Below are 72089 nucleotides of genomic sequence, written 5' to 3'. Positions count from 1 at the left end.
GTTCAATCATGAAGACCCTTGTCCTAGTGTCACTACAACACCCATTTTGCAATAGGATTTTCTTACAAACAATGTTTTTTTTGGTCATCCTTGCTCAATTGTGCAGACCCTTTTCTTGGTGTCACTACAACACCTATTTTGCAGTAGGATTTCCTTATAGACAATGCTTTGTTTGGTTATCGTTGTTAAATTTTGTGGACCCTTGTCCTAGCGTCAATGTGACACCCATTTTACAATAGATCACCTCACTAACAATGTAATTTATTTGGTAATCTTCCTTTTTTAGGATGAGTCAACTAGCATAACACAACTTTCTAGGCCTTTTGACTCTCCTTGCCTTTTCACATGGAACACACAATATAACACAACTTGTTGTCCCATAGAGTTTGTGCTTCCATGGATCACCTAGCAGAATACAACTTGCTAGCCCATGGAATCCATGTTCCTTCCCTCTCTCTTTTATATGGATCATCTAGCATAACACAACTTGCTAGTTTGCGGAATGCATGTTTCTTTCTCTCCTCCCCCCATGAACCCATAACATAACATACCTTGCTAGTTGTTGGATCATGGTTTCTTGTCTCATCAATTGATGGACACTCTTTCTCTTTTCATATGACTACTTGTGCTCTTGCAAGAGCATTCTAAGAATGATATTAGTGGTTGATACATTTTTATTTTTGAAGCCTCTTCAACTAGCTAACTTGGAACCTTTATTTTCAATACTAACCCCTTGTTGTTTGTCTTTTTATCTTTGTTTGTGTTTTGCCCTTTTGTTTGGATTCTCTTTGTTTTGTGTGTACTTGTATGTTATTGTATGAGTTGGGTAAAAGTACAAACTTATTGTAGCATCCTAAAATTGTAACCTTGTACAATTTTGACCGCATTGGGTCCCTACCTTAGCATTTGTGCCCCTTGGTCTGATTGGGACTTGGTTATGCTCATACCTCTCATGAATTGCATTATTTTTTAATTTTCCCATACATTTGGAATCTTATCCTACCCCTAAAAAGGGGTAGGACCAGGGTGCCATGCCCTGGTCCTAATTAGGACGGGGGCTCCATGCTTTGGTCCCTCCTAAATTGGGCCCCATTTGAGCCCTTTGGTCCTATTTCAATATTAAGCGGGATTTCTCTCTCTGTGTCGACTCATGCCGGGAAATTAGCAATTTATTTGATGGGAAAGTATAAAAGGAGGTTTTCCCCTCTCATTTGACATCTATCAATTTATCAAGCATTCAACAATCACACGAGATCAAGCAATCAAGCATTCAAGAGCAATTGGGCATTAATCAATCTTCCTTCAAGCCTTGGAGCAACAATAAAGTCAAGAATCAAGCATTTAAGTAGACATCATCCATCTTATTTAATTGAAGACTTCACTAGGCCCTAATTTTGTGTGGAGACAAACAAACTTCACAAGGAGGTATATCACTTGATTTTCAGTCATTATTCAACATCTCCCTCAAAAGGAGAATTTTTCATTACAACAATTTCAATTATCTTTTCATGGTTAATTCCAAAATAGGGGTTTGACCTAATGCAAGCCCCTATTCCCAAACTATTCTCTTTCTTTTTGCATGCAAGAAATAGGTATGAAGTTGTACTCTTCATAATAGGCATTATTTGCAAAGACGAAACAATCCTCTTTGGCGTGCGAAAAAGTAAGAGGACCAGGGCAATGGGCACATTGGTCCCAACTTTTTTGGATCTTTTTTTAGGATCAAATCTTAATCTATGTATTCTTCTTAGAGCCAAGTGCATGTGAAAATATCGCATCTGTAGCTCACTATTTTCTCAGATTTACCTTCGTTTTTCAACACTTTACCTTAATTCAACATTTCAACTCACAAAAGAGAAAACCCCCAAATCAATCCAATAAGTATTCAATCCTAATCTTTGTTGACTTTTGACTGAATCTATTAGATTCTCCCTCTTTTGAATGTAATGGTCAAGCCAAGCAAAAATTAGTGGTTTTCATACATCTAATGGTAGTAACCCTAATTTTCACCATTACATTTTGGTGAAGCCAACTCCTTACACTTTTAATTTTGATTCATGTTCTCAGATCTAAGTGTGTTACAAGTTTGATTTCCTTGCAAATTTTAAAAATTTAGAGGTTAATTTCACTAAAATTCTAATTTTTAAATTTAAAATTGAGCTTGTCAATTGCTTAATTTGGATTAGTTATTTCAGATCTGAGTGTCTTTTAATTTCCAATTCAAATTTTAAAATTAAGTGGTTAATTTCAAAAACCCTAATTTTTAAAAATTTAAAGAATTAAGCTTGTGGGTTGTTTAAATTTTGAATGTATCATCTTAGAGTTGCCTCAAATTCAAAATTACAATCTTGGATCAAATTTTAAATTTTAATTTTAAAATTAAGTGGTTAATTAAAAGAACCCTAATTTTTCAATTTAAATTAACCTTGTGCATTTCCCAATTTTGGACTAATTATTTCAATTTCCAAATTTCAACCTTAGATCTAATTTTAAATTTAAATTTTAAAATTAAGAGGTTATTTTCACAAAGCCCTAATTTTAAATTTAAATTTCTATTGGGTAATTTTAAACTTTCAAATTCAAATCTCCTAGTGGATAATTTTAAATTTAAATTAGGAGGTTATTTTAGCAAAGCCCTAATTTTAAATTTAAATTTCCTAGGGGGTTGCATAATTTTTCACAATTATTCTTTATCTTTTCAATCAATTTGCTTATTTAATTGAATAATCATTTTGTATTATTCAATTATTTTGCAAAATTCAAATTTCAAAGTTCAAAATTTATAATTTCTCTGTCTTAGTGCATGAGTTTTACTACTATTAGTCCAAGCTATAATATTCTTATGAGAAGAAGTTATACAATTAAGACTTCCCAAGGTTTAATTACCAAGGAGATGGAGCCTAATTTGGATAACTTGTTCCTCATGGTTCTTCCAATCCTACAAATAATGTCCCCGGCTATCCTCATTCTTTTCATAATTCTCATGATGTGGATGAATCACTAACTAGGGTTTTTGTTGACCAATTGGAGAAGATTGACAATCAATTTGAAAATATTCAACAATGGATGAGTCAACAATACTCAGAAAGAGAGGCTCTACCACTAGTTGAAGGATTAAAAAGAATGGTTCAAAGTGATAAACTTGGTGTTGATGTGTTGCATGGTATTGCTCATATTTTTAATACTAATATTATGCCTATGAAAAGTTGTGTTTAATTCCTTGGTTATACACAACCTCCTAGTCAAGTTAATAATTACATTACTTTGACTAATCCTATGGCTAGTGTTCCCACTTTTACATCCAACATCATGGCTACTTCTACACAAAATGTCATACCTACAAATGTTAGTCAAGGGGGCAACTCCTCTAATAATAATTCCTCCATTCCTCCTACTACGAGTCTTCCATTTGTTACCCAATCCTCTCCCATACCCACCTATCATAGTGTTCCACCTCTTTATTCTCAACCCCCACCTTCATATAACAATATCCCTCCTTATTCTCAAACCCCTCCTTCATTCAACAATATTACCCCTCCTTCTCAATCCAACATGTCCAATTTCAATCCTTCTATCAAAGCTACCATCAATAGTCTAGCTCAAACAATGTCTTCCTTAAAACAACAAATAGCTTCCATGAATCAATCTAACTATAATGTGCCCACATTTGATGTAGTGAGACCATTATCAAATGACATTGTTTGAGTTGTCCCTCCTAAACATGTGGAAGTTCCTCAATTGGAGCTTTATAATGGAAAAGGTGATCATTTGACTCATGTTAAAACATTTCAAACTTGTGTAGTGATTTTTCTCATGGCCAAATATTGTTGGCTAAATTGTTTACTAGAACACTAAGGGATAAAGCTTTGCAGTGGTATTGTCCTTTACCTGCTTATTCTATTACTTCTTTTCAACAATTGGCTAATGCTTTCATTCAATAGTTTCATAATAATATTGGTCCTAAGATTACTTTGATTGATTTGATGCATTGTAAGCAAGGTGTTAAAGAAAAAGTGATTGATTTTATTGGTAGATATAAGCATTTGTATTCTCAAATTTCTTTTTTTGTGCCTGATCAAGATATTAAAAGAATTTTCATTCTAATTTGCAAAAAGATATTAGGGATAAACTTCTCTTTTCCGAGTTTACTTTCTTTACACAGTTGTGCGTAGTACTTCACAATTATCACCTTATTGTGAGTCGATTGGAACAATCATCTTCAATGGCTCTGAATGATAAAAGTGAAAGTGCTCAACAACCTTTTGTGAAGTTTAAACCAAATAAGGGATTCATCAAGTTCAATGACAACAACAACAACACTCAAGTAGCAGTCACAATAGGTGTGCCTCCTTTGTCCAAATACTTTAGAAAATAATTCACTCCTCTTAATGAATATTTACATAATATTATGTTGCAATTGTTACCAAGGAATGTGTTGAAACTTCCCCCTATTAAACCAATTTATACAACTAAGCTTTTGTCACCCACCTTTGATTCCAAAGATTTTTGCCAATATCATCGTCAACCTGGTCATGACACTAAAATGTGTTATTCCTCGAGAAGATTCAAGACTTGATTGATAATAATACCATATCTATGGCTAGTGTGAATGATAAAGGAAATAAATTAGTAGCTCCTTAACAAAATCTTCAAATTTTCACTGATCTTTTACCTTCCCATTCCACTAATGTGATTGAGACTGATCGTCTTTCCTTCTCTCCCAATGATCTTGGCCTTGAGTCTAATAATGTGGTGAACCTTATTGATAAAAATGAATCTCCTAAGGACTTATGCATTACATTTGATCCTAGTGAGACTATTGAAGCACCTGATGGCCCATTATATATTACTATGAGAATCAACGACACACCCTCTCGAGGGGTGATTATTGTAATTTGACAATTGAATAATTTATTTATACCTTACAATTGCATCAAGTGACATATGAGAAACTTGGCGTGATGATTAAAATCTTTCATGGATTCTCTTGTCTCGCCATTGGTTCTATTTCTCTTCCCGTTGAAGTTGGTACTAAGGCTTTAGATATTAACTTCAATTCTATAATTCCTACATCAGAACAATTTTGTGTGAAGTTGGGACATCCTTGGATCTCTTCCATGAAATTGATCCCTTCTACTATTCATAAATGCTTGAAATTCCCTCTTGATAAAAATATCATAACTATTAATCATAGCATATACCAACCCACGATTAGGCAAAGAGATGTTTGTCTTGATTACTTTTGGTCAAAGCAATTTCAACCTCTTAAACCTAGAAATGATCCTCTTTTTCAATCTTATCAAAATTGGAAAAATGAGATGATCTTATCTTTGAGTAAACCTAGAAATCTAACACTTACTCTTCCTCCAACTAATGACCATATGCCTCTTCTTATGGATAAATCTATCCTTCCTCCTAAGAAAAGATATATTCTTTCTCCTACGGAAGAGTCTATTCCTTCTCTTAAGGATGAGTCTATTCATCCTCCCAAGGATAGAAAAGCTCTTCCTCCTAAGCATAAAAAAAATCCTCCTTCTAAGGATAAAAATATTATTCCTCCTAAGGATAGACCTATTCCTCCTCCTCATGATGGACCTAGTCTCCTTCCTACACCTTCTATTCCTCCTTTATATGGTGTGGTTTTGCCTCTCGTGTCTTACAAAGGGAAGTGCTTGACATCTCCTATTTATCAACCTAATAAACCTTCTCCTTTTCATCCTCCTTCAAAGAAAAAAATAAGCCTACACCTAATGAACCTAAACTCTCACAACCTTCAACTAAAACTAAACAAAACCGTTGTGCGAGAGAACATTGACGGAGACGTCGTGTGAGGGCTCATGATCTTTCTTCTCAAAATACTTCTTCCTTGAAGACACCAACTCTTAATATAATACCATTTGCTCAACCTTCACGTACTCCTAGGGAAGAAGATCAACCTAAATCTCCAAGATGTAAAATGATTAAAACAAATGATGCTTCAAGTTCTATTCCTAATAGAGCTCCTATTTTTGTTATTCTTGATGATGAAATAAGTGAGAATGTTGTTAATGATGAAAATGTTGATCCTAATATTTCAGATGATGAATATGAATGTATTGATTTTGACAATGATTTATCTAAACAATTTTCAAAAGCATTAATCCTAGCTTCAAGTAGCAGACAAATTGACTCATCTTTAGAGCATGGTCCTTGTTTGGAGCTTGTGATAACTCCATCTATTGTGCTTGATGTGGCTCCTCTTGCATATTTCCCACCTTCCCAAAATAATGATGAGCAAGATCGGGGGGTGGATGACATGCTTGATTAGCTTCATTAGCATCGTAGATTCTCTCTCTCTATCTTGCTTGTTTGTGATCTTCTTCTATTTGTCTCTCAATTCTTCTATTTGTTGTCTCTAGTGTTGTCTACTTGAGAACGATGCAAAGAATTGAGATCTGTTTTGGTCTCTCCCATGTTGACTCAAAAGACACATGTGCCCTTGTTCCATGCTGGTTTTGCTTTCTTTGGGGGATGACGATAATTATATATATATATATATATATATATATATATATATATATATATATATATATATATATATATATATATATATATATATATATATATATATATATATATATATATATATATATATATATATATACCAGAGTTAAGCAAAACCACCTCGTGTTTTTTGATCATTATCCTTTGATTTGTCCTCTCTTGGGGGCTTATTATTGTGATAACGTGCTTATCCTTTTGGGTGTATCCTACCTTAAATAAAGTGCTCCTGATAAGGTGTATGCAATGACTTTAGCGCGGGGACATACACTCCACTCAATGATTCTCTCTCTTGCATATCTTGATACTTGAGTTACTTAGTGAACTTTGTGTTTTGATTTGTAATTTTGGTATTTTTCTTTTCATGACTCATGTAAGAGAACCTTTCTAGTTTGTAGCCATGGTTCTCTCCTTCTCTTTCTCTCATGATGTCCCTTTTATCTTATCATCAAAGTTGTGAGATCCTAAAGTCCATTGGGGGCTTCGTGTATTTTTCCTCCGCGATGACTTGGTGAAAGTTTTTCAATGTGAACCCTTTGTACTTTACCGAGAGTATGATGGACTTCATACTCCTGCTAAAGTGGGGGCTAAATGTAGCATCCTACAATTGTACCCTTGTACTATTTTGTCTGCATTAGGTCCCTACCTTAGCGTTTGCGCCCCTTGGCTTGATTGGGACCCAATTATGGTCATACCCTTCATGAATTACATTATTTTTTACTTTTCCTGTGCATTTGGCATCTTATCCTAGCCCTAAAAAGGGGTAGGACCAGGGCACCACTCTGGTCCCTCCTAATTTGGGCCCCATTTGACCCCTTTGGTCCTATTTCAAATTGAGCGGGATTTCTCTCTCTTTGTCGGCTCATTTTGGGAAATTAGCAATTTATTCGACAAGAAAGTATAAAAGGAGGTTTCCCCCTCTCATTTGACATCTATCAATCTATCAATCAATAATCTATCAAGCATGTGGCAATCACATGAGATCAAGCAATCAAGCATTCAAGAGCAATCGAGCATTGATCAGTCTTCCTTCAATCCTTGGAGTAGCAATAAAGTCAAGAATCAAGCATTAAAGTAGACATCATCCATCTTATTTTATTAAAGACTTCATCAAGCCCTAATTCCATGTGGAGACAAACAAACTTCACAAGGAGGTATATCACTTGATTTTTCGTCATTATTCAACATCTCTCTCAAAAGGAGAATCTTCCATTACAACAATTTCAATTATCTTTTCATGGTTGATTCCAAAACAAGGGTTTGACCGAAGGCAATCCCCTATTCCCAACCTATTTCCCTTTCTTTCTACGTACAGAAAATAGGTACAAATTTGTACTCTTCAAAATAGGCTTTATTTGCAAAGACGAATCAACCCTCTTTGGCATGCGAAAAAGTAGGAGGACTAGGGCAACGAGCACACTGGTCCCAACATTTTTTTTTCTTTTTCGAGGATCAAATCTGAATCTGCATATTCTACTTAGATCCAGGTGCACACAAAAATCCCACATCTGTAGCTCACTGTTTTCTCAGTTTTACCTTCATTTTTCAACACTTCACCTTAATTCAGCATTTCAAATCACAAAAGAGAAAACCCCCAAATTAATCCAATCAGTATTCAATCTTAATCTTTGCTGATTTTTTATTGAATCTATTGGATTCTCCCTCTTTTGAATGTAATGATCAACCCAAGCAAAAAATAGTGGTTTTCATACATCTAATGGTGAAAACCCTAATTTTTCACCATTACACTTGTGTCAGACTTTTATAAAGGAAATGGCCAACATAACAATAACCGTTCAACTTTGACTACATAAAAGTGGCATTTTTGTTTTGAATATAAAAATGATGTAAACTAATGAAATGTAGAAATCTTCATGAAGTTTATGTTTGTTATTTTAAAAAAAAAATTGTAATTTTTATTTTTATTTTTATATAGTTAAAGGCAGATTTTTAATTGCTGGAAAATTTAGAAAAAAGAGTGTTCTAGTTGGCTCCTCCAAAAAAAAAAGAAAAAAGAAGCTTATTTTTCTCTAATTTGTAATTTACAAATAGATAACATCAATATCTAGTGCATGGAAAAAGAAAAATTAATTTTTGACGTATATTTTTTGAGTAATAATGTTTTAAAGATCAACATATCAAAATTTGATGGTTGTCAGTTGACTCCCTCTTTTGTCTAATAGATTATCACTATGAAAAAAACAATTAACCCTTTTGGAAAAGATTCTCTCCTCTAGTGCACCATATTTAAAAAAAAAAATTATAATATGTTTTAATATTTTTCCTCTAATTTCTAATCAACCCCTTTTTCAGTTTCAAAAATCTACTTACAATTTTTTAGAAAAAATCCATATTAAACATTATTAAAATAAAAAAAAAAAATTATATATCTGTAAAGTGGAAAATTGAACCCTAGTGATTCCCCACCTAGGAGAGAGAAAGGAAACCACTAGGATGATTTTCACTCGGGAGATACTTTACATTCAAAAGAGGGGTTGAATTCACTAGATCCAAACCCTAGAGTGAATAAGGATTTGAATACTAAGTGAATTGCAAGGGTGCAATGCAATTTACCCTCTTTTGTAAGTAGAAGAGTTGACTTGTTGACTATGCAGAAAAGAGAGATAAAATGGGTGAAATGAGGAGCTACCAGTTCGGGATCACGCTGTAACTTCGGATCAGAGATATTTAGACTAATATAGATCTGCCCTACAAATTTGGAGAAAAGTCATTAGGACCATGTTGAAAGTGCACATGATCCTCGAAAAAATCTGCGAAACGAAAAGGGTTTTTCCGTCTCTGCAAATGAAGCCCAAATCTACAATTACAGCTGTGAACCTGTAGTCTACACACAAAAAAGAAGGGAAGAAGGGTTGTGGATAGGGGTTTGCCTCAGTCAAACCCCGGTTGACGAATTAATCTTGAAATAAAGTAATTGCAAATGATTAAATGTAAATGATGGAAATGTATACCTTGTAGATCTGCAATTTATTGATGATGATTGCTTTGCTTCTTGAATGTAATCACAAGTGTTGCATGAAATGACATGTAACATGACAAAACCCTAACACACACACATGCTTGCAAATGAATGTTGTAATGTTGCTCCAATGGATGAATGAAGAAGATACATGAAGAAGAAGACTTGATGGATGCTTGGGGATGTATATTTTTGCCTATGCTTGCTTATGATCAACTTTTCTTATGCAAATGAGAGGACTAGATCCCCTTTAATACTTGCCTAGGAGAATTAATTTCATCTCACTAAAGGCCAACATTGGAGGATTTAAGTCCCCGAGAACCAAATCAAGTCCAAGGGTTAGATGGACCCATCTTAGGGTCACCCTAAGAGGGAGGACAGGGGTGCCACGCCCCTATCCTGCCCTATTTTGGGGCTTGGATAGGGTCTCAAGGTGACACAAGAGTTGGAACAAGACGAAACTTAGAATGAAAATGCAGAGAGGGGTCCCAATTGAGCAGGGAGATGCAATCACAAAGGTGAGGGCCTAAAATGCGATCAAAATTGCAAGGGTTGCAATTTTATGACGCTACATTTAGCCCCCACTTTAGCGGGAGTATAGCTTACGCCAATACTGTCGGTAAAGTAGAAGAAAGAGAGAGATGAAGATGAGAGATATGGAGCAAGATCACAAGGAGTATAAGATGTCACTAATCTCGAGGAACCAAGCCCCCAATCTGAGGATCTTAACTCACTCAAACATTATGCAAGAGCACACAAAACAAAAAAGAACAAGAAAAACAAAACAAGACAAAGCACAAAAGACATACGACAAAAACTAAAACACAAGACCATAAATCAACTAGCCGAAGAGACCTCACTATAAATATCTCAAACAACTAATTGAAACACAAAGACAAATGCCATCACATAAAAGAGCAAAGCTGACATCATCCATGAACCATCAATAGTAAAATTATGAGCTCATGAGAGGAAGGAGAAAGAGGACATGAATACACACTTTGGTGATCCATGAGAAGAAAGGAGAACCAAAGAAACCATGGACATCTTGCCCCTAGATTTAGGTGATCTATGGAGAAAAAAGGACATGAAAAACTAGCCCCTAGATTTTGTCTAGGTGATCCATGTAAGGGAGGAGGGTGAGAACGTCGTTAGTTCCGCTCAACCTCGTGCGCGTGTGTGCAAGTGAGGTTTGAAGCACCTCATAGGAGTCTTCCCGTGTATGCTACAACATGTATAGTACAAATGTCAAGAAAGTGGCAATATCTCACTCTAAGAGGTTGCCCTCTGGTTTCGAGAATGACCCATTGTATAAAAGAAAAGTGACGACATCTCGCTCTAAGAGGCTACCCTCTTATTCCAAGAATGACCCACTATATAAGGGAAAAGTGACGACATCTCGCTCTAAGAGGTTGTGCTCTAGTTTTGAGAATGACCCACTGTATAAGAGAAAAGTGGAGAAATCTCGCTCTAAGAGGCTCTGATCTAGTTTCGAGAATGACCCATTGTATAAGGGAAAAGTGACGACATCTTGCTCTAAGAGGTTGTGCTTTGGTTTCGATAATGACCCACTGTATAAAGGATATAATGCATGAGAGAAATATAATACAAAAGGAGCAACGTGGATGCCCCCCTCCCCCCCTTAAGATGTCAACATAGTTTAATGTTGATATCTTAAGGAAAGTAGAACAAGGATACCTACCTTCAACACAAAGAAGATATCCATTATGCAACAATGTCATAGATCTATGCAAGAGAGGGAATACTCTTCAAGCAAGGATAAGGTAGTTGAAAAGAGATATCTCATTGTAAGTGTAAAGGAGATCCTTGGAGAAGAAGAGATTTTTGTTCAAAAGACATCTACCCCCAAGAGGAGTTGTTTTAGACAAATATAACATCTTCTAGAATAGAGAAAAGAAGAGAACAAGAATTCAATCCTTCCTCCTATTGCTAGGTGAAAGGGATTCTTGATGAAGGATGAGTCACTTTTATCCCAATGGGGATGGATGAATTTATTATAGATGTATATTACCAAGTGTGAAAGAGATTGTAGTCAAGGACTTACACCTCTTGTATAAGAGAGAACCCTTGAGTGAACAACAACAATTCCACACAAGGAATGACATCAAGTAATAAAACTCACACCATCCACAACATAGGAAAGAGTGGATCCTTAGAGAAAGAGAGAGGGAGAGAGATCATTTCCCCCCAAGTGTAGGACAATGAGAAGAATTACACAACTTAGAGAGAGAGATTACTCATAAGAGACATACCGTTTCAAGCAAGGAATACATCCTAACCAAGGAACATACATGCACTTGCATGAAGGATAAATCCATTGAAGAAAGGACATCAGGTTATGAATAACACAATAGAAGAGGTAATTTGCAAAGAGAGAGCAAGAAGGAGGAAGGTTCACAAAATTTCTCTAAGGAGAGATTATTCATAATAGATGTACCATTTCAAGCAAGGAGAAGATCCCACTCATGGAACAGACATGCACTCACATGAAGGAAAACTCCATGCAAGAAAGGACATCAAGTTTATGAATAATGTACTCCATAAAGAAAATAGTGAAACCTTAGAAAGAGGAAAAGGAATATTCTTTCCCCCCAAGAATAGAGGCAAGAATAAATAGACTATTATGTTGCTCACTAAGTATGATTGCACCTGAAATTGTACCACCATGAATGACAAGGAGCCCCCAATAGTTAGGCTAACTATGTCACATAGTGAGGAGCAACATAATATGAACTTGAATATTATTTTAAATGATCATGATGAATATGTCATTCATTGTTAGATGTTATTTTTAACATGCCTGAATCAATGTAATGTTGTATTTGTGTTTTCAAAGCTTGACACTCATTAGTAGAATGGCCATGGGTTTGATGATATTTACAAAAAGAAGAATTTTGAGAATGTTGTTTATGTTTTCTTCTTCGTTTAGGACAAAGAGGAGATATTAATTTGGAATTTAGAAGATTGTTCAACACATTTTCTTGTTGTAACTCAAAATTAGAATGAGAAGGTGTGGATTTACAAGATAATGGAGAAGAAGATATTGACAAAGGAAAGTGTGATTTCTCATGACTTTGTCGCTCACATTCAAGCATTTGTCCATTGCATCCATGTGTGTGTTCAAAAGAGGTTTTAATATTAGGGGATTTGGATTGAAGTTTAAAGAGGCCCAATCAAGTTCAAGATTTGTGTTAAGAAAAAAATTTGGAATATGAAATTTAGGCATCTTATACTTTCTAGAAAAGGTAGGAGTGAAATCTAAGGACCCCCAATCATCCTCTAAGAGTTTTTCCTTAGGAACTTCTTTGGTAGGAGATGGTGTATTTGAGTGAATTGAAGAGAGGATTGTAGGAACTAAGAAAGCATATGATGCTTCACTTATGTTCTCATCAACTACCTCATTAGTCTATGTGTAAGGCACAACATGATAATCGAGAAGAATTTTTGGCTTCCTAGGAACATGAATGGAATTGATTTATTTTTTGTTAGGCTCTTGACTTTTGGGAGAGAGAGCATTATGATGAGAAATAATATCATCCTCTTGTTCTAAGGTATCTTTATGTTCAAGACACTCATTAGGAAAAGGACTATCTTATGTAATTGATGCTTCATCTTTAGAGGGAAGATCATGAAAAGAAGGTATGATATCACTAAGATAAGTAGCCATGATATCATCCTCTTGCACCAAATAATACTTATGAGGGAGGTACTTTTTAGGATAAGAAGGAACACAATTCTTCAAAGATTCATCTTTAGGAGGGAGATCTTTGAAAGAAGCGTCCATATTCCCTTTTTGCACCAATGTGCCCTCATTAATGAGATCAATTTTGGGAGAGGGTAAATCATAGGTATGAATGAAAGGGAGAACTAAATTATCATCATATGCATGAAAGGGAACATCATGAACATCTTTAATGTAACTTGAAATTGAATTAGCAAAATAAGATAAGAACTCCATATGCACTTATGATCAAACAAGAAACTCATATGTCATTTAACCATAATAATGTTCACCTCATACATGCATAGAAAATTTAATAAAGCAAGGAAAATGGAATTTGAATTGCAAATTTGAAATTGTGAAATTTGAATTTTGAGACTTGCAAAATAATTGAATAATTCAAAATTCTAGGAAAAATGATATTCAATTAAATGAACAAATTGATTGAAAGAATAATAATGCAACCTCCTAGGAAATTGAAATTTTAAAATTAGGATTATGTGAAAAAAATAACCTCTTAATTTAAATTTTAAAATTATCCAAAAGAGATTAAAATTAGGTCCTATTGAAAAACCTCTTAATTTAAAAAAAATTAATTAACCACTTAATTTTAAACTATATCTTGAAAATTGAAATGTTGAAAGTGGAGATTGTTTTTGATTTTGGGGGGATCAAAATTCGACAAAATCAACCAATTTTTTGGATTTAAGCAATTAAATAATACAGTCATAACAATCTCCCAAAATTTCGGGAAAAAAGCCAGGGACCATGTTGAAAGTGCACATGGTCCTCCCAACTTTTTCAAAATTTTTTAGGGATGAAAGCTACGATGATTTGAGAGATAACCCCCCAAAAATGATTGATTTTACGATCTCTAGCTAGGCAAAATTAAGGTTTGAATGTCGAAATAGGACCCTATTAGGGTTTTGAAAAAGATAAGAAATTGAATTGCAAATTTGAAAAAGGTCAAACCTAATGGATAGGGCCACCTTAAATAATATTTAGAAGACTGAAATTGGTTGAGATTGATTGAAATTTGCACAAAATCCAATTAAATTTGAAAATTAGAGTTTTAGGACCTAACCATTGAATTTTGAAATTTTGAATTTTGGGAAAAGGAGGAAATTGAAAATTTGAATTTTTGACAAGAAGACAAGTTTGAAAACAGTGATAAATCTCAAAATTGAAGTAAGATCCAAGTTTTGCACAAATTTAATTTCAAATCTAGATTTTTTGTAAATTGCAAGAAAATCAAACATTCAATTTTGAATTTGTTTTAGACCTTAGGAGGTTTAAAAATTGATAAAATCAACCAATTTCCTGGATTTAAGTAGAAAAATACAGTCAATTTTGAGTCCCGAAATTTCGAGAAAAAAACTAGGGACCGTGTGCAAGTTCAACATGGTCCGACCAACTTTTTTTGAAATTTTCAAGGAAGATAGAAATAATGATTTTATTGCAGAATCCAGAAAAATAGCTAATTTGGAGATGTTAGATAGGTCAAATTAGTAGTCAAAGGTTGAAATAGGAGATTCTTAAAATTAGGGTTTTACTGTTTAACCACTTAATTTTCAAAATGAAAAGACAAATTTGAATTGCAATTTTGAAATAGAAATAAGATCTAAAACAAGCAACCAAAATGCTAAACTTCACAAGCTTAATTTCCTCAAAATGAAAAATTAGGGTTTTTATGACATTAACCTCTAAATTTTGCAAAAAGATCAAAATTGGAAATGAAATTTTAAAGTTCAAATTGCAACTATTCAGATATAACAAATAAGAAATCAGAATTAAGATGTAGGATGTCGGGTTCACCAAAATATAAAGTGAAAAATTAAACCCTAGTGATTCCCCACCTAGCAGAGAGAAAGGAAATCACTAGGATTATTTTCACTTGGGAGATACTGTACATTCAAAAGAGAGGTTGAATTCACTAGATCCAAACCCTAGAGTGAATAAGGATCTGAATACTAAGTGAATGGCAAGGGTGCAATGCAATTTACCCTCTTTTGTAAGTAGAAAGGTTGACTTGTTGACTATGCAGAAAAGAGAGATAAAATGGGTGAAATGAGGAGATACCGGTTCAGGATCATGTTGTAACTTCGGATTTGAGATATTTAGACTGATATGGATCTGCCCTGCAAATTTGAAGAAAAGTCATCAGGACCGTGTTGAAAGTGCACACGGTCCTCCGAAAAATCCGCGAAATGAAAAGGGTTTTTTTGTCTCTGCAAATGAAGCCCAAACCTGCAATTATAGCTACACACCTGCAACCTACACATAGAAAAGAAGGGAAGAAGGGTTGTGGATAGGGGTTTGCCTTAGTCAAACCCCGGTTGAGGAATCAACCTTGAAAGAAAGTAATTGCAAATTCTTAAATGTAAATGATGGAAATGTATACCTTGTAGATCTACAATTTGTTGATGATGATTGCTTTGCTTCTTGCATGTAATCACAAGTGTTGCATAAAATGGCATGTAACATGACAAAACCCTAACACACAAACATGCTTGCAAATTAATGTTGTAATGTTTCTCCAATGGATGAATGAAGAAGACACATGAAGAAGAAGACTTGATGGATGCTTGAAGACTTGAATGCTTGGTGATGTATATTTTTGCCTATGCTTGCTTATGATCAACTTCTCTTATGCAATTGAGAGGACTAGATCCCATTTTATACATGCCTAGGAGAATTAATTTCATCTCACTGAAGGTAGACATCAGAGGATTTAAGTCCTCGAGAAGCAAATCGGGTCCAAGGGTCAGATGGACCCATCTTAGGGCCACCCTAAGAGGGAGGATAGGGGCGCCACACCCCTGTCTTGCCCTATTTTGGGGTCTGGGCAGGGTCTCAAGGTGACATAAGAGCTAGAACAAGAGGAAACTTGGAATGAAGATGTAGAGAGGGGTCCCAATTGAGTAGGGAGATGCAATTGCAAAGGTGAGGGCCTAAAATGCGGTCAAAATTGCAAGGGTCGCAATTTAATGATGCTACAATATCTATATTCTTGACTTTGAGATCTACAAAAGGTTACTTTTAGAAGTTTGAAAAATGATGAGGTGGATGCCAAGTAGAAAACCACATGGATAGTTTCGATCGAAACCCTTTTGGGCAAAAGGGTTCTGGCAAAAACCTTTTTGACTGAAACCCTATAAGTAATTTTTTCTCCAACCAAAACTTCATGAAAGAAAAAATTTGAATTTGGGTTTTGGCTGAAACCCTTCTGACTAGAACCTTATGGTCCCTATATAAGCCATGATGTTTCGGCCAAAAGGTTTATAGTCGTAACCTTTTAGTTAGCCTAAAGTATGACACATGTTTGTGCTTTTACCTAGTTAAGATCCTAAGATTGGGGGCCTGTTCCCTTGAATTTAGTGATATCTTACCTATTTGTAATTTACTCTCAATTTTTCATTGTCTCTCTCTTTCTTCTCCTTTACCATGAGTATGAGCGTAAGTTCACACTCTTGCTAAAGTGGGGGCTAAATGTAGTGTCGTAAATTGTAACCCTTTACAATTTTACACTCATTTTTGTGACCTTTCCTTAGTGTGTTTTCTCTTGGATATTTTCCACGCCTATTTTTGTCCTTTGCATTATCAATTTTCATCATATGATCACACAATGATCTGGGTTTTTGTCCAGAGCCTAAGTACACTTGAACCACCTTTGATTCACCCTTGCCATAGTGGACAAGGATGCTAGGTGCCCTTGTCCTAGTGGACTAGGATGCTAGGTGCCCTTGTCCTAGTGGACTAGGGTGCTAGGCATCCTTGTCCCCATAGATTGGGCCTATTTTTAAATATGTCAGTGCCTCAATTTCTACCAATTAATCCTCGATCTTGATATTTCAATATGACAATTGGAGGCCAACCTAATTTATGAAATACCATGGGAACCCTATATAAGAGCATCTTTCTAACCTACACATTCATCAACAAGCAAATTATTTTGTATCAAGGAGATATTATTTCATCCCATCATATCCTTCAAATCTAAGCATTATGGAGCAACAAGTTGCTACAATATTTATACAATCATGTTTTCCTAATTGATCCTTTTTATGTCTCGTCATGTCTTTTTATTACATCAACACTTTTGATCATATTCAAAGATAATCACATCATCACCCTTATTAGCATCATCAATCTTAAGCTATAATCCAACATTTTACTTTAGAGTTTTCCTTTCAATTATTCCAGTAAGGGTTAATTCCAAACCCGGGGTTTGACCTAGGCAAACCCTTATCAACCCAGCACCATTTTTCTCTCTTGTGTTTGGAGACAACAAATATAGATTTGAAAAGAGGAGACCAAGATGCACATGACCTAATTTTGAAGAAGTAAAAACACTGGGACAAGGTTGCCTAGCATTAGTGTCATATGCTTTTTTGATAAAACTTATGGGGGATACTCAGAGCATGACATCTCGATTTGAAACTATTTTTGTTGTTTGCATCTCAAGATTTTGGGACAAGGATGCCTAGCATATTTGTCCCATATTTCAACCACAGGTTCCTCTTTGCTTCCCATTTCCAGATTATGCTTTGTGTCTACATATATTTTCTAGAACTACCTATGCATGTTGATCACTGCCAATCTCACACCATTAACCCTATTTATTGAATTCAATTCACATCATTTTAATAATCACCCTCAACTCAATCGAGGAGCATTGAATTCAACTTGTGATCAACCCTTTCTTAATAAGTTTGAGGTTGAGCCTATCGAGTTCATTCCCCTTCTAAATGTGATTATTGTGAAATGGGATTGATTCATAGTTTGCATGCATAAACTAGTGAAACCTATTTCCACCTATTACATGTCTATAAAATAAGTTTTCTCCTTCTGAGAGTCTACAACATCATTGGCATTAGTAAACCATAGTAGTCCAGTAAGGCTCTAAAAGTGTTGAATGACTCCTCCATCTCAACCACTTCAAAGTCTACAATTTTCTTAATGCTTTTAATATTTACTTCAACATTTATTTGTGTACCTAATCTCTCCATGTCAGATCCATCTACTAGACTTATATTCATCATTTTCTTTACAAGTTTAGATTTTCCAAGTTTTTCCATGTAGTTGCTAGAATGATATTCATATCTATGCCAAGGTCTACCATGACATATTTCACTAAGAATTTGTGTACATTCATGAGGAGGGGACTATTCTTCCAATTCCGATCTTCAGATAGTTGGTTGTTTTTTGTTTCTTTTGCTTATTCTAGTATTTTCTCAGCAATTTTAATTTGATTGCAAAGTCCTTTTGTCATGCCAATGAAGCTAATCTTTCAATATTTTGACCTCTTCTTGTTATTATTGCATGATATTTTATTTGTCTTTGTTTATGATTTTGTCATGTTGGTTCTAGGTAGGCCAAAAGTATTCTTGATTTCCTTCTTTTGGTCTGAAGTCCTCATACTCCTCTTCAATGTCCCTAGGTCTATTCTTAGTGGTGTCAGTCCCTTGTCTTGTAAGGACTATGGCCTTCATGTTTTTTCTTGTTTTATTTATTTTTGTTATGTTTGGTTCCTGTTCTTCCTTGTGATATTCTTCATTGGATGTGTTGGAGGACCATACATCCATTTGTTGGTAGTATCATACCCTTTTTTGTGGTATTTTAAAGATTACTTGAGCTCATCTTTGCATGTCATCACTTCTAGATGATGTTCTAATGTTTTGAAAAAAAATGCCTAGCCTAATCACATTTCACTAATTCATTATTGTCATCTCCACATAATGGACATTTCTTCTTTTGTTCTAATCCCTGACATTTTGCTACGTAGTGCCCCATTTTACAACAATTAAACACATGTGGCATCATTTCTCCTCTTGGTATTCTAGCCTCAACCTCTTCCCCTTGATAGTTGAATTATCAGTTATCCTCCATGTATTTTGGTTGTGAATTGTTCTACATAGCAAATGCATTTCTACTGTCTCTCTAGGAAGGTTGTCAATATCCCTCATCGTTTCTTTCATTAAGTGCAGTTGTAACTATGGAATCCATAATGGCAGTGGTTTCCTCCATTCTCTGTTGGGGTTGTATAATCCACACACTCAATTTCTCAAGAAGGTATTTCTTCAAACAAGGCACCACTTTTTGATGGATCCAAATATATGTTTTGGAGTGTAAGGATGGAATCCTATTTGATGGCCTTGGGGTTTGATGTTTGGCAAGCAATTGTGGAAGGCTATGAATATCTTGATAATCCCCCAGAGATCAAGCTATAAATAAGGCTTGTGATAATATTGCAAGGTTGGAAATATTATTTTATGTGGTTTATCTAACTTTGAGTTTACAAAGAGAATGCATTGCAAGATTGTGAAGGAAGTATGTGATTTTTAAATTTAAAAAAAAAAAATGTTATTTACATGAGTCGGATTTATTGAAACATCAAGTATTTTGGTTTTTGTTATTGTTGGTAAATTGGCCTCAAAGTGGTGTTACATATGCATTTAGTGAACATTTTTAGTTGGAAAAGATGTCTACATATCTAAGCTAGCTGAAATGAATCTAACTAGATCATATATTCGATCAAAATTATTTTTTAGTTAAAAAGGGTTAAATTCACTTGTGTTGATAAGTTAACCAAAAACGTGACACAACTTTTTACTTTTACCCCTTTAAAATTAACTATAACTGAAAATTTTGTTGTAGTATATGAGGCCACAAGGGCCTTGATATAACATGACTTCTCTATAAGTGTCCATAAGTGTGGCATGCACATATTTAAAGGGAAGGGCCTCATAATGTATTCGTTGGATCCAATGCATATTCTCCAATCTTATCTCTAAAGAATTAGGCAATAGGTTATTCAAATAAATTTCAATACAAATACTTGTATAGGTAAGTACCTTTTTTCAATCTTATGATATGAACTACCCAAAGTCTTAACACAGATTGTTGTAATAGATTGTAGAATATCCAGTTTCTATAATTCCATAAGAAGTTGAAAGAGATGGATCCAAACATGAATCTTAGGCATACGTTCTTCCATTGAATCAAAATCCATATGCTAGGGTTTGATGAATAATCCAACTTGATTATAAAAATATGGATCACTATCAAAAAGCATATTTTGTTCAACCATTCTAGTGAAAACCACAAAGAAATATCCATTTGTTGCAAGAATAATATCGAAATCTCCTTAGGTTTCTAGGTCACTGGCACCCAATCTTTCAAGAAAAATAATAATATTTGAAGACCCATAAATTTACAAATTAAAGCATGCTCAAAGAGAGAAAAAATATCATCAACAATTAAATTTTGGTCAATAACCAAAATAGACTTATTAACACACTTTTCCAAGCAACCATTCATTATGGGACAATTCTCTAATTTTAGATCCATTTTAGCCTCGCTAGTTGCATGCACCAAAAAATGGACAACTTTAACATGTCCTAAAGAAGAAGCTTCATATGATTTGAGAACATCTTTATAAGACAAGTAATGAGTCTCCTAGACCCTCTGTCACCACCATACAAATAGGAGAAAGAACCAATAACAAACCAAGGAAAACAACAACTAAATGAAGAATACATACAACCCACAACAAATAGATAATGCAACCTCCAAATATACACAAAAGCCTAAGTGAAGAAAACCCTTTCTTAAGTCATGTACGCAAAGGGCCACACTGTTCATTACATCCCTTACTCAACTTCTTCTTGTTATTATAAATAGTTTTATAAAATTTTATAATTCAAGAAGGAAATATCACATGACTATTTTATAATTTGAATCTAAAAGTGTTGGTTGATTAGTGCCATAATTTCAATCAAAAGTAAAGATTAAAAATTCAAATAGTTCTTAGATTGCAAGAAAGAAATATCACATGACTATTTTAAAATTTAAATCTAAAAGTGTTGGATAGATGAATGCCATAATTACAATAAAAAATGAAGATTAAATATTCTAAAAATTCTTAGATTATATGAAATTAAGATCGATATTCATATAATTTACCAACTTTTGTACACAAATATAATATTTATATTCTAGTCATTATATAGAAATTAACCAAGTCAAAGTAAACCCAAAATAAAAAGTAAAAGTACATGATATTATACAATTTTCATATTTACTATATTGTACAACTTTTTGCTTTTTAACATTAATCTCTTCTAAACCATATTTATATTAAAATACCTTAAAACAAACTTATAATATGAATTTTTTTATACTCTTAAAATCAAATTTGGAGACAACTTATTTTGGGAATGGGAAAAGTATCGCTTTGAGGATCAGCAATCCAACTGGATTATTCCTCGCTAGATATAGAAACTTGTGTTTACGCTAACATCAGATAATATGCCTTAGGCTGGTATTATATGGTTGCATGTTGCAACCATGAATTTTTTATTTATAAGTCGGCTTGAATAAACTACTTTTCAAATCACCTACCGTTCATACCAAGAGAAAACTCAGTCAAATTTGGCGATCTCGAGTTAAATTTAGAGCTCCATCTTAACTTGTAACACTAAATTTGTCAACGGTGACATGTAACCGGCAAAAGATGGAAGGATAAATACGAATAAGTCCACTAGCTACATCCAGTTTCAAGGATCAAAGAGCTTTCATTGCGTGACGGCAAGTATAGGGCTGAAGAATTCTGCGTATATTTCCATCCCCAATTTCAGTAGTTAAGAGGAAAAATTGGATTTGTTTGTTCAAAGATATTGACAATTCAGAAGCCCGATATAGAGGAGGGACAATGGCTACGACAGGCACCAATAATATTCAGGCCAAGCTTGTGAGTTATAAACATTTCTTTTTAAATTTCTAAACCAGAAATCCCTAATGCCATCGTACCCATTACAGGAATATTTAAATTCATGCCCTTTTTAAGGTTTTTTCTCGCTTTCATGGCTTTTTTTATCTTGGTTAGTTAAACATCATTAATTTCAAAATTTGAATGGAAAAATCCTGAAGGTCAATCATAACCAATTCTGAATCCCTAAATTCATGTTTTTTGTATGTGTTTCTCTCTCTGATGGGTTTGTGATTTCCGCATATGATAGATTTAGTACCATGACCGGCTGTACTAATCAAGGGGGCTATATGTATTAATAAATCCTGAAGATTGTTAAAACCTTGAATATCATTTTTCCATGAATGGCTCAAACACGTAGCGCGTAGTTGGCTGGCTTAAAAGGCTGCGTAATGATGCTATGGGAATTGAGATCATTACCAAACAAGCTTCTAACCTTGATACCAAGCCTGAGTGATTAGGTAGTATAAGTCTTCGTTATTGTAGGCTCACTAAGATTACCGTTAGGCATGGATTCGTTTGAATATAAAGAAGTTTATGTTACGTATATTGAAAACGTCTTAATTTCATTGAATTCCGGCAACGGAGAAGAAAATATTTGCGTGGCATAAATGTTCCAGAAATTGAGTATATGGCCAAAATCTATGGATTGTGATATCACTTCAAGAAAAACACAGAGTGGTTCCTCCCCTGACCTACCCCCCCTACCTTCTTCATCCTCAAAATACTTCTTTTATTAGCCATTGGTAACATGCTTTTGGTGGCATGAGATTATCTCTCTTTACTTGAGCCTTTCTCTTCCTTTGCCACTTCACGCCGGTGAAAATTTGCACAAGATCGGTCAAGCTCAAATCGTTAGCTGTAGACATTTTCCCACGGCTGATTAAAAAAATCATCAATAATATTAAAAAACTTAATCTTTTAACACCAAACTAATGATCTTCTTGGGTATTGAGCTACGAGGGATAAATGAATGAAATAAAATGAGTATTTATAGAGTTACAAATCTTATGTCTGGTTGCCCCATTGAGTATGGGTGGACTGATAATTGTGATTTGTTTTAATCGACAATATTTTCATATTATTCATCATGTGAATTGGATTTGTCAGGTGCTTTTGGGCGATATGGGGACTGGAAAATCCAGTCTGGTTCTACGTTTTGTCAAGGGGCAGTTTTTTGACTACCAGGTTTCACTCTATGTTCACAAGCTTTCCCCATTTCTTTCTGTATCGCAGTCTTCCCTGTTTATTTGAGGTAATATGATGACATGTTTTCTTATTACCATTTCAGGAATCCACAATAGGGGCTGCATTTTTCTCTCAGACATTAGCTGTCAATGAGACCACGGTGAAGTTTGAGATATGGGACACTGCAGGACAGGAAAGATACCATAGCCTTGCTCCCATGTATTACCGTGGTGCTGCAGCAGCTATAATTGTATATGACATCACAAACTCTGTAAGAAACCATTGCATACATTCAAATTTGCAGTTATATTTTTTAGTAATTGGAATGTGAATATTTTCTGGGTAATGTGATTGACATTCATGTTTGTGTTCTCCATTGGATGCTCTCAATGTTTTTTTTAAGGAATCCCTTTTTTCTTCACAGTGTCTACTTCGTCGAGTTTGATTTCTTTGAGATTCAGCTAGTAGCACTTCAGTGGGTCAACCGTCAATTTTTCTTTGGTTTTGATTTCCAATTAAATTTCCTTGATTTTTCCACAAAGTATCCTATTATTGCTAATTTCCTTTACCAGAAGAAATTAATATGCTTTTGATGTAGGAACATTTATCCTCATCTGTTTACAAATTTGTAATACATCAAACTGTTTGTTGGAGATATAGTAGATTCTTCAGTAACGATTGGCAGTTATAATTTTGGGCATTTCATTTGTGATGATGAGTGGTGAGCCCGTAATGGGCAGGTGTTTACCCTTTTTAGGTCGTGATTTTGAGTCATAGCATTTTTCATCTTTTGTGGCAGACACAGATTGGCAGGGAGACTAGAGGATTAACTTTGGGTTTTCAGATCAGAGATTAGGGGGGCTGAAAAGAAAACGGAAGTGCAGGGAAAAAGTGCTGGTTGTGTGTTTTATTTGTAAAATGTTGTTAAAATCTGAATGAAGAGAGGAGTCAGGGGATTTTCATAGTCCCTTACCAGTCATTTGCAAACTGGTTGTGGCATTTCTCTAAAGTTTGTAAAGCCTGATGTCTATAGTCTGGGTAAAATATAAAAAAAATCTGTGGAATGGTTTGTACTCTAGAGTTACAGTAATATGAAATTTGTCTGAAATGTTGTCCATATGAAGTTTGTAGTGTGTCTCTGTAGAGTGTGGAAGTTTTTGGGGTTTCACAATAATGTTGTGAAGAATCTCTTCTTCCTGAGCTGAGATTGAGCTGAGATTGGAGCTATCTTTGTAAGTTGGTGTTTCCGTATTAAATATTATCAATCTTTTTTTTTGAGCCTGCTGTTGCAATAAATTGAAAGTAATTTCTTTTTTGGATTGGCTACCTGTTGAAGGTACCCATTCCTTGACTGCATCAGCCTCTTTGGTAATCCTGCAGCCCCATTCTTTCCTGTATTAGGGCTTCACCAATTCCCTTTTCTGGCTTGTGCCTGCCCACTGGTTGGTAGATGATAAGTAGTGTGCTTCTTATGTAATATACTTTGATGAATATTCTTTTGCTAGCTCTGGAACAGTACAGATTTGAGTTAATGCATTCAGCGATTACATGAAATTATAATTTTTTCAATATTTGTTTTAAACTTTTATATCAGTTCCTTATAATTCTTGGGCAATATTTTTATGAAATACCTGCACTCAGCAATTTTGGCATTGCATGAGATGCCTTTCATGATTTTCTTGTGTCCATTGGATCAAGCACACAAGTATCGGCAGCCTTCTTTGCAAGACATTCTTATTTAATTTACAATTATATATGGATCACAACTGCTGAAGTCAGATCTGCAATTCAGATGTCACAACCTTGACCAAGCATCCTACTTGTGGCAGGTTCTCTATGAGAACACATACTACACAACACTCTTTTCACCTAGTATTTATCTTTTCTAGGCACATTTACCTTCACTTATAGATCATAGTATTGCAAATACGTTGATGATTGATGGTCCAAGTGAATGTTATAGAAAAGAGTATGCTTTCATAGAGTGAAGATATGATATGAACCTTGAATAAGAGTGTCTTTGTTGAATACCTCAGTAACTGATCGATAATGTGATTGGCATCCATTTTTGTATTTTCCATTGAATACTCCCAGCATCTTCTGCAATTCATTCAAAGTTTCTAGTTCCACAAGTCTAGTTTTTGTGAGGTTCATCATTGAGTTTTTAACTTTTTAGTGTATCCATGTGTCTCCATGATTCTGATTTCTGATTCAGTTTTTCTTAATTTGTTACTATGAATCGTACTAGTGGCTTTTTCTTTTGTTACTAGCAAATTTTATGCCTCTCCTGTATTCCTGCAGTCAATTGGTTGGCAGATGATAAGTTGTGGGCTGCTTATGCAAAGATGTACTTTCTCTTGCAGTTTTTGGAATGGTAGACTTCAGTAAATGCTTCTAGTGGTTGCATAATTAATTCCATTAAAAGTTGAAACTCTTGTGAAATTTGTCACAAAATTAACTTTGGTTCCTTCTATTCCCTGAAAATCCTTTTTCTAATCCCCACATTCATAGCATTTATGGCATTGCAATGAGGCTCAGTTTTTTGAATATCATTAGCCCATTTGAAGCAACATACTTGGAAGTAGGGCATGATGTCATGCCCTAGATTATGGACACAACACAACCCAATTTTTTTTGAAAAAACTAAAAACTCTTTCTATGTGTGTCATGACATTCTATCATGTGCACTTGACCCCGTCCCTCCTCTCCATATAGAAGATCCTATAGATGGATCAATCCTAGATGATCTTCCATTGAGGTGCCTTACATAGGACACCTAACCCTACACCAGATCAGCCTCCATCTCAGGGTGTGCAAAAGGAAGCACTGTCACACCCGACCTCATCTTATTTCCCTCACCCCACCTTCTAGGGGGCATGCTTATGGTGATGCTACACACACAATGTCATCAAGTGCATATGATAGAATGTCATGACACCATGACATTGGAAGAATTTTTAGTTTATTTTTATTTTTTAAATTGGGTTGTTTTCTCTCCTTAATTAGGGCGTGACACATGAATTCAAGTATCTTTCATGTTTATGTCCATGACCACCATATTATTTTTTAGGAGTATCTGCACTTATTATCCTTTTTATGTCCATGACCAACATATTATCTTTCTTAGCGAAAGTGCTTCTTGCAATTTAGAAGTGTGTGAAAAAGTGTGATTTATAGAGCACAAGAATATAGAAAATTTCAGGAAGAAGAAACTTTAGATGATGAAATAAAATACAAATTGTGAACAACAATGTGAAGATGCTTGATTGAGGGTGTGGAGTCCCCTACATGAAGAAGTGAGGACACATGTCAAGAATATGGTGACGATTAGGCTGCAGAAATGATGAAATAAAATGTATGGATTGAACTGCAGTGGAGGTTTTGGCTGGGTGAGGATGTGGAAATGTTTTGAGATAAACTAGGAACCAGATAGAGAGCCCTAGGATCTTATACAAATAATATGATTTGAGCAAGGAAAATAAAAAATATTAACAACTTGTTCAAGTAGAGGAGCCTTATCAACATTTTGTTAACTATGGAATGAAGACCTTGTAATGTACCTAAGGATATAGTGTTATAGTGTATTAGGTAGCATTAAATAATGTATTGGGGTGCATATGCTTTGTAAATCATACCACTGGTTAATTAGAATAGAAGTATTAATCCCAGATGTTTGGGTAAGTGATAGGGGTCGGTAGTTGAGTAGTGTATAATAGAGGCAAGAGAATCATATGGGATATGTGAAGAGTATTGGCTAGATCTCATATTGAGATATACTGTGGAGTGGCTTCATTCCAATAAGGAGCATTGTATGATGTTACCCTACCCTATATCAAGGGTTGGAACTTATTTCGAATACATTTGGTAATTTCTACAATTGAGTTGTGAGATCTCTATTTTATTATTGCAACATTTCTGTTATTTTCTATTGAGATTCATAACATCTGGTTCCAAAGCTCTTTCTAGCGAAAAGTGAAAACTTTTTTGGATTTTTTATTTCCATTTAAGGCTGATTTTTTGCTGAGGGTTGTGTGCCTTATGGAAGCCTTTAAAAATTGTGATTTTGGATTCATTGGAAAGGGAACTTTTATAGATTTTTGAAAAGTGGTCATATTAAAGATTTGGATCATTATCAAGGGACATATGGTAATTTGAAGCTGATCAAGTGATTCAGATTTTCATTTTTCAGAAATTTTTGATACATAAGTTTGAAAATAAAATCATATCTTGCAATTAAGGTGAGGAAATCAAATTCTATTTTTTGCGAGTGGATGAAAATATTTAAATCTGCCTTTCTACAATATTTTCTTCTGAGATCTATGGTTGAAAAGGAGAATTGTTGATTTTTTTTTTGAAATCCAACTCTCAACAGAGTTTTCCATTTTTTATGGAAGTGGTAATGCATTGGAGTGGTGGCTCCAATTCAAACGGTAAATTTTTAATATGGAAAGTGATTTTTTGTCATTACCTGAAAGGTATAACTTGTAGATGATATTTTTTTTGAATAAAGGGGTAAAAAATTTATTGAAGAACAAAATCAAGAATTACAACAGAGAATCAGAGTCTTAGAGCCCCAAGAGGGGAACACAAGCCCAACCCAAGAGAGAACCATAGTCTCAAGGCCCCAGGGGGGACCACAAGCCCAACCCAAAATCAGCCGGCTTCGTTACTATCCATATCCTCAGCAAATATCTTATGCAGGTCCTGACAGTAATCCGGGGAGAGTTGCTCCCAACCTTTAACTTTCCAATCATCATCATGTTCCGAGGCCCACTTAGCCAAACAATCAACTGCTCTATTCCATTCACGAGGAATGTGGATGAAAGACACCTTCTCCATCATAGAACTAATTTCAAGAATTTGGTGAACGATCCCTGCCAACTGCCAATGCACCCCACTCACCTTCTGCTCAATCAACAAGTTAACAATAATTTGCGAATCCAATTTGCAGATAACCTTCCGCCACCCCAACTCCAAGGCCCACTCCAGGGAATAGAAAATTGCTAATCCCTCCATAAAGTTATTAGACTGCCGCCCTTTATGCACCGAGAAGAAGAAAACCACCTCACCCCTACTATCCCTACCAACACCGCCAATCCCAGTAGGGCCTGGATTACCCCTAGAGGCGCCATCGGTGTTAATCTTGATGGAGTCATCCTGAGGGGGCATCCACCTTCCCAACCTTTGAACCTTTTTCATCTCACGTCTACTTCTCGTGACACATGCCGAGGCAGGTGTCATCTCCTGCAGACCCAACCTACTCACAATATCAACCTCTCCTCTATCCAGAGGAAAATTCACTGCACATTTAGCTTCCACTGTCTCCCGAATCATACCAATGACTCTATTCCACACTTGCTGAACTAACAATCTGGCCTCCCTAAAGATCCTCCTATTCCTCTCTAGCTAGATCTGCCACAGAATGAAAATGGGCCCAATATGCCAGACAGTTTGGAGAAAAGAGGACAAGATAGGAGGCCTACCCAACCTGCTCCAAAACTCCACCAAAGAATCTGCGTGAACACAAGGATGCTTCCACACGCCCCACCAGTAATGCCAAATTAGCAGCGAGAAAGGGCATCTAAAGAACAGGTGTGATGAATCCTCCTCCCCATTACCACACAAAACACAGATGGAAGGCCCAAGGAATCCCCTCTTACGAATGTTGTCCCAAGTAAGACATCTATTCAAAGCCAAAGTCTATGCGAAACAGTTACACTTCGGCCAAGAAAAATGATTCCACACTTGTTTCCACCAAGGCACCTCCCTCCCCTCCAATCTTCGGGTCAACAGCTTTTGGTAACCACTAGCAATAGTGAAAACGCCCTTAGGATTTGGGGACCAAGCAAGTCTATCCCTACCCTTAAGGGAGCTACAACGTCTACTGGCCAAAATGCCATATAGCTCAGCACACTCTTCGTCCATACCAACAATCGGCCATTCATTAGGAGCCTTCCATCGCTCCAACTCCAAACACCCACACCTATAAACAGCCTTAAAGTTGCTCACCCTAGACCATTCTACCTCCAGGAACCTCCGACAAAGGTTCCCAAGATTGGGAAATTGATCAACGATGGGGGGATACCCATCCCAAGAATCGAACCAGAAAAGCACCTCTTCCCCCCTCTTACATATCCAAAAAAGACCTGCCTTTATAAGAGATGCCCCTTTCTTGAGAGTACTCCAAATCGAAGAACCTTTTCCCTCAAGCGGATACCTTGGGATTTCCTCCTTTGGGATCCTTTGCATGTATTTGCAGGCTAAAATCCTAGCCCAGCCTTGATCTTGTTCAACACACCATCTCCAGTACAATTTAGCCGCCAAAGCCTCCCCAAATAAAACAGATTGCCTTAAACCGAGCCCACCCGACTGCTTCGGGCTACACACCAAGTCGCAATTGACAAGACACCATTTGTGGGAGGACAGGCTGCCTGCCCATAAGAATTGCCTTGCCAGAGAATCCAAACCCTTCAGGAACCACTTAGGAGCCACTTGGAGCATACACCGATAAGTCGGAAGAGCCAGAACCACCGACTGGATCAGTTGAACCCTCCCCGCAAGGATAACCATCTGTGTGTCCAATGTTCAACTTTCATGCGAAATTTGTCCAAGATACCTTGCCACAAATTCCTATGAGGGTTACCAGTAGATATAGGAATACCCAAGTAAGTCAAGGGAAGAGAACCGACCTGGAATCTCAGGATATGAGCGATCCTCCTCTGAATATTTCGTATTGTGTTGAAGAAGAGAATGGAAGATTTATCCTCATTGATCAACTGACCTGAGGCGACAAGATAAACATCCAAAACTTTGTGTAGATTCGAGGCTTCTCTAATCCGCGCTAGTCCCATTAGGGCCGTGTCATCAACAAACTGCAAATGGGATTGAGGATGCTGATCATTTCCCCAATTCCAACCTTGAATAATACCCAGACCCACATTATGCTTCATCAACCTCCCCAGACCCTCAGCCAGGAGAATGAATAAGTATGGGGAGAGGGGGTCCCCCTGGCGAAGACCCCTAGAAGCACCAAACAACTCTATATGATCCCCATTGATTAGCACAGAGAAGGAGGTAGACGTAATACAACTCATTACCCATTGAATCCATTCCGCAACAAAGCCAAAGGCCCTAAGGATCTTTTGTAGAAAGGACCAACGAACTCTATCATAAACCTCAGCCATTTCTAGCTTAATAAACATAGCTTTTTCCTTGGAAGCCGCCATAGAATGAATGGCCTCAATAGAAATGACCACACCATCCAGGATTTGGCGGCCTTCCACAAACCCACTTTGCTCCTCAGAGATGACATCCCCGAGCCAGTTCTTCAAACTCTCCGCTATCAACTTAGAAATGATCTTATATATCACATTACAAAGAGAGATAGGACGAAACTGGCCTAACCGGTCAGCCCCTTCACACTTGGGGATTAGTGCAATGAAAGTCGCATTCAAAGCACGAAGCATCTGCTTATTCCTTTGAGACTCTTGGACCACCTCCAATAAGTCCAATTTGATAATATCCTAGAAATCTTGAAAGAACTCAACTGGGAACCCATCCGGACCAGGGGCTTTTCCTTTCCTCATGAGAAAAACAATCCTCTCAAGTTCTTCCAGCAAAATAGGACCCACAAGCTGCTCGTTCATCTCCCTAGTAACTATAGAAGGAATACAAGCAAAAACCTGATTCTCCTCTTCCTATTCCCCTTGAGAATCCTCCAAAGCCTCCCTAGAGATCTCCTGCAAGGATAAACATTGTTCACCTTTATCATTGACTAGAACAAGAATAGAATTGCCATGTCTTCTTGCTTTCACGGAATTGAAGAAGAACGTAGTATTCTTGTCCCCCGCTTGAAGCCAATCGATACGAGCTCTCTGTATCCAATAGATTTCCTCCCTAAGCTCCCATTCCTCTAAATCCTTGACAACCCTGTCTTCCTCCCTAAGCAAGGCTTCAGACAAACCATGCTCTCTTATTTCCCTGGTAATGTTATTCAACACTAATTGAGCAACTTTCTTAGCATGAAAAATATTCCCGAAACACTAGCGGTTCCATTGTTTAAGCTGAACCTTAATAAATTGCAGCTGCTTGGCAAAAGTGTACATAGCATTGCCAAAGGTTGGCCTCCTTGTCGTCCACCACCCTGCAACTTGATCCTGCAAAGAAGGATCTTGCAACCACATAAGCTGGAATTTGAATGAAGGAGAGCGAGCGACCCGAGCCGAAGAAGACACCTACTTTATGGGCTAGTGGTCCGACCCTCTCCAGTAAAGAATCTCCGAACATGTGGACCACCCCCCACCAACCCAAAAACTAGAAACCTGAAAGCGATACAACCTCTCCGCAATCCAATACTCCCCTACCCTCCTGTTGTTCCAAGTGAACAGACCATTATTAGGCTTAATGTCAACAAGATGCAATGAAGATATATTGTCCCGGAGAAGGAAAGAAGAAGGTTCCAACCGCATAACACCACCCTTCTTCTCACACAACTCTAAAATGACATTAAAATCTCCCGCCATAATCCAGGGATGAAAAGGGAATAGCCCGCGTATAAAAGAAATGTGAGACCATAAATTCTGCTTACTCTGAAGATCAGTGGGGGCATAAATGTTAGTAATCAAGACATATTCCCTAGTCTCAAGACTAGAGGCCACCCTGGACAAAGAAGATCTGGAAGTAACCCACAAAATAGGACGAATCCTCAAGGGGTTCCAAAGGCAGGCCACCCCTCCAGAGGAGCCAGCTGCCCCAACACACACTCGCTTCGCCCCCACAACTTCGGCACCACACCCATCATACTTTCCACAGACAGTTTAGTTTCCTGCAGGAACAAGACATCAGGAGACTGACTCCTAATCAATTCTCGAACAACTTTTTGTCTAGGGCCGCTGTTCAAGCCCCTTACATTCCATGATAGCACGATCATTTCAGAAGAATGGAAAAGTGAGAATCCAGAGTCTTTACTGACCCTTACTCAACCAAATTCTCCCCCATCAATTTGATCTTATCCAAATTCTTCTTTTTGCCAACCTTCGAATTCTTCTTCAAAGCACCTTTCTTAATATCTTTTTGATGAAGACCCAGGTGTACGAAGGTCTTATTACTCTTAACCCCAGCATGTTCCAATATTTGAGCTATCGAAGAACCCTCCCCCCCAACCAAATTTACTTTTGCACCAGAAGTGGTTCCCAAGTGGACCACTACTGGCTGATCCATCTCCATTTGCTGGTTTCCAACCACTTGCAGAGCCTGTGTAGAGTCCTTGATCACGCTACTCGGAACCACCCCTGAAGCACCTCGATCCAAAGAGATTAACCCTTGATTCACTTCCTGTTGGCTAAGGTCATCCAAGGCTTTGAATTTGTTAAAGGTATCCTCCTCCTGTTTCTCCTACAAGGACCTCTTTTGTCCTCCATTCCTATTCTCTGTCTTAATTGAGACAAAACCATCAGCACCCACTATCTCATTCGACATAGCATCCTTTCCTTTATCAGCCCCATCTAGGTTATGGGTCGACAACTGAGGTTGGTGGACTACTGGTTTATATCTGGGGCACTTGGGCTGAAGATGACCATACTCATGACACAAACGACACCGAAATGGTAAAGTCTCATCATCTAACTGCTGAACCCAAGAATAAGAGCCTACACACATATCTATAGCATCTGGCAAAGGTTTACTAAGGTCAATTTCAACACAGATACGAGCAAAAGTCATTACCTTTCTCCCCAAGGTTTGCGTTGAAGATCCCACTGGCTTCCCAAGCAGTGAGGTAAGCATCCGCAGCACATCCTCCCGGCAGCATTCCATCGGAAAACGCGGTAAACGAACCCACACTGGAACCCTATTCGGGAGCTCCTCCGAAGGGTTAAACCCTGCATGCCAAGGTTTGGTGAACAACCCCACCTGGTTTTAAAAATACGGGCCTCCTTCAAAAACCCTATTGCGATCCTCCATGCAGTTGAAAGTAACCATGAAGTAGTTGTTTGCTAGCAGCATAATCTCCTTTTCCCCTTCCGGTGCCCAAGTCCTTTGCACCCAGTTTTCCAAAAACTGCAGAGAAACCCTCATCCCCAAAAATTTGCAGTATAGCGAGTGTTTTGAAAAGTATTCAACATCTTCAGCTATCATTTCCGAAGGAATAACCAACCTCGGCCTCTCATTGCATCTCTTCAGACAACCATTAATCTTCGTAATCCGAGAGCCACCAGCACTACCAGACCCCGACTCTGAGGAAAAAAGGTTATTATTAAAAGTCTTCATACTTTGGGATGGGGATTTTGATCCCACCGCAACACGAAAAATCCATGGTAGGAAGTGCCTTCGAGGCCTCACCACCAATACTCGACATTGGGCCTCACACAAAAAATAAAAAACCCACCCAACCCAAAGGGGCAAGCAAGAAGATCCGACAACCAAGGCCCCACCCCTCCCAAACACCCTTGAAATACAGTGCCAACCGCAGCCCACTGCCCCACTGGCCAACCACGGACCCGCAGAAGAACCTGACCCCCAGCCGCGTGCAGCACAACCCCCGCCCGCAACCCACCGATCAACCCCCAGCACCGCCCCTCCCTGCACAACCTCCACTGCCCTCCCCGCGACGCACCAGCAAACTATCGGCCGCCCACTAGCTAGGGCATTGGTGCCCTAGCTCGACAACCAGCAAGCTCCCGCACGCACGACATCCTGCAAGTGTCAACTTGTAGATGATATTTGCTGTTGTGTAAAACCCATTATTCTTTTGATGAAATGGAACAACTTTTCTTAGATAGATGGACAAAAATGAAATAATAGTTGATAAGGATAAAGATGATAATAAATTCATAGATATTAACAGAAAAAATGTAGAGGAGTCTAAGGATAAAAGTACATCGATTTTTACTCCAATAAAGTAAGATTTTATTTTTCAATCTCATGGATGCATTTAGAAGGCAAAGGTTATTGTTTCTGGAAACTCTTTTGATACGTATAACATCATTAGCATGGAATTAGTCAACAACTATATATGCAAGCAAAGAAAAGAAAGAACAATCAAATAGAGGGTAAGGAAAATTAACTCTTTCAAGATGTGAAGCTCTCAATGGATAAATACATTTATCATTCCAATTTTTATAGTTTGGATATGGATGGGTTGAATATTGTTCTCGAAGAAGTGGCACAATAAGGTGCAACCTATAGGCCACCGCATCGTTTTGATAGGCCAAAACCACATAAGCAACAATCATGCATGCATAGTACTACACTAAATCAACAAATGAATAATTATGGATCTTGATGGAACCAAAGGAACAATTATAGGCATCAGAGAAGCAATGACTATTTGAAACAAAACAGGATTAATTACTATAGTGCATAATGGGGATGCTAGTGGCACAACAACATATGGATATAGCCTTATAGGTACCATCAAGAACAACCTATTGCCAAGATTGCATATGGATGGTTGGAAGAGTGGGCATGGCGTCATAATTGTACTGAGTTGCAACATTATGTTTTGTATGAACCCAGAGCGATTTTGCCATCTCTATTGCATCTAGGGATTTTAGTTAACATAGTGTTATAATGTACTAGGTAGTAATAAATAATGTGTTGGGGTGCATATGCTTTTTAAGTAATCTCACTAGTTAATTAGAATAGTATTTATCCACGTGTGGGTAAGTGGTTGTGATAGGTAGTTGAGTAATATATGATAGAGGCAAAAGACTATGGGATATGTGAAATGTATTGTCTTGATCTCATATTAGGATATAGTATGGTGTTGCCCTATCTCAAAGATTTGATCTATATAATTATATTTTAAATACATTTATTTCTATGATTGAATTCTGAGATCTTTATTTCGTAATCAGAACGTTCCTATTATTTTTTATTGAGATTCATAATAAACCTATTGTCATAATTTTAGAGACTTGGAAATTGAAAATCAGATATAGATTGTATATGCAAAATTATATCAATATAAAAGAAACGTTTTGAAGTAATCTAGAAGCTGCATAATTTTGGATGTATGTTACAAAATTTTTGTGTGTCTCATTTTATACTATGTTTCTATCGCCTTATATGGATCCATTCATGTATCCTAAAAGTGGATATAACTCTTGGGTAACCATGGGATCTAGTGTGCTGGTAACTTTCCAACAGTCTACCTTTATCAAAATGTGAAATTTGCATCCATTTATTCTATCTTAGACAACCAACTTCTCACTATATCTTTTGAAAATAGCAATTATACATGTCCTTTTGGAGGTCTCCAAATCACAAATCTTTTTCCATTTTTTGATAATCTACCTTCAGTGTTCATGTCTAGTATATGGTGGTCAAAATCTGTAAGAGTTCCTCCTGACAGGAAAAACACATCTAATATTACTTAAGAATCAAAGATACCATAGTTCTTTGAACACAGTGGGGATGAACATTTAACTAGCTGCTTTTTCTTATCTTTTTAGAACCAGGTCACCATATGAAGATACCTGTGCTTTGCAAGTTATTGTCCTTAATACCATAAAAGAAACTTTTCTTCACCTTGAAGTTAATTTTAGCAATTTGAAATCTGAGGTTTATGAGGTATATTCCAATTAGATTTTTGTCATTGGATATATTCATCTTCCAAAGGTCTTATAGCAAGTATGTGCCTATTTATAATTTGCCAAAATCTTTAGTTAATGTAAAATATAAAATGGACTCTAATCCAGGTCACTTTGTTGAAACTTCAATACACATTCACCCTTACCTGTGGAGCCCTTATCATCAATGTAGTTTTTAGTGTACTTCGGATATTTGTGGTTCTTCCAGCAACCTAATTTAAGAAACATTCCTTTCTGGGCCAAATCCATTTGCTTCCCTACAACTTCTAAAATCTCTTTGTTGTCTCCTACTGTAGATCCACATGTCTTTTTATGCTTTCAAGTTTTCAACTTTTCTAGACTCTGAAAATATTAAGTTTTGTTTTCTGCACTAAAACTGCAATATGATCTGTAGGAAGGCTGATTCTATTTTACATGATATGCAATTTATTGTTTCCTGTTTCCTGTTTCCTTGATATTGCAGAAGCCTTATATATTGCAATTTGAGATCTACCAAGATTTGGTAAAATCTCTCTTGTGGGCTATATCTTAATGCAGGTTGCTATTTGGGACACATTAATTTTGGATAGACACATTTGGTTTTCATCCTAACTTCCACGAGGACAGATTTCCAGCCTTTACTCCCTCATCCTTGCTCCCTTGTGCTCTTCCTTCTCCCCTCTTCCAGAGCTCTTAGTCTTTTCCCAATCAAATGTAGTTCTTAAGGGTCTGGGATATTTCTAGGCATCCCCTTTTCATGTTCTTGCATTACTCTAGTGCCTGTAAAAGGACTTGGTAGATCTTAGCTTTGAAGTTTGATATATCTCCATGGTTGCCCGAATCAACAAAAAAGAGCTACTTCCATGCATAGAAAAATACATTGTAAGTAATGTTGGTGGCTTTAGCTAGTCATTCTTGGTGTGTGCCATTGGGGTTGGAAATCTTGAAACACACTATAAATGAAAAAACCATGGGAGAGATTGACAATTTTGATATCTGTTTCTTTGGTTCTGATAATTAAGGTTGAAAAGATTCAGGAGTCACAATATATTTCAAAACAAACCAAATTATTGAGAAACCACTAAATCAAGGTTTCACAGTTTATTGCATTGAAATCACTCCCAAACAATACATAGGAATTTTTTTTTACATGGAAATTCTTTTTTAAGAAGAATGCATATTGCACTTGGCCAAGGACTAGTATTCCTTGCCTATCCACACATGACCATTCCAAGACGTCCAGGATATCTCTTTCCTTTAAGGCTTAAGGTGTTTTCTGTAACCTATTTGGGGGAGGTAAGGCAAGTCAATGTGAACACCATATGAAAAGTGATCTAATATGTGCTAAACACACACTTAGCCTGCTGGTAAATATAGCTGTGCACACTTTTTAAAATTGCCTATGTGCACACCTACTAGCGGACGTGTGCATATTCAAACCATGAGTTAGAAAACCACACTTGAGTTTATCTACTTAAGTTATACTTACAATCTTTATGCTGTGCACAAAGACAATTGATGCTTTGCATGCAGCATACTTGGTCTTCAAGTGTCTTCGTAGCAGTTTCAGGTTGCTACACTTTCATTTCAGATTGCGACTCACCCGTCTTGGCTCACTTTTGGTGATCATGGTGGTAGCTTTTCGGTTGTTAGTTTCCATTGTCTGCATCATTCCATCTGTATACTGATGGGCAAAGAAAGGTTAATCATACCTTAGTCTGTGCTCTTTTCATTTCTTATCAGAACTGATAAAAGTACATAGTGTGACAACTATCTTCATGTTATTCAACATAGCCACAAACAGGCTACCCATGTTTGCATTCTTTTGAAGTTTCTTATGGTTTCCCACCAACAAATGAAGCAAGACAGATCTTCTTCGCTTGTCCAAGATCTGGCCAACTTTACACAAATATTCAGGGAAGTCTATGACAAAATCAAGCCAAATCAAGCCACTTTGTAACAAGAATTGAGCATCTCATTTGTTATTGACTGTGTTTGGATTTTCTTGGATAAACAAAGGCTTCATGGTAATTAATATCACAAGTGGTATCTATTGTATCATTCAGTTGCCAATGTCAAATGATTATCAAAAAAACCCACTACACATTTTGTAGAAATTCTTGATGTATGATCCTATCAAAGAGATCATTCATGAAGCCATACAGAAAAGCGCTTGAATTCAAAGGCACACCAAATACAAATCTGTTCAGTTTGCTCGCTCTGGCTGTGCTCTGCCCCAGACTACTGACTGGCATGTTCGCGCTTTCTTTTGAGAAATTTTGTCTGCTGATTTTTTAAACTTGATGTCCACTTGAAACTGGAACCCATGAGGCTCCCATTTTGTTTTTGAACAGTAAAATATTAATAAAAGATCCTTGTACCTAAAGCTTATTCTGATGGCTCCCTTTTTGGTGTCAAAACCATAGAAACGGGACTCGGACTCGGCTTGGACTTGGCAAGGCCGACCTAGACTCAGACTCAGAACTCGGAGTCAGACTCGGCTGGACTCGGGAAAGTGAAAAACTCAAGAAATTTAGAGATTTTTAAAGATTTAAAACTTGTTTCATGCACCCTTTATTGAATACACCTTGAAGACACAATAACATCATCAAACTCAACTCATTTGATTACATACATAAGTATACATCAATCACATAAGCATAAACGCAAATTGTAGCTGAAGGAAATAACAAACATAGATATATAAATATTGTCAAATGTATACGATATCAAAAAATTCATGGAATAAAAAATCCATGTCATCATATGATCATCATCAAATGTTCCATACAAATACCAAAGGTAAATACAACTACAAGCCTATGGCTCAGAGGATCCTGCACCCTCTGGCCCCGGCCTTGACCCCCTGCGAAGGCATCTAAGGTAGGTCTTGGATGATTCGACAACCATAGCCGCTCCCCATAACACCATGCCATGCTCACCAACATCAGGAACATTTGTGTCATTATGTGCCTCTAAATATCCTGTCTCTGCTCGTGCTCTCCGCTCCTCCTCTGCCATGGCTACAGTCTCAACCTCTATATCTACCTGGTCGATCCAATTAGTGTCAGACTCGGAGGTTGAATTTTCCCTACTTCTATTGACACAATTTCCCCCCATATTTTTTGACGGGGGTTTGGGGGCAGCGCCCCGTGAGGCCAAAAAGACTTTTATTATTTAATAAAGGCATCGGGTGTTATTTTTCTATTGGCTGACATGTTGTAACCCTATTTTTTCTCATTCTCAGGCGGAGGTTGTAGTGAGCAAAGATGAGATCATTCATTAAAAAAACACTTTTTAAAATGTTTTTTTTTTGTCATTTTATTTAACCCAGCCAGCGGCCGAGTTTCAAGCATTGGACTCGCTGAGTTTGGCGATTTTAGGCCAAATTCGCCAACTCAGCGAGTTTGGCGATTTTACCTCGTGGACTCGGCCAAGTCCGAGTTTGAGCTCTGTAGACTCGGGAGGCATGACTCTGACCCGGACTTGCCTTGTTTGGGCGAGTCCGGGCGATTCTCGTTTCTCTAGTCAAAATTGAGTGGTTTTGTTTCAGTTTTAACCACAAAGATTTCGATAATGTATGCTAGGTCCTATTGGTGTCTGTTTTATCATCTACCAAATTCATAATAAAATGGCCAAAGACACTCTATCCTCTCTTGAAAAAATCACTGCTTATGCTAAGATTGCGAGAATATCATATGACGATTCCAAGGTTTCTTTTGTTAGGTCTTGACGTGTGGATAAGCTCAATGGGTGTTGCGATATGCCGGTAATACACAAAGGGACTTACATTTGGATTTTTCAATTCACAATGAAGGTTTAGACAATGAAGCTCTATCAATTGGGACCTGGATCATGGAAAAACTGAAAAAGGAGACAAGGGTTAAGAAATTCTAATCTATTCCTAGGAATTCAAGAGACGGTATTGACTAGGTGATCTCAATAACCACACTTTGCTTCGCCTCTCTTAGGACAACTACACAAAGTGTGTGCAATTTTCAAGGGATGTGCTTATGATCGGAAGTTAAGCATACACAAAGGAAAGCTCAGACTAACTTTACACAGTGAATGGAAATCATCCATTCACCAAAAGTATGAGTGGAGAAACACCACAAATCAATACTTTTCAAATCTTGCATTCAATCTAACATACATGAAATAAAATCTAAACTAATGTGTTGAAGAAATTGAAAACCTTGCCAATCATTCACATAAAAGAGATTACAAGGCCTTAAGAGAAAGCACACAAGTAATGTATTATCCAAAATGACCTTCTCGCAACAATCTTTCAAAAACTTCACACACTCTCCAAATGAGAGGAGGCAACCTTATGTAGGAGTCCAAAAATTATGAACGGCCGAGATCGAACAGTGATCAAGGGCCTAGATTGAAAGATAAAAACCCTAATTAGGGTTTCCCAAAACTAACTACCCCTCGACCAATGAGAAAATTACATTTGGGGACACTTGTCCTTGCTAAACATGAACCAACAATAAAAATAGAAGGTTGTTGCATTGTGAAGTGTGCCCTCTAGAAGCTTTTGTGGATAAGTCAGGTTCATTGAACTTGGACATGCTGAAAGCTTCTGTGTATTGAACAATTTGATTGGTTGGAAGATGACGAGGCGCCACCTCAGCATGTTGGATTTCTTCCTTGAATTCTCCAATTTGTGTGAAGAAATTGTCTAAGTATGGGAATTTGTTTCTTCTTGTCACCATCTGATTCTGATTGGGAGCTTGTCTTTGACTCTTCAGGAGATGAAATCCTTCAAGACGAAGCTTGAAATCCTTTTCATCAAGTCCGAGGACTTTTCTTCCTTGATGCCTTGAGATTGAGATTCTTTCAAGTGCCTTGAATTTGGAGAATTCCTCTATGCCTTCACCACAATGGAGGAAATTGTGAAGTATTTCCCATACTTAGCCAAATTTTGGCCATCTTCATGCTCGGATGAACCTTGCTTGTGGACTTGTCTTCAATTCTAAATTTGTCTTGAAACTCCATTTGATGATCCCGCCTTAGCTCTCATCCAAAACCTGCAAAACCAAAATAAATTAAGTTAGAATCCTCATTTTGAGCGTGAATTTCGAAGGTTAGCAGCCAAGTGTATCACAATTTTACTCTTTCTCCAACACTTAGCACTTTAAAGGGGATTTTTCAGCACTTGGATATTCGGAAAATCTCAAGAAAATCCCTTGAATATAACCAAACTTAGGAATTTGAAGGTTTGATTTTAACCAAAAATCAGAATCTGAGAACAAACTAAATCCAATAAGATTCAATTAATTTCATTCTAATGTTTGCTTATAGGGCAGAAAATGAGAAAGAAAAGAAGAGAAATTAGTTGAATTTGTTCTTTCTCTTTGAAAACTGTAAAAAGAATCAGGTAAGAAACCCAATAATCTGCCCATAAGATTCATTTTCACCTTCTTGGGGGTAAAACTCAGAGGTCTATCTCAGAAAATTAGAGAATTTGTCCTTCAAACAATCAAGGTTCTTCCAAAATCTGTGTATGAGCTTGTGAAAAATTGTTGAAAATCTTAGACCTGCACAAAGTCTCCTTCAAAATATCTTCAACCTGCAGAAAACTTCTCTCAAAAACCCTCTCTACTTGTTCTCCAAAGTTCGAACTTCATATGAGAAAATGAAAGAATGAGTTGAAGTTCAAATTCTTAATTAGAAACACAGAAGATCTCTTGAAATTTGTATCTATTTAGTTCTCAGTCTTTCGAGTTGTAGGAGAAAGTTTCTAATTTGATCCTTAGTTGACTTGGTCCTTTAAAGGCAATTTCTATCTTCATTTTGAGTCTGATTTAGTCCCTTAAGAAATTTTCTATTTTGAATTTTGGGTTGAGTTGAATCACTTAAGAAAGTTCTGATTTCTAAAATGAAAGTTTCTATTTTGAATTTCAGTCCATGATTCGAACTTAATCTTCAATTTTCCCATTTCAAAAAACTTTCTAAATTTGCCTTAGTTCGAACTTGATCAAGATCTTTGCTGACATCATATGGGAATATTTCTTTATTCCAAATTTAACAAGTTCCTCATGAGGCGGACTTCATTGATTTCATTCTCCAAACTTGGGCAGACTTGGTTAAGTTTGTACACCATTTTCTTGCTTCTTATACAATCAAGGGCGGACTTTGTGAGTTTCTTTCCCAAGTAGGAAGGCGGACTTTGTTGAGTTTGTGCACCACATATCATGCTAGGGCGGACTTTGTTCATCTTATGCACCTTAGGAGGGCAGACTTGCTCAAACCTTTGCACTTCTCCCACATGCTACTTCCTTCACCTTTGGGCGGACTTGATCTGATTCTTGGCACCACTTCATACACTTAGCCATATTTTCCTTATCTCAAGGCGGACTTGGATTGATCTTTGCACTTCACTCATTACCTTGGGCGGAGTTCAATTCACTTAGGAACCTTTCATCTGCAGTATAGGGCAGACTTTGCTCTCTTCATGACTCATGGTGGACTTTACCTTGCATTGGACCCTTCAACTTTCTTCCTAAGGCGGACTTGAAGAACTTCTTTCCTTGCTGATCACATTTTTCAAGGCAGGGCAGACTTAAGCAATTGTTTTCCCAATGAGCAGGGCGGACTTCATGTGATTTATTCCATGTTGTAAGTGATAAAGTGGGGACTTTATCAAGGTTGTGCACTCCATATACCTCTAGGTAGACTTCACTCACATTGTGCACTTCAAAACCTTTTCTAACACCTCCAAGGCAGACTTTACTTGTTTTGTTTCCCTTTTGCAAATGTTGCTGGGCAGACTTGATTTGACTTGTGCACCATGGGATCAAAACTCAAAATCTTCATAACTTGTGCAATATTCCTCGGGTTTCCTTGAAATTTGAAACCATACTTCAATCATCCCTTGAATTCCTCATGATCCCTAAAATTTAGGAATTTGGCTTTTTCAAACAAAATTTGAATTTCGGAGGAATTTGTTGATTGTTTTCAGTGCATCTCAGTGCCAATAGTGCAAACCCTAGATCCCCTTCCAAATATAGAAAAAAGAAAGCATCCCTAAAAAATAGGAAAAAAAACTTTCTAAAAAATAGCCATTTCGGGGATCGTGCTTAAAGATGCAAAAAACGAAACTTGCTAAAAAATAAGAAAAGCAAAAAGCAAAACTTTCTAAAATTAGAAAGTTGTCCAAATTAGCTCAAATCAATTGCGAACTTCGTCCTTCGGCTTTTCTAGGTACTTTGATGGTGTCTAGACTGTGTTCTAACCATGGCTTGCACACACTAACTCATGACTTTCAAAACCTAGACCATTCAAAACTGACAAACTTGGCAACACTAATGCCGGAAGGTCACAAGGCTCTAACAAAAACCCTAAAAAAAAAGGGGGGGGGGTCCCCATTTGCAATGGGGCGACGTATGAAAAAGGTCACAACAGGTCCCTCATAGGCACAAATTTTATCATTATTGAGCTGGTATTTAACTTTTACATTTGACTATATGCTGCTCTCTATTGTAGCTCTTCATATATTTCAGTAGTTTTTCAATATTCTGATTTCCAGATTTGAATCTCGTGTATTAAGCTACTTCTGGGTCTCCAGAGATTTCTGTGTCCATCTCTTCTTTTTATGCATACTGATTTTATTTTTTATTATAAAAATAAATTCTCCAAGAAGTTGGGGCTGATGTCTGTCGTGTAGAATCTAAATATTCCAGCCTAGTGTGGCATTCAATATGTTTTCAACGTGTGCAAGCTTGGGTTGTTCAAGCTATCTCATATGGAGGCTGAAACTTCCATCACCAAACTTGAGGCTGCAACACTTAATATTTAACACCTTTGCCTGAAGATACTCCTCTTGATGTTTAAATTCACAGCAATTGCAATTGGAAAATCCCTACTTACCTTATCAATGACAAAGGTACTTTTATGATGTAAGCCAAAGGATTCTCCAAGTCAGCATTTAGGGGGAATTTCCCTCATCTCATGCAGAAGCTGGGACAAATTCCTCTCATAGGGTGAAATTATGCAGGCATCCATTATAGTTAGTATGTTAACTTTAACTATAATAAGTCAAATCTATATGCAAGTGGGATAGTGTTATTATACCAACCAAGGGTAGATAGAAATAATTTAAATAATACGTGCTTCTCTTAGCTAAATGTTAATTTAGAAATAGAATCATATCATAAAGTTACAAAAACAGAATTTGTGATACATAAAGTTTATTATTTAAAGTGGCATGAGGGTTGGAAGAAATCTGAATATTTGTTTGTGATTAGCATTTAAAATTAGAAGCTTTTGAGGAAAGCCTCTCAGGAGATCAAGAAGTTTTTCTGAAAATCTTAACAATAGTAACTCATAGCATGAGCATGGACATGTTGAAATGTATGGTTCGCTCATTGAATGTAACTAGTTATTCACATCCTAATTTTCCATGCTAATGCAAAGGCCACGTTATGAAGCCAAACCTATTGAATTCAACAATAACAATTTAGTTTGGATTTTTACGAGTTATAATCATTTTTATTAAAATCTAGTTTTATTGTCTCAAAAAATGTATTAGAATGCACCTTAGATTTATTCTGAGAAGATATCTCTTGCCTAGAGTAGATATGGAGCATGCTCTTTTCTTGTGAGATAGAGATGCAATTTGTTAACATCGTTGGTGAAATGAGTCATGATGCTCATCGGTAACTTTTGACATCAGTTTATCTGGTAGGTTTTGCCCTATTAAAAAGAAAATTATAAGAAAGGTCGTGCAAGAATTTTATTCAAAGTTGAGGGTTTAAGCTTAGGTTGTTTATAACTTTATGGTATAGGATGGGTGGTTGTTAGAAAATATTACTATATCATTGATGTCAGCATTTCATGTTGTTTTGCATAAATTATAATAATGCAAAATTAGACCCAGATGGAAACACTTGTTGTGTAAGGAGTTTGCAAATCTGTACTGGCTATCATAAATTATAATAATGCAAATCTAAATCCAGATGGAAACATTTGTTGTGTACGGAGGTCTGTTACCCTCAGGATTCAATGAAAATATTAAATCATAAGAACTTAAACGTTCTGTTTGTTGGGAGGAAAGTTTAACTAATTGCAAAAGCTAATATTTAATAATTTGTAGAGCTCTTACCAAAGCTTCTTGAATTGTAGGATTCATTTACTCGAGCAAAGAAATGGGTGCAGGAACTTCAAAGACAAGGTAAGTGTGTTCATCATATTTCTCAGCGAGTTCATAAGGCATCACTGTTTTTGGCAAGTTTAGTTTGTTTGGGAGCAATTTCTACTTAGGGAAGTTGCCTGCAATATGTGCAAGGCAGAGATGTGAGATTAGCTGAAATTATTGCATGTGAGAAGCTTTTTTAAGGATGCATGATATCTTCTACTTTTGGATTCTAAAATATTCTTAGTGAAGGAAGTTGAATTCATTATTCAAGCTGTTTTGTTGCTGTTATTGGCTTTAAGTTTGTAATTTTTCAGTGTCATTTTTTGAAATCTTCTTTGCAATTACTAAAGATTTTACCGTTTAGTTTTTTATTCCTAAGGTATTTATTTAGTAGTTATATTTTGAGTTTGGAGAGCAAATGTTATTGCAGGCAACCCAAACTTGGTGATGGCTTTGGTAGGAAATAAGGGTGATCTAGTAGCAAAGAGAAAAGTGGAGCAAGAGGTATTTCAAATCCTCCTGATATCTAACACTATTTGTTGGTACCATTAGTAGTTATAGCAACAAGAGCAGTACAAAACTTATTAACTCGGATAGACATATGCTCTTCACTATTTATTTCTGGGTGAAGTTATTATTTCATACCAGATAACAACTGTTAATTCTTTCTGTAAATGAAGCTTTTTGGCATTTGAATTGATTTGGATGGCTCAAGTTTGATTTCTCCTGATGCTGTAAGTTAAATACTTTTGTGCTGCTTTACTGAATATGTTTTTGCTGCATGCCAGAGTACAAGTTTAAACAATGTTTTCTCTTGCCACGTCTGACACAGTAGTTGATATTGTTAAGTCAATTGTATAGAGATGTAGAGATTTGTCACATAACTTGAGTGAATATTGTTAAGTGGGGTATTAATGTAAAATATCTTACTGGTCTCTTGTTACTTCCATTAATCCTCTCGATGCCTGTTACTTCTATTTCTTAATATTGGATGAGTTGATATATTGTGAGCTATCACCTTTTGGTTGTTAGTAATAGCAATCAAAGACGAGCATTCTACAACTTATTATCTAAGATTGACACCTTCTCTTTACTTCTAATTTCCATGTAGAGTTATTATTCCATAACTGATAATAACTGTCAAATTGTTTTTGCAAATGAAGCAATTTGAATTGATGTTGGACTGGTTGAAGTTTGATTTCTCATGATACTTGAGTGGAATACTTATGTGCTTCTTTGTTGAACATGTTCTAGCTGTATTCCAGAAAACAAATTAAGAAAAATATTTCCTCTTGCTACTTCTGACATAGAGATGATATTCTTAGTACAAAGTAGAGATATGCCAAATGAATTAACTGGATATTGTTAACTGGAGCATTTATTAAAAAAATCTCACTGCTCTCTTGTTACTTGCATTAATCAAATTGTACATGCTTTGGCTTGTGTATGTAGTAATTAGCCCAGTCCTATCGATCTTATTATAATATTATTATATTAGATTAGATATAAAATAAGGCTAAGTAAAACCACTGAAATCTTTTCTTGGAACTTCCCAACATGTATAGTTCTCATGGAAAATAGGAAGCTTTAAAAACAGTGGCAAGCTGCTTTTATTACTTGGATCATAACGTTTGACATGAATATTTTTTCACTGTGATGACCTAAAATGTTTAAAATATCATTATACTCCAGTAGTTTTAATATGCTTGTTGCATGAAAGTGCATGTAAATGTTATGACATGATCCTATTGTCACTTTTTAAGAGTCACTCAAGTAGTATTTTTTTCTGTTGGATTTGCAATAGCAGTTTCTTTTAGATTTGTTCACTTAGGCCATTTAAAATGCATCATGTGAAATGGTCAAATGCAAATTGTACTAAAAAACATTTTTGCTGTTGAGTGAATCCAAATTGACAAATGTTATATATACAATGCAGGAGGGTCAAGTGTATGCCCAAGAAAATGGGATGTTTTTCTTGGAAACGTCAGCGAAGACTGCACAAAATGTCAATGAATTATTCTATGAGATTGGTATGTTTTTTTTGGTGTATCACTTAGGCTTTATAGTTGCTTGTATTTTCTTTTGCTAGAGCTGGCAACTATTGATATATACTCACTTGACGTGATCTATTCTTTATTTTGATGCTCTGATTTCCCTATATAACTGTTAAAAAATGGGAAGCAGGTGTTCTAAATGACCTATATGTTCAATATTTTGATTCTTCATTTTGGTTTTAGACTCCTTGGCTTTAAGCCTTTTCCTAAGGCTGGGTTTAGTAGGGAGACCCTAAATGGCAGAAACTAATCAATCTACATTATAACCTAGAGAATATTGCATATTGAATTTTTAGTATTTTGAATATAATTGGTTATACATTTTCACTGAGGTCTCATTTGAATTTAATTACTTTTGTCTTTTGCAATTGGATTGTCAACTCTTATTTTGTACCGTCTTCTTATTCATAATTTGTTAACATTAGATTTTGATTTTTTCTTTCTGGCTGTGTAGCACGAAGGTTACCCAAAGCACAACCCAATCTACATTCTAGTATGCTTTTGAAAGATAGATCTGCAGAAAGAGGAAGGAATCCTTGTTGCTCATGAAGGTGTTAGATTGCTAAAAGATTGGGCACTTTGCATACAATTTAAAGATGGCAATACATTGAAGTCGGTGCAGGCTGGTCTTTGAGTAAATAGAAAGGGCATCGCTGAACCTGTTGAGATTCAAATCCTAGATTTGGATAAGTAGTTATCATCACTTAGCCCAGTTCTGGCTAATGCTTCTTGTTACCCAATTTCTCTCAAAAGATCAAGTGCCTCGTTTCAATTAAATAAATTGTACAGGTGTTTTCCGCATTGATTTGTGTTACATAGAAAGTTCAGTGTGGACTCACATTTTTTTAGAAGATCGTATCTAATAATATGTTGTTGCAAAACCAAAAATTTCTTGTAATTATATGCCAGCAACTCTATGTTCAATTATGATGTGTGTAATTTGTTGGTAAGATGTTAAATTCTGTATGCTGTACTGATTTGCTTTCCATATCTATGAATAGATGACTCAGTAACGTAGTCTTTCTTGGAGCATGCATTTTTATCCCAAGTTCTAAACCTACGAGTTCTTCCTTTGGATTGGCATAAGCCTTTCTCTTAGGTTGTGCAATCTCACAATGGAGTTCTATAGTTTCTTATTGTCATTCCCTTATCACTTAGGCTAATGTTTCCTTTGTTCATTTTAGATCTGAAGTGGGAAATCCAAGCTTAATAAATATAACTATGTATCAATTTGCATTGCTTAATGCAACATTATATAATTTTGACCAAATAATATGGTTAGTGATGAGGGGATTTTCTTTATGGACAAGAACTCTTCAAACTAGATTTTCACAATCCATTTAATTTGGGCTTTGAACCTTATTGTGTAGCAATTTTTACATCAATGTTTTAGTTTACAATTTGTGATTGATCATCAAGATGTCCTAGGCAAAACATGTTTGAAAATTATAGAAGCTAATCTAATTATATGATTTTCTTTCCAAATTTGAGATAATCAATGCTGTGTTGAGGTTTGGATTTATCTAGCTTACTAGAAATAGCTATAAGACTTTCATTAATTGAGTTGTTAAGAACCAACATCATGATCAACAATGAGGAGTTAAGATTTGGGTCTATGATCTGTACGTAGTAAATTTGGCTTACAGTATTTTTTATTGTAAAGATGCGAGGCAAATAATTAACTCGGGTTAGAATTTCTCGAAGTTCAACAAAAAATAATATATACGAAAATCAGTCTACTTATTAAGGTAGGCCTTGAGAAGATCTATGGGCATTTATTATGCTATATAAGTGTGGCATCCTATCATCATTTATTTTAGCCCTTTCTCTCGAGCACTATCTATTAGTACATTGTGACAGTAACTTCATAAGAAGTGTTGCAATGTATTTAGTAGACTTTGTGTGTTATTATTGTAGCATAATGATAGGGAATTTAAAATGAGTAATAAACCGTGAGTTATATTACTTGGATTCACACAGATATTGTTAGAAATGTGGTTTTGAAGTTCACATGGCTATATTGTTAATAAGTTATCCATGTGCAAAATTAAATGAGAACAAATACAAGACTAAAAACAACTTTCAAGGAAGTAGACAAAAAATAAATAACATGAGAAACACTATACCTAGGAGAAATCCACTTTGATGGAAAACTCTAGTAAAACATAAGCTCAGTCTTGCTTAGAATCACTTAATGGCATACAACCTGGTCCAAGATCAATCTCACGTGGAATCATTAAAAGACATACAATTTGGTCCAAGCTTATTGGGTGTTGATGAAACATCAACTAATTAATGTACTAGTCCATGGACCTCAACAACCTCAAGAATCTAGCAACCATGTTCCAATTATCAGATGAGAACATATGAATTCAATAATAGATGATATGATGCTTTGGGAGCAACATCTCCACCTTTATCTATGTAAGCATGCACCCCTTCATCCTAATTAAGAGTATTTAAGGTACTAAGTATAATTAATGTTGAGCATGTCATTAGTGCTCAATATATTATACTTAGTAATATATTTATAAAAACATTGCTCTCAATGCTTAGCAACTCTAAAATATATTGTATGAATTGTTCATTATTCCATGTATTTTCAATTGGCAAATTCTTTCACTTCATTTAGAATTTTGAGAATTTTGAGGTGGTTCTTTTTTGTCATTTGATTTTGGAAATTCAATAAAGTTTTTGTATATTTTGTATGGATGCCTTTTCTATAATATTAGTAGATGGATGAGAGAGTCCACAAAAATATGCATTCTTAATTAGTTTATCCACAATAAGAGATAGAACATAAAAACAAATTGACTTTAGAAACCTCATAATGAAGTCTATTAACATTTCTACCTAGTATTGTATTGGAATGCCTAATATATTATAGAGGTACAAATCTTTATTTTTAGCTTGTTAATTTGTTGGAATATCAAACATTCCACCACAAACTTTTGGACACTCACTTTAATACCTTCCCAAAACAAATGTTTCCTTATAGGATGATAGGTATGAACAATCTTCTGTAATATATTGTTAAGACCCAAAAATCCTCTCTTCTAAGAGTCCATCTTAACACATTTAATGACACTAAGTATTCAATTTGTTTTACCCTAAAGAGACATGTATTGCTTGGCATAAATTTTATTATCTTCCAATTCATTAACAATAGGGATATGAAACTTGTCTTTATGAGTGATCTTGTTTACCTTTTTGTAATGAGAGAATGTTTCCTTTCTTAAGCATGAGCATAGGGGATAAATAGGAAATTTTGTTGGGATGAATAATGCTTCTTGGTATTAACTCAATGTCATGATTATGGTCTCTAAATAGAGGCACAACCTTATATTCTTTAAATAAATGTTGATGTTATTGAACAATTTCTTTAGTTTTGGGTTGACCTTGAGTTATTATATATTGCGCTTATATAAAATGTAATTGAGCCCCTATATTATGGGAACCTTTCTTGAGCAATTTCTCTGTCTTGTGGGAGCTAATTATTACACTTGGTAGTGATTGTTTCCCAAAGAGTTTATACGTTTATCCCATGCGTACTAAAAGTCATGAAAATTGAAAGATATTGTTCGTAATTGTTTAAGCCGTTGTACGCCCAAAACTATATCCACACCCCTAATAGGGATGGACAACATCTCTACATCTAATTGATACTTTCCCATTGATAGTTTAATACGATGGTATTTACCACTACAAGAGAATTGATTTTCATTGGCTATCATGATGAAAATTAGAGATTGGATGTATAAAAGGCTATCATGATGAAAATTAGAGATTGGATGTATAAAACAATTAAGTTCACAAGCTAACCTTCTATTATAAAAGTTGTATGTGCTGCCACTATCAACCAACACTTTCACATTTTAATTTTTTATAATACCAATTACTTTTAATGTTTGTGGTGTATTTATTCCATTCAATGCATGCAAGGAGATAGCAGTGTTTACCTTTTGCTTGGAATCCCCATTCTTGAGTTTTATATTTGGTTCTTTGACAAGTACTTCTCCGTCTTCTTTAACCTCATTTATTTTTTTACTACTAGAACAATTATGATTCCTTGACCCTTTGCTATCACAATTTGAAACTTTGTTATTTTATCTTTTCTCAATCTCTTCTTGAGGAGAGAATTTACTACTTTCTCTTAGGTTAAATAATTTGTCCATGCTTTCACTAGTACGATTAGTCACATGTTTCTCAATTACTCTCATTGTTTCACCTTTGGTAGTTTTTTGTTTCTCAATATGTAATGCTTGTTGCATAGATTTCCTAATTGTTAAGTTTTGAACAAATGAACGTCATGTTGAATTTGGTCCTTAAGTCCATAAATGTACAATTGTAGCCTTTGTAAGTGTGAGATTTTGCCAAGATCAAGAGCTCAATGAAATGTACAAAATAGAGACATAATATGGGACAAGAATAAACTGTATTCTCATCAATAGAAAATGATCAATAATCAAAATAACATAGTTACATACAATGTAGATGAGCTTGCTTATATAGGCAAGGCTAGGGATATGTGAGCACACAAACATGACATGTGGCTCAATAAGAAACAAGGGTAGGTAGGAAATAGGTGTGGGTAGGTAAGAGAAATAATATAATAGTCCACATGAGGTGGATCACCCACTGAATGTGGAGTGTAACAACAAGAGTGGAGTGTAACAACAAGATCAACACCATAAAAGGTGGAATTTCTCCTACACACACTATCCCAATGTGGCACAAACACCCAAGTGTCTCATACCCAAACTACTATGAAATGCATTATCCTAAGTAAACTTAAGTAAGTGTAATAATATCCAAAATGAATAATTATTTACACCAACAGTAAGGTGTCACCTTGAGACCTTGAAGTGCCATTCTCAAATGCTCAACATTATATTCGGCTAAGATTTGAATTATTTTTAAATAACTAGTTGGGTAAAATAGCTTCCAACAAATGATTGTTCATAAAAGGTTGCTAATTCTTTACTAAATTCGTGGCAACTAAATATTTGTTCTTGTGATTTGGTTTATTATGGTTGTACACACTTAAACTTTAATTCTGATAATAATTCATTTGTAAACTTCTGTAAACCCTCATTTAAAGATTTGACAAATGGATCAAGCATATTATCTTTAATAAGTTTCATGTCCTCATGCAATTCTTTCCTTAATTTTAGGTGGTTGAAAATGAAATGAAACCTTGGATTATGTATGTATAGAAATGACATTTAATCCTAAAGATGACATGGCTTTGATTGTGTTTATTTATTTATTTATTTTTGTTGGGTAAAGGGCCTAAGCCTAGAGTAGGAAATACCTGTTTGATTCACCAACATTTTACCTGCTCTCCTCCTTCTTAGTCTGGAAATAATTTTCTGAATGATTTTTAGAAGCTCCTAACATTTTAATGAGCCTAGAACTAATCCTTTCATAGCACAAATTTCTAAGTCAGTGATTAGCTTAACCAGTCAGATATAAGACCGTTTTGAAATGTTAGCTAAAAATTAACCTGGCCATGCCCATAAGGCTTATTAAGGTCATAAGACCATTAGATCAAATAGACATGTTTGATTTGCCAAAAGGTGCACTTATATCCATAATCTGCAATTACATGATTCATGCAATTCACTTTGTTAAAGAAGAATAAACAAATGACGAAACTAATTTGATCCTAATTATGATCATTCTTAAGTTCCATGACCTAAAATCAGTCACGAAAATCTTGTTTTGATCAATTAAAAATTTGGATCATATTATTTTAGTTATCAGGCATGAATTCAATCATACAAATCCAAACATCCCAAAATTTGGATTATACTATTTTATGTATCAGGCATAATTTCAATCATATAAAGCCAAATATCCCAAAATTTGGATTATACTATTTAATGTTTCAGGCAATATTTCAATTATACAGAGCCATACATCCCAAGAAGCTGAGCAGTCGACATTTAAATAATGATCAGATGAGAATTGGCAGCCACAGTCAACCAACTTCCCGACAACAGTTTTACAGAATCTTGGATGGTCTAATAATGAAGATGATATTTATGACTTTAATGAAAGATTGAAATTTAATCTAGTAAAATATTATACTGCAGAATAAAACACCATAACACCGGGCAAGAATATTTCAATAGTAGTCTTATATATTATAATAATCAGTTTTCACAACTCGTAATATTCATTAGATACAACTAGAACTAGGGGGATCAAAATTGGTGGTGTATCAAAAATATCATCCTTTGTACTTAATGTGACAAATGGCGCTTTTCTTCCATATCATCAGAGGTTAGGGTTTGCCATCATTTCTTTTTGTCCACTTAGACCATTCTTGTTAGCTCTGGCCAAAGCGTTACCAACTCTGCCAATCTGTCACCTTTGGAGAGGAAGTCGTGGCACGAAGACGTCCGCATGGTGCACTAGCGTCCCGCGAATCTGACAATCCACAGGTGGCCGTTGAGCGTTACACTTGAGCCCGAAAGGAATTGTAATGCCTCTGTACGTGCCCACCAATATCCGAATTCCTTCCTGGGTCTATATCTCTCACTTGGGAAGCATTTGGAGGGACCTTTTTTAGCAATTTGGTAATTGGTTTTTGCAGGTGGAGCTCTTGGAGAAAACTGGAGGCCATCCCACAATTGTTGCAACATTGCCAAGCATTCCAAGGACACCATTCCAAGCATTTCCAATCATTCCAATCTTTGTTCGTGATAGGGGAGTTATCTTAATCCTCTACCTCTTGCATATTTATCACTTTCATTTTCAATCTCATATTGCATTGTTATTCTCTTTATCATTTATCTTTCCCGTGGCTTCTTGGGTTGTTTGTGGAGGTGAAAACACCAAAATGGGGGTCTGACTTAGGCAGGCTCCAAAACACAACCCCAACATTTTCCCTTCTTGCTTGTGTGCAGATTCACAAAGGTAAGAGGATTATCATTTAGCGGGAGGCTTCAATTGTGGACTGATTGTGAGTATTTTTATCTTTCCCTCTTCTTTCTGTTTTACTTTAGTTATTTTGCATCTCACAACTTTTAGATTAGTGTATTTTCTGTTTGTGTTTTACTGCATTATCCTCATGTTCAAAACTTTCCATACGTGCTCTATACTTCATCCGTATAGAATGACAATGCGCCGCGCTAGTGTCCCAGCTCTGCGCGCTCATCTTTGGGACATAAGCTTGACAGAGCCGTCCGTGAGTCTCGAATCGTGGGTAATTGTCCTGGTTTGTTATTTAATCCCCTGACTCATCTTTGCACCAGTTCGCAGAGGTAATCAGAAGGACAATTTCTCCTCAAGGATCCATCATCCTTGAGGTGGCAAATTCCCTCTATTACATTTTGGTGAACCTGAGGTGAAACAGGCTTATCTTTGCATTACTTGCTTTTCGCTTCATTTAGGTGCATTTAATTTTTTTTTCTTTTCAAAAGTTTAAAAATTTGAAAACTATCTAAAAAAGAAAAGAGGAAAATAAAAAACAACAAAATTTTCATTCGCATTTGGTTTAAATTTCTACACTTTTCCGTTTATCATTTAAAACCAACTCTATCATTCAATGTCCCTGTAGTGTGGTCCTACACGTCGTGTGGCTTGTCTATGAGCTTTACAACTCAGACTACAACATAAGCTGTAGTCAGGATGTCATCCAGATGGAGTTTTTCCCCTGATCGTTACAGTCCTCCTCTACTCGGCACCATGCAGGGTGGGCAATCATCTGATCCCAATGAGTTATTGACCTCTCATAGTCTGAAATCTATTTGGACTGGGGGGCTTTCTCCTAATTCGCAACCTAACTCTCCTAGGAGTTCTACTCCGTCTTCCCCTCTTGTGATCAATCATGATTCTGCGGTCACTGTAGACTTTGAGAAGATCAATATGTTGGAGCAAAATCTGAGAGATTTTGAGGGTTTCTTGAACAAAGAGAATGTCCTCCCCCGGGTCAGGAATGTCGTAGGTACCTTGAGAGACATTGATGTAGCCATAACCGGTAAAACCATCAAAGAGAATCAACCGACTTATGCAACAAGAGTAACACAACAAAAGCAACAAGAAAACATAGAAAGATTACATAAACAAATCATATTATTGCCATAGAACTCCCGACAGCCAATCGGTTATCATCATACAATCATCATAGAACATCCGGTAGTTAACCGGTTACATGCAGGCTTCAAGCTAGATACAATCCAACCGAGACTATAAGAATGAACCGGATCACTAAATGTGAATCTCAATCCTTATTCTCAATTCTACTTCCTCTGCCCCTACAAATGATTACATAGTGTCATATTTATACCCACTGAAACATATCTGGGTCTGCCACAAAATATTACATTTACCAATGCAGAAAAATGAAATGTGTAACTAGGTCGACCCTAAGAATGAACAAAATCTTTCTGGAAAATAACAATCAAGAAGTGTGGTTCAGCAGGAAGGTCGGCCACACGCCAAAGAACATTGGACAAGACCCAAAATAGACCCACATGCCAAAAATCATTCCGGTAATGAAGGAAAGCCAACCGGTAAGCACAAAAACTGTCCTGGAACCCATAAACAGTCAACTGAGAACGATAACTGACTGGAAAAGAATCCAAATGGACTGAAAATATGGAATTAAGCACATAAACCAGCCTAGAAACCGAAAATAGGATTTGGAAAAAAAAGCAAGCAACTACTGGTACCAACCGGTAAGAACACAAAAAACTGCACATTGAACTAAATTGAAAGGAAATATTTTTGGTTGATACAGAATTGCTCCGAGACCGAGGATGCTCCTACATCAGACACCCTAGGTAAGAAACAATGTTCCATGAGAGGAAGCTCATGAACATCTAAAAGGATTCGGGATAAAAACTCCATGCTCATTTCTGATCCAAACATCTTCCTTGTCTGCCAACCTCTTCTTTAGCTCTTTTGGGATGTCAAGTGACTTCTCTACCCCCCGACTCTCTTTGTTTCTCTTCCTTTTCTTTAGATATGCACATTGTCTCTATTTACTGCTCTTTTTTTTCTGCAACTCTAATTTGTTTCTGCCACAAGACTTCATCCGGTTTGTCACCATAAGCTCTCTCTCATCTGGTTCTATTTGTCTATCAGGCTTATTTATCAGATCTTTCTGCAAACTCATGTCACCTTTTGGTATTACCTCTACAACCGGTTTCTCAGTACTGCAACTTTTCTCAAGACTCAAATTCTTTCTCCTCTTTCTCCTTCAAAGAAGTCAATGTGAACTTCTATCCATCCTTCTCAATGGTGACTAGGTTTCTTCTACAGTCATAAATAGCTCCTTTATCAAACTGCCATGGTCTTCCCAACAAGACATGACAAGCACTCATAGATACAACATCACATAAAACCTCATCCCTAAAAGGCCCAATATTATAATTCACCAAACACTATTCCTTTATTTCTATCTTTTCAATCCAAGCTTCACTACCATCTCTTCAGATACCAAATTATCAGTACTTCTGCTATCTACAATAACCTTGCAACACTTACCACCTAATTTGCATATAGCTTGGAAAAGACTCTTTCTCTGAGTAGGTCCGGTATCCTCACTGCTTTGATCCACCATGACTCTTTTGAACATAAGGGATTCTCCTTGCTCCGGTATACAATTAGGTTCGGTAACTTCACTTTCTGGTTCCTCATTTGCCACACAACTTCTTGCCATTCCTTGCTTACATTCATAAAATCTATGTCTGATTTCTCCACACTTGTAACATTTGCCAGGAAATTCTCTACTGGTACTGCCAGTGCCTTTCCTCTGTGTTTTTTGTTCTGGTTCTTTACTCCACTTAGGTTTTGATTCCTCAACATTGTGCTTCTCTGTACTCATTTGTCCCTTGAATCTTTCCTTCCCTCTATTCGTTTGTCTTCTTCTCATCTTCTCTTCAGCCTTCAAAGCATACTGGTAAGCTTCCTCAACTGTGGAAACCCTCAACATACTCATCTCATCCTGAATGTTAAATGCAAGTCCATTTATGTACCTCACCACCTTTTCTCTATCCATCTCTCTATGTCTAGATCTAATCATCACCTTATAGAATTCCTCAGTGTACTCTTTCACAGTCATGTTTCTCTGTTTCAGGTTCTGCAACTTCTTGAACAATTCCAACTCATACTCTCTCGGTATGAACTTGGCCTTCAATCTTGCAACCATCTTGCAACCATCTGTCTTCATCAGGTGATTTTCATTTCACCATTCTCCACTCTATCTTTCTGTAATTCTTTCCACCATAAGGAAGCATGCCCTTTCAACTTAGTCTGTGCCAACCAGACTCTCTGTGGGTCCTTGACATCCTCAAACTCAAATTATTCCTCCAACTCTCCGATCCAATCAATTAGATCCTTTGGGTTTAGCATTCCAGATAATTTTGAAACCTCCACTTTATGAACTTTACTCGCTTGCGCCACTGCTCTCAAGAATCTTTCCTCTCTTCCACCTTCTAGTCCTTCAACCTCTTCTACTTCAAGCTCTTCACTGTCTTCTTCATACTCATCCTCATATTCAAGGTTTCTTCGCAAACCAACCAAAGCATTCCGGATTTCGTTTCTCACTTCATTCTTGAAGTCCTCCATCATCTGCTCTACCCTTCGAGTGTTTGTTCTTCTAGGCGACATCTCCTCTTCTGCTCTGGTGAACTGCCTCAACTCGACGATCTGACTTACGGTTTCAATTGCCTCTCCTTGGCAATCTATTGAACACATGCACAATCTACCTCCAATTAGTGATTTGTCCACCCAAAGGAGTGCCTCAATGTTCACAAGCAACTCTTCCATTAACCGGTTCATAACCAACTCTGATACCACTTGATGTAGCAATAACTGGTAAAACCCTCAATTAGAATCAATCGGCTTATGTAGCAAGAGTAACACAACAAAAACAACAAGAAAACATAGAAAAATTATAGAAATAGATCATATTATTTCCATAGAACTTCCGACAGCCAATCGGTTATCATCATACAATCATCATAGAACATCCTATAGTTAACTGGTTACATGCAAGCTTCAAGCTAGATACAATCCAACCGAGACTCTAAGAATCAACTGGATCACTAAATGCGAATCTCAATCCTTATTCTCAATTCTACTTCCGTTGCTCCTACAAATGATTACATAGTGCCATATTTATACCCACTGAAACATATCCAGGTTGGCCACAAAAGATTACATTTACCAATGCAGGAAAATGAAATGTGTAACTAGGTCGGCCTTAAGAATGAACAAAATCTTTTTGGAAAATAACAACGAAGAAGTGCGGTTCAGCAGGAAGGTCAGCCACACACCAAAGAACATCGAAAAGACCCAAAATAGATCCACATGCCAAGAATCGCTCCGGTAATGAAGGAAAGCCAACCGATAAGCACAAGAATTATCTCGGAACCGAGAAACAGTCAACCGAGAACGATAACTATCCGGAAAAGAATCCAAATGGACCGAAAATCTAGAATTAAGCACACGAACCAATCTGGGAACCGAAAATAGGATCTGCAAAGAAAAGCAAGCAACTACTATTAGACAGTTCAAATAACCGAAAGACAACTGAGAGGGGGGGGGGGTGAATTAGTTATCTCATATTACCGAAACTTTATGCAATTAAAAATTTAATACCGGAACCCAGAAGATCAATACTGGAATGCATAAACAAATACCAAAATAGTAGATAAACCAATTAAGCATAGAGAATAAATACCATCCACATGACACCAAGATTTGTACGTGGAAAACCTGGTAAAGGGAAAAACCACGATGGGAAGCCTACCCACAGTCAGATAATACTTATGCAGTAAGTATGTTAGACACAATGTGCCACTGAGAGGGGGGTGAATCAGTGACACTTAATTTCTTTTCCCTTAAACTCCTAAGTATGTGTACCGGTTAACATACTAAAGCCGAGATAATGTATCGGTATGATAAGGATAAATTACTCAATGCAATCACACACAAGGGGACATCACATAACACCAGCATATATGAGGAAAACCCAAGATGGGAAAAAGCTCGGTGAGAAATGTTGCTGGAGTCCACTGCTCCAATCTAGCCTCATAATGAATCTCTAATTACAATGTTTAGGGCACCAAATCAAGGAGCACCAACCCTTAATTTAGGGCACCAACCCAAGGAGCACCAACCCTTGATTTAGGGAACCAACCCAAGGAGCTACAACCCCTACACCGAGCTCCAACTCAGTGGTCTACTATGAGTATATTCAAATACAAAATTAATAGTCTTGTTACAAATGGATTTTGTAATTCTTTTGCAAATCCCTTTACCGGTTCTCTACTTACCAATTCACAACTGGTTCTCTGCTCACCTCACTGCTACAACCCTATCTCCAGATGCAACTTACTCTCTGCAGCACCTTGCTCTATGCTGCACCCTTGCCGGTTCAAACTTTTCTCCTTCTCTACCGGTTCTGCACTCTGCCGGTTCTCTCTTCTCTCTACTACACCACTACTCTCCATCGATACTACACTGTCGGTTCTATGCCTGCCTTCTCTGCAATAATCTGCAACTCTTCTCTGCCGGCATGGTCACTTCTGGTTCTCTCTTCTGTTAGATCCAGTGGCTGACTGTCGATTACCTCACTGATGCTGGTTGAACACTTCAACCCTGTTCTTCCTCACACTTACTCTCTTCTTCTTCTTCTTCTTCTTGGTGAGCACTTGATTGATTTCCTCTCACATGCAGGAACACTCTTTCATTCAGCGACAACCTTCATCGATTTTGGCTTGCATATTTATAAACTAGTTTTGCCACAAAAAACCAATTCAAACTTCGGGCAGTTAGGGTTTCCTCATCAACCTCAAGGCAAACCAAATCCAATAAGATCTCATCAGATCTGATCACCTAGATTGATGAACTGCAACTCATCAATCAATCCTGCCATTGTCGTGCCTTTCTGATCATGCCTTCTATATTTAGCAACCTGCATTTAACCTGTCAGTGGATTTCTTGGTCGATCACCAATAATGGTTTTGCGGTTCCATTCACTTGACTCGATCTACTCAAATAGTCTATGCTGGCTCTCTATTTTTTGTTTGACCTCGAGCCGTAAACCTCTGCCGCACATCCCATGAATCACGCAGTCAACATAAATGTCGACCTGTCACCAACTACCTCACCGACAACACATTCACCGACTTGTGCATTCATGCCACATCAATTCCACATGGCCCCTGTGTCAGCATCCACCTTTACTGGATTATCAGTGTCAGTATGGATACGATCACAAACCAACTCCATTACTGAGTTCTTCTGCCGGTTATACCCTAACCAGTCTGCCTTCACCTTGCACTCTGCTTCTCTTCCGATGGAATACTCAAGTGATCATCACATTTGCTAACCTACCTTATGCACATCCTCATCAGATGGGAGTCTTTTGCATCTGCACTTTGTCTGCATTACCCGTGGACATACTTACCGGTAGGCACCCTTGATGACACCATGTCATCAAGCTTCAACTGTTTCCATCTTCAATATGACAATGTCCTCTGTCTGTAGCTATTCCAACTTTGCCTTCTTTATCCTCAGCTTGGACATCATCTCAACTGGTTTTTCAAAGTGACAAACCCATCACTTCTTTACCTATCCCGATACCTCATTCTACCTTTTTTGTCCCGGTGGCATAACATGCCAACTCTTTCTGATCCAATGCACATTTATGATTTCATGCACCTGACGCATCTTTGTGATTCACCAGTAGATCCAGTGTGAGTCTTCAAAATCATGTCTTTAACTCTTCTGTCTTATCTCACAGAACCATGATGCACACTTTGCATAATAGGAGATAAGCTCCACTTACCGATGGGAGTGGATCCTTATCATCTGCATCCTGCAATGCACCAATGTGGCTTCCCTATTTGAGTAACATATCTTCAAACATTCACTGTCAGTCATCTCTTCAAATGGTGACTGCATCTTTATCTGGTGGGAGTCCTATTGTTTTGCATCCGCACATAGCATACTAGTGACCTGCACATCCTTCCCCTCTAGTGTTGATGTGATTTAGGTAACATTTCGCATCTTCATCACAATCAACATCCAAGCATCTTGCTCACCCTTCTTGTGCACTAGTCATAAGCTTGCCGATTGGCAACCACACATTGTCAACACATCACTTACCAGTTGACATACTCTACTTACCCATGACAGACTATACCAGTAACCTGCTAGAGTAGTTAAAATCAATGACTGCACATTAACTATATTCCCATACCGGTTGTCCTCCTATACTGGTTGACATCAATAACAACACAATGCCGACAACCTGCACTAGCAGAAAGGCCAACAACCTAGAGCACACTGCTCATCACAAAAGGAGTCTCATTGACTACATACAAATCTAGACTACAATACAGAGGGAAGAATGAACTGCAAAGATAGCATCTCTTATGCTTGAGTACAGTTCTAGTTAAGCTCAATATCGGAGGACTAAATCCTTTACATAAACGCAACTCGATCACCAATGATCAACCAAATCCTCTGCTTGAATGATTATTACATCATTCGCTCATTACATCCTCACATATGATATACAATGAGATCTTACATCATATATATACAAACCCTCGACCACAAACAATAAGGTTGGCCACCAGACAATAAATCAATTACATAATTACAAAACATGTCGGCCTGAGACCAAACAAATAATATCCAACCCATAAGACATCCCGGAAACACATCAAGAAGTCCAATCTGCACGTTACATTTAGCCGGTCCATAACCTAGATAATACCGGGACCCAATTTAGGTCCACACATGTTAAATCAAAGATCCCAATCAACCAAGTCTCGAACATGATCACCATCAGCATCCTGAATCTCTACCAGAAGCCACACCAACACCACTTATGCATAACATCAAAGATCTTCAACAAAGCTTTGCTGGTGAAACCCTCGCCGGAACAACAAACCAAGCTTGCCAGCATACAGGATAGCATCCAATCACTAGATCAAAACCAACTGACTGAACATGAATCTGAGTAGCATGAATAAGCCAATTCCATAACCCAAACATACCGAAGCATACCGGATCATCATCATCTAATCCAGCCAGAAACCAAACATCTTACTGGGACCAGAAGGATACCAGTAAAGCAACCAAAATAGATATCATTGACATCAATGTCAAAACATCAATCCAACATATAATCAATTCCTCTAAATGGCCAACAATCGCCCCCTTTGACATTGATGAAAACACTAGATGTGAAAAACATCCAAGTGCCAAGAAATGCCAAATAAGTCTCCCCCAATGGAAGACAACCAATAATCTCCCACACAAAGATATAGAAATGAAGTCCTGAAACAAAGACCAAACTCCCGCTGTGAATGATATCTTTGTAAAGCTCTATTTTTCACACATATCTCTCCCCCTTTGACATCAATGTCAGAAATCTAACAAAAATATCAAAGCAAAAACAAAAACCACTGATTCACAAGGCTAACTACTCCCCCTGAGCAGTAGCATCCCTACATCAATGTTATTCATTCCGGATTGAATAATATCTTTGATAATGCATACCAGACTGATGCCAAAAAGCATCAATCAGTTCTCTGTCGGAGGGGTAGAAACCCCTAATCTGTCTTTGAGGTACTCAAATGATTCTTTAGGCAAAGGTTTAGTGAAAATATCTGCAATCTTCTCTTTAGTGTTCACATAAACTAGTCTAACCTCATTTTCTTCCACCTTCTCCTTCAAAAAGTTATACTTAATAGATATGTGCTTTGTCTTAGAGTGAAATACCAGATTCTTTGATATGTCTATATTGTAGAGTTATCACAGTGAATAACTACCGGTCCAATGCAATACACTTTAATATCCTTCAACATTTTATTCATCCATAGAACTTGTGTACAATTAGTAGCAAGAACAATATACTCAGCTTCAACAGTAGATAAAGAAGTACATGATTGTTTCTTGCTGATCCATGAAACCAACTTCTTCCCAAGAAAGAAAGTTCCACCAGAAGTACTTTTCCGGTCATCAACATCACCTCCCCAATCTGCATCTGTATATAGACATAAAGTAAAGTCATCATCCTTAGGGTACCATAAACCATATTTAGATGTACCTTGCACGTATCTAAAAATTCTTTTCACTACACTCGTGATTTTATCTAGGACCACTTTGATATCTTGATGCAATACAAACAATATTCATTATATCAGGCCTATTCTGAGTCAAATATAACAGACCTCTAATCATAGACTTGTATCTTGTAGGATTTACCGGTGCAGATTCATCTTTCCTTATCAATTTCTCACTTGTAACCATAGGAGTACTTACTGGTTTAGAGTCTACCATATGAAATTTATTCAATAATTCCGTAGCATACTTAGTTTGATAGATGAAAATACCTTTATCAGTCTGAGTAATCTGCAAACCTAAGAAAAAATTCATTTCCCCAATCATAGACATTTCAAATTCTTTCTCCATATTCTTAGAAAATTCCATGTACAACTTATCTTCACCTCCAAAAATGATGTCATCAACAAAAACTTCAATAATTAATATATCATCATCAGTGAATTTATAATATAGATTACTGCCATCATTACCTTTAGTGAAACCAAGCTTCAAAAGATATTTATCTAACCTTGCATACCAAGCTCGAGGTGCCTGTTTCAATCCATATAAGACTTTCTTTAACCTACAAACCATGTTTTTATCATCTGAAAGTGAAAAACCATCAGGTTGCTCAATATATACTTCCTCATCAAGATCCCCATTCAAAAAGGCACACTTAACATCCATTTGATAAAACTTGTAGTTTTTATGTGCAACATAGGCAATAAAAAATCTTATAGCTTTAATCCTGGCTACAGGTGCAAAAGTTTCACCATAATCAATTCCTTCCTTCTAAGAATATCCTTACAAACCAATCTAGCTTTATTCCTTACAACTTGTCCATCTTCATTTAACTTGTTCCTAACTACCCATTTAGTTCCAATAACATTCTTATTTTTAGGCCGGGGAACTAAAGTCCATGTGTTATTCTTCTCTATTTGATCTAATTCTTCTTCCATAGCTTTCATCCAACATTCATCTTTACACGCTTCAATTATTGATACCCATTCAACTTGAGAAATTAAACATACCTCATTAGCTGCCAATCTCCTTCTTGTCATCACTCCATTGTTCTTATCCCCAATGATCTGATCTTCTGAATGATTCATCCTTACATACCTAGGAGTCTTAAGATTCTTTGTTCCTCTTCCCGGTTCTTCAGTTACTATTGAATTTTCTGATACTGCCAGAGTAACTTGTTCAACATTATGTTTCAGTTAAGGTGTTACCAGTTCAGTTATGATCATTTCCACTACCGGTTCTTTCTCATAAACTTTGATTTGACTTCTATTCAGCTCATCCACCTTGACATTAGCGCTCTCCACAATTCTCTGCAATCTCTTGTTATAACATCTATATATGCTTTGCTTTCATTAGAACAACCAAGAAATATTCCTTCATCACATCTAGGATAAAATTTTCCAATGATATCATCTCTCCTGATATAACATTTACTACCAAAGATTCTGAAATACTTAACTGTAGGTGTATTGCCAAACCATAATTCATAAGGTGTCTTATCAATTTCTCCTTTGATATGTACTCTGTTGAATGTATAGATTGTTGTGCTCACTGCTTCTCTCTAGTAGATATGAGGTAGATTATCTTCCATCATCATTTTTCTAGCAGCATCCAAGATAGTTCTTTTCTTCCTTTCCACAACTCCATTCTGTTGAGGTGTCCAGGGAGCAAAAAATTGTCTGCTTATGCCATGCTTCTCACAAAAGTTGTTAAACTCACCAGATGTGAATTCTCCACCATGATCTGACCTTAAACATTTAATCTTCAATCCTGTCTCTGTTTTCACTTTAGCTTTAAATATTTTAAAATTTTCAAAAGCCTCAGGTTTCTCCCTTAGAAAAGTAACCCACATCATTCTAGAATAATCATCAATGATTAGCATAAAATATCTATCACCTTGAAAACTTTTAACTCTAGAAGGGCCACACAAATCAATATGAATACAATCAAGAACATAATTAGATTTGTCTTGTATACTCTTAAAAGAGGTTCTAAACTATTTTCCCATTTGACATTCTTTACATACTGGATCATAGGGATTCACAATCTTAGGTATATCTCTAATTGCCTTAGTTGAACTGATCTTTACCATGCAATCAAAATTCACATGACATAGCCATTTATGCCACAACCAAATCTCATCAATTTGTGTAATCAAACATGTCTTCTCACCAAAATTCAAATGAAATACATTACCTTTTATCTGAGTACCGGTTGCAATCTCCAATCCAGATCCATTAATGATTTTGCATTTTCCATCCTTGAACTATAATTGAAATCCCTTATCCACCAAATGACCTACACTCAAAATATTATGCCTTAAACCTTCAACATAATAAAAATTATCAGTATTGTACTTACCATCCAATGATATAGTTCCTCTTCCTTTGATCATACATGCTTTGTCATCTGCAAATCTAACCAAACCACTATCAAATTCTTGCAAAGATAGAAACTTCCTTTTATCTCTAGTCATATGATGTGAACATCCACTGTCAATTACCCATTCATCCTTATCTTCAATTTTAGCAGCAAGTGCCTTCTCTTTAGGTACATTCTCTTCCAGTTCCGAAACATCTTCCTTGATAGCCAAGAACACCCATTCCTTTCCATTGCCGGAACCACTAGTAGAGTCTTGTACCAATTCATCATCAGAATCAGTCACACCTTCCTCATCCACAATGTAGCATGATTTATCTCTATTTTTCCTGTACTTATACTTGTTCTGATATCCAGGTTTAGGCTTAAAATATATTCTAGCTCTCTTCAAATCTTGAATTCCTTTTAGGACATCTAGATGCAAAATGACTTATCTTATTACATGCAAAACATTTAAAATGTGCTTTTCCTTCATACTTACTTCCTACCGGTCCTTTAGGTACTCTTCTAGCAAATAGGGCTTCAAGTTTCTCAAATTCTTCATCTTCTCTCTTCATATCATCCAATTCGCTTGCATACAAAGTTTTCCAATCTTGCTTGCGAGTTGATGAGGTAGATGCATGAAAAGCAGGTTCAGACTTCATAGCTCCAGAAGGTCCAAATTCATCAAGCTCAAAACCAGATAATTTCCCAACCAAGGTATCTCTATTGACAAAAGTATTAGCCATTGTTCTTAATTCGTTAATTGTATTAGCCTTCATCTTATAAGTTGGTGGTAAAGCTCTCAAAACTTTAGAAACCATCTCATCTTCACTCAGAGTTCTGCCACAACATTGAATTCCCATAACAAATTCATTTACCCTTTCCATGAATGCAGTAATCCTTTCATCTTCTTCCATCTTCAAGTTTTCATATCTCACCCGGTAACCATCAAGTTTAGCAATCTTAATAGTAGGGTCACCTTCATTAAGAGTCTCCAACTTGTCCCATATAGCCTTTGCAGATGATTTGTCAGTTAATCCCATTATTTGCTGATTAGAAAGTGCACACAAGATGGATTCTCTTGCTCTACAATCATTCTCAAGATCCTTATCTAATTTTTCCGGAGGAGGATTGCTAGATGCCGAATTATAAGGTGTAACACCATTTTCTGTGATTTCCCAAATTTCCTTACCGAGACATCTCAGACGAGTCTCCATCTGAATCTTCCAAACTTTGTAATTTGTTCCATCAAGCCTAGGAATATCTATCCAAAAGATAGCAACAGATGAACTAGATGAAATTGAACTGTTAGTCACCATAGGATCTTCCTCAAACAGTTAAGCTTCTACATAGAGGACCAGAGCTCTGATACCAATTGTTAGACAGTTCAAATAATCAGAAGACATCTGAGGGGGGGGTGTGAATCAGCTGTCTTGGATTACTAAAATCTTAAGCAATAATACCAGAACCCAGAAGAACAATACCAAAATGCATAAACCAAATACCGAAATAGTAGATAAACCAATTAAGCATAGAGAATAAATACCATCCACATGACACCAAGATTTATACGTGGAAAACCTGGTATAAGGAAAAACCACGGTGGGAAGCCTAGCCACAGTCAGATAATACTTCTGCAGTAAGTATGTGATTACAATTGAGGGGTCTGCACTTGCAGGAATGCCAACATCCTAGAGCACACTACTCATCACAAAAGGAGTCTCACTGACTACATATAAATATAGATTACAATCCATAGGAAAGAATGAACTGCAAAGATAACATCTCCTATGTCTGAGTACGGTTCCGATTAAGCTCAATACCGGAGGACTAAATCCTCTTACATAAACTCAACTCGATCACCAATGATCGACCAAATCCTCTGCCATAATGATTATTACATTATTCGCTCATTACATCCTCACCTATGATCTACAATGAGATCTTACATCATATATATACAAACCCTCGACCACAAACAATAAGGTTGGCCACCAGACAATAAATCGATTACATAATTACAAATCATGTCGGCCTGAGACCAAACAAATAATATCCAACCCATAAGACATCTTGGAAACATATCGAGAAGTCCAATCCACACGTTACATTAAGCTAGTCCATAACTTAGATAATATCGGGAACCAATTTAGGTCCACACATGTTAAAGAAATGATCGCAATCAACCAAGTCTCGAACATGATCACCATCAACATCCTGAATCTCTACCAGAAGATGCACCAACACCACTTATGCATAACATCAAAGATCTTCAACAAAGCTTTGTTAGTCAGAACAACAAACCAAGCTTTCCAGCATACAGGATAGCATCCAATCATCAGATCAAAACCAACTGACTGAACATGAATCTGAGTAGCATGAATAAGCCAATTCCATAACCCAAACATATCGGAGCATACTAGATCATCATGATCTAATCCAACCAGAAACTAAACATTTTATTGGGACCAGAAGGATACCAGTAAAGAAACCAAAATAGCTAGTGTTGATATCAATGACAAAACATCAATGCAACACATAATAAAATCCTTCAAATGGCCAACAACTACCAGTACCAACCGGTAAGAACACAAAAAACTGCACACTAAACTAAACAAGAACTAAATTGAGAGGAAATATTTTTTGGTTGATGGAAGAGTGCTTTGAGACTGGGGATGCTCCTGCATCAGACATTTTAATCTCCGACAAGAGAGGCTTGGAGATGTTGAGGGCTTTATCCATGATTGTTAAAAGCCATGTGCCCCTGATGGATGCACCCCATGGATAATCAATGTGATCCTTTTAGTTCCTAATGTGATCCTTTTAGTTCCTAGGTTAGTGTCAGCATTTTTGGCCTGGCTATGCACATGGTGGACTCCGCCATACCTAGTGGTAGTGCTTCGCTCACTCCTTTGGGCTATATAGGCATGACTAGTAGCTCAACCTCCGCCGATGCTCAAGTTTTAGTAATCAACACTAGCACTACATATGCCGATAGCACTAGTCCTTCTAGAGGTTCCGGTGGAGGTTGTAGCGGATCTGGCCCACCTCCACCTCCTCCACCTTCTAATCTTGTGTTGGATACAATCTTACAAAACATGGGGCAGTTACAGTTACAACTGATTAACTGAGCCTCTGCCTCTGGTCAATCATCTGTGCCTGCGTATTACAGGAAGAGACCCCTTGAAATTACCATCTTGAATACTATCCTTCCAACTGCTATTGAATCCTTGAATTTCGATAGGTTCAATGGTGATGGGGACCCAAACGTGCATATAGATTTATTCATGACTATGTGTAGTGACTACCATAGTCTATATTTTGTCTTGTTGAAATTGTTCTCTCATTCCCTCAAGGGGATAGCGTTAGAATGGTTTAGTTCCTTACCTGACCACTCTATTCGTACCTTTGATCAACTTATGGATCTTTTCCTTAAATGGTTTTAGGTGAACATTGGTAGGAGGGTCACTATCGTTGACCTTGTTCATTGTAAACATAAGCCTAATGAAATGATCAGTAATTTTATTTCGAGATATCAACCTATCCCAACCGAGATCCCCTTTGCCTTTGCCAGATAATGATCTATAGAGGATGTTTATTGGCAATCTACAACCGAAATTGAGGTAGAAACTATTTCTTAACCGATATCAGAACTTTTATAACATGTGCTCTGCTCTCACTGATTACCAGCACACTGTGTCACAGTTTGGAGATACTTCTTCGAACCACGCGGTGGGTCCTTTGCAGGCACGACCACAAATGGGTTCTGAAAGAATAAGGTTGTCACTAATGTTGTTACTATTCCTCTGATGGCTATTGCGTAAGCCCCACAACAAAATAGAGTCTTCACTAAGATTAATGACTCCTACTTGAGCATAATGTAGCGGTTGCTTAAAGACAACCTTATTACCCTGCTAGAAATAAAACCGTTGTCTGATAGTCAGCCTTATCTGCGTTGGTATGATGGTTCAAAGTTTCATCATTATCATCATGTGCCTGGTCACAACACTGAGCGATGCTATCATCTTCAACATGTTGTCCAAGACCACATTGATAGTGGTGCAATCAAGGTGGATGCATGGAAGCACAAATCAAACAAGTCTGTTGATTAAACTAACGACTTGCAAATTTATACCAATCCTTTCCCTCCGCATTCGAAAAAATTTATCTCTGCATCAAATCCTTCTTCGGATGATAGTCCATATGTGAACATGGTCACCATCACCCCTATTAGCTCACCTTTGGCCCAAAAGGGGAAGGTATTTGATTTGTCCTTGTCATTTACCCCTCTGGATGCTCCGTATTGCGGAGAGCTTGCTCCTCTATACATCCCTACCAAGTTGAATAGTCAAACTCATAGGTGTGATGGTTGACCCATCTAGCAGAGATGATGTTATCACAGAGGAAACTCTCTTTGTGAATGACTGACATAGACCAACTTATGATGAATGTTGTGCAACTTTGAGGATGCATGATGGCTTCTTTATCTGCCCCTTGGGTAGTATCACCTTGACGGTCCTCGTGGGACCTAAGGTAGCATCCTCTATGTTTGTCATCATTCCTGAATCAGACCTCTTCCAAGTTAAGATCAACATTCCTTGGTTGGTTTCTATGGAAGAAATCCCCTCAGTTGTGCACAAATGTCTCAAGTTTCCCCATGAAGACACAGTACATGTCATCCAGGACATTGGATACCGACCCCTGATTTCTCATGGGGATTTTTTGTTGGACCACTTTTGGCTTGCTCCAGTGGGACCCATGCTTCTTTGTGGTCATTTAATGTACCACACCTATTATTAGTATAAAAATGGGGGAGTCAACCCCTACATCTGTGCAACCTAGTGTTTCGTTTCCATCTCCTGCATTGACCTCTCCTCCATCAATTTCAGTCTTGGAGAAGGTAGTGCCTCATGTCTCCTCATCATCAAGGGATGAGACTAAGCTTTCTCTCTCAAATCGACCTCCACGTCTCCCTAGGACAACACAACCTCCAATGGTGTTTGTTGTTCCTATGACTATACCCAGCGTAGCCAAGGGAAAGGCACCCATGCTGTCAAAGTATGCGGCCCACCCTCCCTTCGAGCTCTCGATCATGGCCGATATTCCTTGGCCCTCTCATTATGAGAAAAGGGAGCACTCTTCTCGTGTCCCTTTGTCATAGCCTTTGACGACACCCTCTGTTCCTTCGATCGCTCCTTGAGAGAAACAAGGTCGGGAACCCATTGTTGTGGATGTGGTGCTCCTATGGAACACGATGCCCTTGAATCCTCTCTGGCTCTGATTGGTTGTCCTCACCTCTGTTGAAATCAACATGCACGTTGATGTACACGCTTTCAACTGGCCCAATCTTGAGAGTGGGACACTACCTTACAGTCCGTTGGTATGGCTTTGACACCCAACATTGCTGCTTTGGATCCTATTTCCTCAGTTTCTCTCACCTTTGAACCTATTTTGATCTCGCTCCCTATTGGTCCAGGGGATTTTGATCAACCTCCCTCTAAACGGGTGCAGGTTTTCATCGCCCCTTCTTTGGAGCCACCTCTTATAACTTCTTTTCCAGACATACCTCCCTTGTCTCGACCCCTTAACATGGCACACTCGTAGGTGGTGCCTAGTGCAACTTTTTCTACCCTACCCACTTCGCCACCACTCTAGCATCCAATTTTCCCTAGGGTCCTTCAGCCTGCAATGATTAATAAAAGGCATGAAAGTCCTATCCCATGTAAACACATTTGAGCAGGGCCCAGTTCCGGAGTTGAGATGATGCAAGTATTCACAAGTATGTTCTTCAACCCTTCCTTTTCCTATTTCCATTTGTATGATTGAGAAGGCCCCACCTTCTCCCGAGTTTTTCACTGCCCTTCTCTTGAGTTGTCCCATTCTTGTTTCATCTTCTCTAAGCGAGTCACTTGCTTCCTCTAAGGAAGCTTGCATTTTCGACTCCTTGGAGGACATCCTGGCCTTGTCTACAATCTTCACATGATCATTGACCCTCACCTCCTCCAAGTCTATAGATAAAGACACCATTGCCGCTTCATCTCTTTCTCTCGCTGCTGGTCAGGCACCCCGTGCAACCCTTGCAATAGTCCCTCTTTGATCTCACTCCCCTTCTCCCTATGACCTCGATTGGGAGGATGAGGCTCTTCTTGAGGACGATGATCTCCTACAATTTGATCCACTCCTAAGGGCTAATCATTAGGAATTTTATCTTTTATCTACATTTGCTTGTATGTGTGTGATTGTGTTTCCCCATGCTTGCTTTATCTGTTTGTTCCCTGTTGGAGGACTCAGGTCACTTCGTAGGTACTTGATATGGGAGGTTGACTATTTTTATCCATTGTGCTCTCCTAAAGGACCTGAGTTACTTCATAGGTGCTCGCATACAGGGGATTTTTCTATTGTACACATTCCTCTATTTGTATACCTCTTTCTTCTATTTGTCATATCTTGCTTTTTGACATTCGGGGATGATGCAAAGCATTGGGGGCATTCTTTGCCTTCTTCCATGTTGACCCAAATTTTTATTTTTCTCTTTGTCTTCATGTGCTCTTCTTTAGATCCGAGAAATTTGGCACTATGATGATACATCCATCTCGTGGTGATCCTATATATCTTTTTGACACTACTGTGGGTTCTGATGCC

General features: G+C 36.9%; 1 protein-coding gene across 1 annotated transcript; it reads left to right on the top strand.

Moving 5' to 3' along the window:
• Positions 1-21652: 21652 nt before the first annotated feature.
• Positions 21653-48005, top strand: LOC131068656 (ras-related protein RHN1). Its single transcript, XM_058003892.2, has 7 exons — positions 21653-22014; positions 23143-23220; positions 23324-23491; positions 44919-44967; positions 45362-45435; positions 46868-46961; positions 47440-48005. The coding sequence occupies exons 1-7, from the start codon at positions 21976-21978 to the stop codon at positions 47532-47534; spliced, it is 597 nt and encodes a 198-aa protein (XP_057859875.1). The 5' UTR covers positions 21653-21975; the 3' UTR covers positions 47535-48005.
• The last annotated feature ends 24084 nt before the right edge of the window (positions 48006-72089 follow it).

Source organism: Cryptomeria japonica, chromosome 6 (assembly GCF_030272615.1).
Source record: "Cryptomeria japonica chromosome 6, Sugi_1.0, whole genome shotgun sequence".
Lineage (NCBI taxonomy): Eukaryota > Viridiplantae > Streptophyta > Pinopsida > Cupressales > Cupressaceae > Cryptomeria > Cryptomeria japonica.
The sequence above is the reverse complement of the archived record's forward strand: the minus strand, read 5'-3'. Positions and strand labels throughout refer to the sequence as shown.

Bases quoted from the DNA above. Each gene is read 5' to 3' on its own strand.
- LOC131068656 (XM_058003892.2), top strand. From the start codon at position 21,976: ATGGCTACGACAGGCACCAATAATATTCAGGCCAAGCTT. The intron at 23,492-44,918 runs GTAAGAAACCAT...CTTGAATTGTAG, and splicing joins TATATGACATCACAAACTCT to GATTCATTTACTCGAGCAAA. The intron at 44,968-45,361 runs GTAAGTGTGTTC...ATGTTATTGCAG, and splicing joins GCAGGAACTTCAAAGACAAG to GCAACCCAAACTTGGTGATG.